Below are 72089 nucleotides of genomic sequence, written 5' to 3' on the forward strand. Positions count from 1 at the left end.
TATTAACTACTATTGGAATTTGAGTTAAATATCCCAATATGTAAGGTTGTTTGAATACTAACAAATGAGTATTCAAATAATATTTCAAAAGCTCTTCTAATGATATATCTAATGGCAGGTAGGATTTTATTTGATATTACTCAGTAAGAAATAATTTATAAAGCATAGCTTATTACTTAGTTTCTTATTTAGGAATTTTACCTCATGACATTATTTTATGTGCTCATTTGTTTGATAAGGAATTGGGACTTAGGTTAACTCTATTCCAAGTTTACTACTATTATTATATTAATTCTAGCTTTGAAATCCCTAGAGTGGATATTATTCTCATCATGGTTTGGTTTTGGTTTATGAGGATAAGTGGTTGATCACCACACATGGGTTTAATTATAGGATTTAGCACTAGGTGTTTTTTATGTTCAACAATTGGAAACATAAGCATGGGCTATGCTTATAATCACCAAATGATTCATAGGTTAGGGTTAATCTATAGGCATAGGTTCTATGTGTAATTGACATGAGGTTGACTTGACTAACTAAAGAAGCTAATCATATGCTAGGGTTTGATCTTTCTCGCATTATAGGATAGTTACTTCAAAATATTTATAAGTTTAGCATAGCTAGTTGGTTAGGCAAGGTCTTAGTACAATGTCATTACTTCTCTACTCATGATATGAGAAATGGTTTATGGTGATAGTAGTCTCCCTATGATTTTATGGATGGATGATATCTTCTTATTATACTAGGTTTAACTTATGGCTTATTCTCCTATTTATTCAAAGCATGATCATGTCATTATCATGATCAACTTATTCTGTATAGCTGATACGTCTCCGACGTATCGATAATTTCTTACGTTCCATGCCACATTATTGATGATATCTACATGTTTTATGCACACTTTATGTCATATTCGTGCATTTTCTGGAACTAACCTATTAACAAGATGCCGAAGTGTCGATTCTTTGTTTCTGCTTTGTTTTGGTTTCAGAAATCCTAGTAAGGAAATATTCTCGGAATTGGACGAAATCAACGCCCAGGGTCCTATTTTGCCACGAAGCTTCCAGAAGACCGAAGAGTCAACGAAGTGGGGCCACGAGGTGGCGAAACCATAGGGCAGCGCGGCCTAAGCCCTGGCCGCGCCGACCTGTGGTGTGGGCCCCTCGTGACGCCCCTCGACCTACCCTTCCGCCTACAAATAGCCTTCGTCGCGAAACCCCCAGTACCGAGAGCCACGATACGGAAAACCTTCCAGAGACGCCGCCGCCGCCAATCCCATCTCGGGGGATTCAGGAGATCGCCTTGATGGCGTGTAACTCACACGTTCGTTGGGAACCCCAAGAGGAAGGTATGATGCGCACAGCAGCAAGTTTTCCCTCAGAAAGAAACCAAGGTTTATCGAACCAGGAGGAGCCAAGAAGCACGTTGAAGGTTGATGGCGGCGGGATGTAGTGCGGCGCAACACCAGGGATTCCGGCGCCAACGTGGAACCTGCACAACACAACCAAAGTACTTTGCCCCAACGAAACAGTGAGGTTGTCAATCTCACCGGCTTGCTGTAACAAAGGATTAACCGTATTGTGTGGAAGATGATTGTTTGCAGAAAACAGTAGAACAAGTATTACAATGAGATTGTATTTCAGTATAGAGAATTGGACCGGGGTCCACAGTTCACTAGAGGTGTCTCTCCCATAAGATAAACAGCATGTTGGGTGAACAAATTACAGTTGGGCAATTGACAAATAAAGAGGGCATGACCATGCACATACATATTATGATGAGTATAGTGAGATTTAATTGGGCATTACGACAAAGTACATAGACCGCCATCCAGCATGCATCTATGCCTAAAAAGTCCACCTTCAGGTTATCATCCGAACCCCCTCCAGTATTAAGTTGCTAACAACAGACAATTGCATTAAGTATTGCGCGTAATGTAACTAGTAACTACATCCTTGAACATAGCACTAATGTTTTATCCCTAGTGGCAACATCACATCCACAACCTTAGAACTTTCTGTCACTGTCCCAGATATCAATGGAGGCATGAACCCACTATCGAGCATAAATACTCCCTCTTGGAGTTACAAGCATCTACTTGGCCAGAGCATCTACTAGTAACGGAGAGCATGCAAGATCATAAACAACACATAGACATAACTTTGATAATCAACATAACAAGTATTCTCTATTCATCGGATCCCAACAAACGCAACATATAGAATTACGAGATAGATGATCTTGATCATGTTAGGCAGCTCACAAGATCCGACAATGAAGCACAATGGGGAGAAGACAACCATCTAGCTACTTGCTATGGACCCATAGTCCAGGGGTAGACTACTCACACATCACTCCGGAGGCGACCATGGCGGCGTAGAGTCCTCCGGGAGATGATTCCCCTCTCCCGGCAGGTGCCGGAGGCGATCTCTGGATCCCCCGAGATGGGATCGGCGGCGGCGGCGTCTCCGGAAGGTTTTCCGTATCGTGGCTCTCGGTGCGGGGGTTTCGCAACGGAGGCTTTAAGTAGGCGGAAGGGCAGGTCGGAGGCGGCACGAGGGACCCACACCACGGGGCCGCGCGGCCAAGGGGGCCGCGCCGCCCTAGGGTGTGGCCCTCGTGGCCCCACTTCGTCTCCTCTTCGGACTTCTGGAAGCTTCGTGGCAAAATAGGCCCTCGGGCGTTGATTTCGTCCAATTCCGAGAATATTTCGTTACTAGGATTTACGAAACCAAAAACAGCAGACAAGCTGGCACTTCGGCATCTTGTTAATAGGTTAGTTCCAGAAAATGCACGAATATGACATAAAGTGTGCATAAAACATGTAGATAACATCAATAATGTGGCATGGAACATAAGAAATTATCGATACGTCGGAGACGTATCAGCATCCCCAAGCTTAGTTCTGCTCGTCCCGAGCAGGTAAAACGATAACACAGATAATTTCTGGAGTGACATGCTATCATAACCTTGATCATACTATTTGTAAAGCATATGTAGTGAATGCAGCGATCAAAATAATGTATATGACATGAGTAAACAAGTGAATCATATAGCAAAGACTTTTCATGAATAGCACTTCAAGACAAGCATCAATAAGTCTTGCATAAGAGTTAACTCATAAAGCAATAATTCATAGTAAAGGCATTGAAGCAACACAAAGGAAGATTAAGTTTCAGCGGTTTCATTCAACTCATAACATGTATATCTCATGGATATTGTCAACATAGAGTAATATAATAAGTGCAATAAGCAAGTATGTAGGAATCAATGCACAGTTCACACAAGTGTTTGCTTTTTGAGGTGGAGAGAAATAGGTGAACTGACTCAACATTGAAAGTAAAAGAATGGTCCTCCATAGAGGAAAAGCATCGATTGCTATATTTGTGCTAGAGCTTTGATTTTGAAAACATGAAACAATTTTGTCAACGGTAGTAATAAAGCATATGTATCATGTAAATTATATCTTACAAGTTGCAAGCCTCATGCATAGTATACTAATAGCGCCCGCACCTTGTCCTAATTAGCTTGGACTACCGGATCATCGCAATGCACATGTTTTAACCAAGTGTCACAAAGGGGTACCTCTATGCCGCATGTACAAAGGTCTAAGGAGAAAGCTCGCATTGGATTTCTCGCTATTGATTATTCTCAACTTAGACATCCATACCGGGACAACATAGACAACAGATAATGGACTCCTCTTTTATGCATAAGCATGTAACAACAATTAATAATTCTTCTCATATGAGATTGAGGATATTTGTCCAAAACTGAAACTTCCACCATGGATCATGGCTTTAGTTAGCGGCCCAATGTTCTTCTCTAACAATATGCATGCTTAACCATAAGGTGGTAGATCTCTCTTACTTCAGACAAGACGAACATGCATAGCAACTCACATGAAATTCAACAAAGAGTAGTTGATGGCGTCCCCAGTGAACATGGTTATCGCACAACAAGCAACTTAATAAGAGATAAAGTGCATAAGTACATATTCAATACCACAATAGTTTTTAAGCTATTTGTCCCATGAGCTATATATTGCAAAGGTGAATGATGGAATTTTAAAGGTAGCACTCAAGCAATTTACTTTGGAATGGCGGAAAATACCATGTAGTAGGTAGGTATGGTGGACACAAATGGCATAGTGGTTGGCACAAGTATTTTGGATGCCTGAGAAGTATTCCCTCTCGATACAAGGTTTAGGCTAGCAAGGCTTATTTGAAACAAACACAAGGATGAACCGGTGCAGCAAAACTCACATAAAAGACATATTGAAAACATTATAAGACTCTACACCGTCTTCCTTGTTGTTCAAACTCAATACTAGAAATTATCTAGACCTTAGAGAAACCAAATATGCAAACCAAATTTTAGCATGCTCTATGTATTTCTTCATTAATGGGTGCAAATTATATGATGCAAGAGCTTAAACATGAGCACAACAATTGCCAAGTATCACATTACCCAAGACATTATAGCAAATTACTACATGTATCATTTTCCAATTCCAACCATATAACAATTTAACGAAGGAGAAACTTCGCCATGAATACTATGAGTAGAAACTAAGGACATACTTGTCCATATGCTACAGCGGAGCGTGTCTCTCTCCCATAAAGTGAATGCTAGGATCCATTTTATTCAAACAAAACAAAAAACAAAAACAAACCGACGCTCCAAGAAAAGCACATAAGATGTGATGGAATAAAAATATAGTTTCGGGAGGAACACGATAATGTTGTCGATGAAGAAGGGGATGCCTTGGGCATCCCCAAGCTTAGACGCTTGAGTCTTCTTAGAATATGCAGGGGTGAACCACCGGGGCATCCCCAAGCTTAGAGCTTTCACTCTCCTTGATCATGTTGCATCATACTCCTCTCTTGATCCTTGAAAACTTCCTCCACACCAAACTTAGAACAACTCATTAGAGGGTTAGCGACAATAAAAATTAACATGTTCAGAGGTGACACAATCATTCTTAACACTTCTGGACATTGCATAAAGCTACTGGACATTAATGGATCAAAGAAATTCATCCAACATAGCAAAAGAGGCAATGCGAAATAAAAGGCAGAATCTGTCAAAACAGAACAGTTCGTATTGACGAATTTTATCGGGGCACCAGACTTGCTCAAATGAAAATGCTCAAATTGAATGAAAGTTGCGTACATATCTGAGGATCACGCACGTAAATTGGCATATTTTTCTGAGCTACCTACAGAGAGGCAGGTCGAAATTCGTGACAGCAAAGAAATCTGAAACTGCGCAGTAATCCAAATCTAGTATGAACTTTTCTATCAACGACTTTACTTGGCACAACAAAACACTAAACTAAGATAAGGAGAGGTTGCTACAGTAGTAAACAGCTTCCAAGACACAAAATAAAAACAAAGTACTGTAGGTAAAAACATGGGTTGTCTCCCATAAGCGCTTTTCTTTATAGCCATTAAGATGGGCTCAGCAGTTTTAATGATGCACTCGCAAGAAATAGTATTTGAAGCAAAAGAGAGCATCAAGAGGCAAATTCAAGACAAATTTAAACCTAACATGCTTCCTATGAAAAGGAATCTTGTAAATAAACAAGTCAATGAAGAACAAAGTGAATAACATAGGAAGACAAAACAAGTGTAACTTCAAAAATTTCAGCATATAGAGAGGTATTTTAGTAACATGAAAATTTCTACAACCATATTTTCCTCTCTCATAATAATTTCCAGTAGCATCATGAACAAACTCAACAATATAACTATCACATAAAGCATTCTTATTATGAGTCTCATGCATAAAATAATTACTACTCCCAACATAAGCATAGTCATTCTTATTAATTGTAGTGGGAGCAAATTCAACAAGGTAGCTATCATTATTATTCTCATCACCATAATCATCAAATGTAGGAGGCATAGTATAATCATAATAAACTTTATCCTCAATAGTAGGTGGCACCAAAATACCACTATCATCATAAATGGGAGGCAAAGTGTCATCAAAGTAAATTTTCTCCTCCACGCTTGGGGGACTAAAAATATCATGCTCATCAAAACCAGCTTCCCCAAGCTTAAATTCTTCCATAGCATTAGCAATAATAGTGTTCAAAGCATTCATACTAATAACATTACCATTAGCACACATATAAAGTTCCATAGGTTTTTTAATTTTCTCTTCAAACACCTCATGTCCTAACTCAAGATAAATACTATAAAGATCTCTAATATTTTTGTTGTTTTCCATTAAGCCTAACTAGTGAAATAAAAACATGCATGGAATTAAGTAAAGTAAAACAAGCAACTAATTTTTTTGTATTTTGATTTAGTGCAGCAAACAAAGTAGTAAATAAAACTAAGCAAGACAAAAACAAAGTAAAGAGATTGAGAAGTGGAGACTCCCCTTGCAGCGTGTCTTGATCTCCCCGGCAACGGCGCCAGAAAAAGAGCTTGATGGCGTGTAACTCACACGTTCGTTGGGAACCCCAAGAGGAAGGTATGATGCGCACAGCAGCAAGTTTTCCCTCAGAAAGAAACCAAGGTTTATCGAACCAGGAGGAGCCAAGAAGCACGTTGAAGGTTGATGGCGGCGGGATGTAGTGCGGCGCAACACCAGGGATTCCGGCGCCAACGTGGAACCTGCACAACACAACCAAAGTACTTTGCCCCAACGAAACAGTGAGGTTGTCAATCTCACCGGCTTGCTGTAACAAAGGATTAACCGTATTGTGTGGAAGATGATTGTTTGCAGAAAATAGTAGAACAAGTATTGCAGTAGATTGTATTTCAGTATAGAGAATTGGACCGGGGTCCACAGTTCACTAGAGGTGTCTCTCCCATAAGATAAACATCATGTTGGGTGAACAAATTACAGTTGGGCAATTGACAAATAAAGAGGGCATGACCATGCACATACATATTATGATGAGTATAGTGAGATTTAATTGGGCATTACGACAAAGTACATAGACCGCCATCCAGCATGCATCTATGCCTAAAAAGTCCACCTTCAGGTTATCATCCGAACCCCCTCCAGTATTAAGTTGCTAACAACAGACAATTGCATTAAGTATTGCGCGTAATGTAACTAGTAACTACATCCTTGAACATAGCACTAATGTTTTATCCCTAGTGGCAACAGACATCCACAACCTTAGAACTTTCATCCTTGTCCCCGAGATATCAATGGAGGCATGAACCCACTATCGAGCATAAATACTCCCTCTTAGAGTTACAAGCATCTACTTGGCCAGAGCATCTACTAGTAACGGAGAGCATGCAAGATCGTAAACAACACATAGACATAACTTTGATAATCAACATAACAAGTATTCTCTATTCATCGGATCCCAACAAACGCAACATATAGAATTACAGATAGATGATCTTGATCATGTTAGGCAGCTCACAAGATCCGACAATGAAGCACAATCGGGAGAAGACAACCATCTAGCTACTGCTATGGACCCATAGTCCAGGGGTAGACTACTCACACATCACTCCGGAGGCGACCATGGCGGCGTAGAGTCCTCCGGGAGATGATTCCCCTCTCCGGCGGTGCCCAACAAACGCAACATATAGAATTACAGATAGATGATCTTGATCATGTTAGGCAGCTCACAAGATCCGACAATGAAGCACAATCGGGAGAAGACAACCATCTAGCTACTGCTATGGACCCATAGTCCAGGGGTAGACTACTCACACATCACTCCGGAGGCGACCATGGCGGCGTAGAGTCCTCCGGGAGATGATTCCCCTCTCCGGCGGTGCCGGAGGCGATCTCCTGGATCCCCCGAGATGGGATCGGCGGCGGCGGCGTCTCTGGAAGGTTTTCCGTATCGTGGCTCTCGATGCGGGGGTTTCGCAACGGAGGCTTTAAGTAGGCGGAAGGGCAGGTCAGGAGGCGGCACGAGGGCCCCACACCACAGGGCCGCGCGGCCAAGGGGGGGCCGCGCCGCCCTAGGGTGTGGCCCCCTCGTGGCCCCACTTCGTCTCCTCTTCGGACTTCTGGAAGCTTCGTGGCAAAATAGGCCCCTGGGCATTGATTTCGTCCAATTCCGAGAATATTTCGTTACTAGGATTTCTGAAACCAAAAACTTGACAAACAGAATCGGCACTTCGGCATCTTGTTAATAGGTTAGTTCCAGAAAATGCACGAATATGACATAAAGTGTGCATAAAACATGTAGATAACATCAATAATATGGCATGGAACATAAGAAATTATCGATACGTCGGAGACGTATCACGCCTCCGGCACCCTGCCGGAGAGGGGAATCATCTCCCGGAGGACTCTACGCCGCCATGGTCGCCTCCGGAGTGATGTGTGAGTAGTCTACCCCTGGATTATGGGTCCATAGCAGTAGCTAGATGGTTGTCTTCTCCCCATTGTGCTTAATTGTCGGGTCTTGTGAGCTGCCGAACATGATCAAGATCATCTATCTGTAATTCTATATGTTGTGTTTGTTGGGATCCGATGAATAGAGAATACTATGTTATGTTGATTATCAATTTATATCTATGTGTTGTTTATGATCTTGCATGCTCTCCGTTATTAGTAGATGCTCTAGCCAAGTTGATGCTAGTAACTCCAAGAGGGAGTATTTATGCTCGATAGTGGGTTCATGTCTCCGTGAATCTGGGGGAGTGAGAGAAACCTCTAAGATTATGGATGTTCTGTTGCCACTAGGGATAAAACATTGGTGCTATGTTCGAGGATGTAGTTACTGATTACATTACGCGCAATACTTAATGCAATTGTCTGTTGTTAGCAACTTAATACTGGAGGGGGTTCGGATGATAACCTGAAGGTGGACTTTTTAGGCATAGATGCATGCTGGATAGCGGTCTATGTACTTTGTCGTAATGCCCAATTAAATCTCACTATACTCATCATAATATGTATGTGCATGGTCATGCCCTCTTTATTTGTCAATTGCCCAACTGTAATTTGTTCACCCAACATGGTGTTTATCTTATGGGAGAGACACCTCTAGTGAACTGTGGACCCCGGTCCAATTCTCTATACTGAAATACAATCTACTGCAATACTCGTTCTACTGTTTTCTGCAAACAATCATCATCCACACTATACATCTAATCCTTTGTTACAGCAAGCCGGTGAGATTGACAACCTCGCTGTTTCGTTGGGGCAAAGTACTTGGTTTGTGTTGTGCAGGTTCCACGTTGGCGCCGGAATCCCTGGTGTTGCGCCGCACTACATCTCGCCGCCATCAACCTTCAACGTGCTTCTTGGCTCCTACTGGTTCGATAAACCTTGGTTTCATACTGAGGGAAAACTTGTCGCTGTACGCATCACACCTTCCTCTTGGGGTTCCCAACGGACGCGTGCTGTACGCGTATCAATAGCTCCCTACTTAAAGTTCTTAGGGTTTATGATCATTACCCAATGGTGATGATCATGCATGGTATGGACTTCCCAAAGTATCACTATAAGTATTTAGCTAGGTTTATACCCATTACCTCTCTCACTCCACAAGGACTTGGACTATAATATAGGGTTCTACTCAAGGAATGATGATGTGATTATGTAAATATGTGTTCTTCCTAATAATTCTACCTTCCTATCTTCTGTAGCTTGTTCTTCAGGAATTCTGATAAACCTGCATCTTGTGGTATGCTTCCACCTCCTAGCTGCTTCATCTTGGTCCTGTCTAAAGCATCGATTGGCCCAACTCTTTGGTTTGCTTGTATCATGGTACAAGATGATGAAATGGATGAGGTAGAGGGTTCCTTTTATAGGCTTGGGCATGCTCTAGTATCATGACACATAGGTGGGTGACTCTTGTTTTGATTTGATGAGTATGGTGCTCGGTTGTCATGCTCTCATCAATAGTAATCCTTTAAGCATGAGGTGGCATAGCTTAGGATTCAAGCTATGTAGATATTTTCATCCTATGTGTCATGGGTATTATCCTCTCATGTGATTTGTTTTTGGATAGCCAAGTGACTTTTGTTGCTAAATATCTTGTGAATGATTTTATGCTTGTGGGTGAGTCACTATATCATATGTGATTGTATTTATATTGTAATTAGGATCAAAATGTCAAAGACAAGGATTATACCCCAATTTTGAATGGTGATGTTTGATTTCACCAAGGCATGATCATATGAGCTTCAAAATACACATAGTTTATTTTATTCAATTAGTTTGAACTATAATTCATATTGTAAACGAATTTAGTTTTGTGATATTCCACATATTTAATAAGTTGTGATTAAAATAATAATATATGGGTTTTATGCACTTTAGACCCTAGGTTTTACCATATTTGGTAATAAGATTTAAAATTAAACTAGGTTTTACACAAAGGTAGTTTCTTAACTTTTAAGTGTTAATAACTTAGAGTTTGATTCTTATCTATTTGATTGTTATAGGCCTCTCCCATCTCTAGGGTTTAATGATAAGCTTGTGTCGGTGTTGAGTTCAAGAGTTTAGTTCAAGAAATACCATGAGGTTTATGGTAGGGATATTTATTTGTTTAAGACATGAAAAAGACAAGTTAAGAATAGTTCCTAATTATTTCATATTCTTTTATTTGTGGTTGAGTAATTATCTATATGTGTTTGCAAGGAATATCATATTATGATCCTTTAGAAGATCTAACCATTGTTCCTTGCTTAAGGTGTTGTTGTCTTAGATCAAATCACCTCTACCTAAAATATAGTTTTAGCAAATGTCACATTGAGGTTTATAGCGCTTGACTTGATGATCTACTCCAATTCCATCAACTCAAGCTGTGACAAGTTTTATTTGAAATAGCGAAAATTCTCTGAATTTTCTATGCATGAATGCAATGCACACATCTTTTTCCTCTCTTTTTGTAACCCCAAATCCTGGGATGTTACATGCCTTTAATGTGCATTGATGCACATAGTGAAGCTATGTATGTGGCAACACAAAGAATGAATAATTCCTTCATGAGTTTTTGGGATAAAACTCATAAATTCACTTTTCAAAACTCAATTCTATTGTAACTTAAAATAATGCTGTATGGGCTCTACCACATTCCTTTAAACAAAATATATGTTAATGCCTACAATTGGAAAACTAATCCTATGAGATCGGGCCGATCTTTTTCCCATCAAACCTAGACCCAACCCAAAGAATGACATGTGGCAACAGACATCTCGAAGCACCAATGTCTTCTTAGATCAAAGGGTATATTCTATATTCCATATTCGCATGGTCGCTCCCAATGCCATGGACTCATTGAAGGGCGGCTAGACTGCACATGTTGCGTGAAGAACCAGCGTGAGTGAGGTGAGATCAAGTTGTTGGGCATTTCATGAACGCATCATGTACTAATTCATAGAGACCCATCAGTCATGGGCCAAAACCCTCGACATAAATGAAGTTGTGGTATGTTGCCATATCTATGCCACCCATGTGGGAGCCACATTGACAATTGAGACATGGACATTTTTTTGTTGGTGGCGCAAGAGAAGGTGTCATCAACCACTTTCACACATATTTCAACAATTGTAGTTTCAAAGCAAATACGCACATCATCTAATTCATCACACTCATATCAGGGTGAAAACAAAATTAATTTCTACACCAACATAAATGACTCTAGTTCACTATCCATATTAACATACACATATATTTCATCATCCATACCTTTTTGAAACAACAAGTATAAAAAGTTATGAAGGAAAATAAAATTGAACATCCTCCACGTCTCTTCTTATGAGACAAACATGAAAGATTGCGCTAGAGAGAAGGAGCAACCATTTTCGCATTAATGAGCAACACATCAAGGAAGTCAAGAAGGTCATGCTACTCGCTACTAGTATGATTTAATTCTAATTGCATGGCACATTGATGAAAATATACTGCTACACGATTTGTGGCTACTTGGAGATCGCACTCTTGTAAGTGGCAATGAGTTTGCTCCTCCATGTCTTCACTTGCATGATGTATGTGTACTTCGCGAAGTCATAGGTTATGCATGCATGTGCTTAACAACAATGTGGGTTGAAATCTTGTTTCCGCTGCCTACCATTACCATATCTCATAGCCATCGCTTCTGAAAAGATATTTGGTAAGTTGATCTCTCAACCCCAATACTTATTGGTGCATTGTTTAGAAACAAGCTAAAGAGCGCTATTTTTATAGAAGCTTGATCTAGCAGGTCATGTCATGATTTAATTCTAGTTGCATGTGACCGCTCTCGGTACACATTGATGATCACATGTTATTTTGCATGTGATGCCACATGTGATGGATAATTATTTCATGTTATTTTAATATAAACTCACACCTTCACTTTTTATATACTATTTATTCAATAACCTATGGTAATATTTAGGTTTTTATGTACGACATTAACTTCTGGTGGCAATGAATGCTTCGGGTCCTCCTTGTCCCTGCTCTATGACGTTTTAAATAGGTTCCACAACTCTTATCTATGTGTAGAATTTTGTACATAAGCATACAATTTGAGTTGTAGCCTTACATACTTGCTTCTCAGTTGGATGCATCAATCTAAGTGTTTTGGTGATGTTCACACTATGATACAAAGCTATTGTTGCATCTTACTTAGCAATGAAGAATCTAGAGATAACATATTGCACAAAGATTTTGGTGCACATGGGCACCAATGATCTCGTTTTTTTAAATTAAAAATATTATTTTTGAGTTTCAAAAATTTATGAAAATAGCATATAATTAATGATGTATCCCACAAACGTGTAAAATATCAATTTCAAATACTTTCTATTTTGAACTACAAAAAATGACAAAATTGTAGATATGACTAGTCATTTTCAAATCACCAAAACATATCAAATTTTGTCATTTTTGTCTAGCAAAAAATAAAAAGAGTATTTGCTTCAGATTTTCCATATGTATCACTAACAATCTTTGAAATTATTTTCAGATTGTTTGATAACTTGTAAAAATACCTTTTTTTAAATAGCGAGAGCATTGGAGCTCGAGAGCCAGAAGCACTTTTCGTAACATATTACATTAAACTCAAATCAACTCTAAATTTTTGTGCAATGCTGGGATTTTTAGATTTTTTTAAACCCGACTTCTATTACCACATGATTCAGAACATGACAACATCACCGAAGTGGATGGATAGAGCCAACAAAAATTGCATGAACCTGAATCTCGAATTTTTGAAAAAACTTAGCCAATCAACACTACACGATACATCATAAAGGGTACCAACAGCGATAAGTTTGAAATTAATTAGTTACACACATTTCATCTCCATCTTGTATATTACAGAGGTGGTGCCACATGACCTATGCATTGATTTGTTAAGCAACATGTTGTCAAGTATTTCACATCAACAACATACTTACAAAAGCACCATCCACACATCAAAAGAGCATATATACGCTGTCTCATATACAAAAACAACTCTACATGACCAAACCTAGTCAAAAGATACTAATAGAAAACGAGATCCTAAGCTAACACCACATATGACAAAGAATATACCAGATCAAAAGGAAAACAAGGATTTACATGGCGAAACCTTTTGAAACGAAGAACACAAGCAATAGGGATCTTACACTACAAAGATAAGGCAAGTAGAAATATGGTGATATTTAACAAGAGAAAGATCCTAATTCCTCGATACTACCCATAGTTTGTGAAGGATTTGATAAAAAAGGGCCACACTTCTCTTCAAACCCTAGTTCTCACAAGAACACGAGAATTTTACCATCTCATAAAAAACAATTAGTTAATTCTTCGTACAAAATTATCATTTCTTTTCTTGTGTCAAACATATCATGGTTTCATCACAGATGGTACAAACTAACAATGACACACGACATAGCCAGGCGTGAGCAGGCTGGAGCAATGGACCCCTCATGGTGGATATTTTTTTTGGTGAAAACCCTTGGTTAGTATGTAGATTTGAGCCCCAAATTAACCAAAAAGTTACCTTTATACCCGCTCTAAATATCCTTCGATACAATTGCCTTCTTTTTGTAACTTTCATGACCTGTCCCTGGTGACACAAAGGCGGGTTAGATGTCTCTAGACTTTCCCACCGTTTCCAAAAGGATAACATATTATTGATACATAGGTATAAATTTCGTGACTTCATTTCTTACTATGGCAACAGAAAAAGATACCAACTAGGAATTGATATAGGAATAAATTTCGTGACTTCATTTCTTACTATCGCAACAGAAAAAGATATCAACTAGGAATGGACATAGGAATAAATTTCGTGACTTAATTTCTTAAATCCACAAGACTCGTTTTCCGAATGTGTGAATAAACCACGAATGAGCAGGGAAAACCCAAGAGTGGCAGGATCGTCAAAAGCGGGGCAACCTCGAGGGCAAACCCGTCCGGTAGTCGCCTACCCCTAAAAACTCGCAGAAAGAAAGAGCCACTTGGCCCACCCCACCACCCCACGCATCGCCGCCTACCGGAGCCGCCTTCCTTCCTCCCCCTCCCTCCCGTGCTCCTCCTCTCCACCCCACCGCACGCCCCAGCCGAACCCTACGCCGGCGCGCGCGAGGGGCCGCCCCGATCTGCGAGATGTGGCGCAGCTGCGTGTCGCGGGGCCTCAGGGAGGCCAAGGCCGCCGCCGCAGCCGCCTCCAGGCGCCTCTCATCTACTGCCGGGGTAACCCATCCCCTCCGCCGCCGCCTCCCCTCGATTCGTCGCATCCCGCTTTTTCTAACCCTTTTTCGTGTAGCAATGTCTTGATCCGCGGTCGTGATGCGGTCCGTGATGGCGATACCCTCGTCGTTTTGAATTGTATTTTTTTATATAAAAATGGATTGAATTACCCTGGAACAATTTTTGGCATCGTTCGACCAATGGAGTAGGATTTAGCGTGATTCCTGCGCGTTGAATCGCAGCACGCATCCCCGGATCAGATGCCACATGATTTGCTTTTTTCGATCGATTCCACAATTTCCGCGCGACGAGATTCGGATGGTAATTTACTGGGTTTTGTTGTGCTTGCGATTGCAGTCCTACACGGTGGTGGACCACACCTACGATGCGGTCGTGGTCGGAGCTGGAGGCGCGGGGCTCAGGGCGGCGATTGGGCTCTCAGAGCACGGCTTCAACACTGCCTGCATCACCAAGCTCTTCCCCACGCGGTCGCACACCGTGGCGGCACAGGTACTGCACCACCTGCCTTGTCCGTTCGTCTTGATCAAACCGACTGGTGTATTCTGTGTGTAATGCAAGCTGCACACACGCTAGAAGATTGTTTTAATCAGACTGCCTGCTTAGCATATGCGGAGCTTCAAATCTGATCTGCTGATGCTGCCACTTGATTTGTTCATGCAAAGGATTTTGGATGACTGGATGTAGCAGTTGTCCTGCTAGAAGTTCCATCCGTACTACTGTATTTTAGATGCACAGGCTTGTAAGTGGTGTAGTGTCATGTTCAAAATAATAGTAGGTGTTTCAACATTAAACTATATGTTGTATCAGTGTATATGCTACTTTCATGGAGGTATCAGCTTCTACATCCAGAACTTCTCATACACCAAAGTGTGTTCGGTAGCTGGAATCCATTTAGAAACAACACTTACACGACTAGTAGTTTAGGACTTCACGATTTCATGATTTCATTGTTGTGATCAATCGAAGTTGAACTTTGGTGAAGACATGCAGTTTCTAAAATTCTGTCACTTTCAGCTTGTTATTCTCTATTATGGATACATATTCAGTTTAGGAATATCATGCTTTTTGCTTGCTTAACTTCCTGTAAGAATGAATCCGTCCATGGTTACTTGTATTAAAGTAGATTCAGAAATTGGGACAACTGTTTGGTATTTGCATTATTATTGTCCTTTTGTAACTTAGGGTTCAAGCCCAATGATCATCTGTTTAATTTGTGCATTCTTGTATTTCCTTTCCGATAGTTTAGCTTATTTTCTATCTATTCAAATTGTTAATATATTGCTACTTCCTCCGATAAAGTGGACTCAATTAATTTGTATCGGAGGGAGTAGCTAAAGTTGTCTATAGTTTGAACTCTCTACTTTTAACTGTTTCATCATTCTCACACACAAGGGATCAAAATATAAATTCACTGAGCATGTGGGAAAATTTGTACTTAGTCTAGCAGGTGAGGTATAAGATTCAAGGTTTTTCTGTACATCTCTATATGATGGGTTGTATGTTCTGTTGTGCACTGCTGCCTGCTGTAGAATGCTCTATGTGTTTTTTCGTTCGCTATTAACACTTAAGAATGCAGGGAGGCATAAACGCCGCTCTTGGAAACATGAGCGAAGATGACTGGAGGTGGCATATGTATGATACAGTCAAAGGAAGTGATTGGCTTGGTAAGTTTACATGGAGAAACAATATAAGAAGTGCATGCCTATGTTTCAACAGCTTAGCTTATATTTTTATTTGACTCCTTCGATTTTGAGGCTTTGACATGCTATTCTTGTTCATCTTCAGGTGACCAAGATGCTATCCAGTATATGTGTAGAGAAGCGCCAAAAGCTGTTATAGAGCTTGAGAACTATGGATTACCATTTTCTAGAACTGAAGACGGGAAGATTTATCAGCGTGCTTTTGGAGGTCAAAGCTTAGATTTTGGAAAAGGTATCTTGTCTTCCATCATCATTTTGAGGTTGTTAATATGCAGCTGTAACATATTTTCTAATCGTTCTTTCTGTGTCTAATTAATCTTCAGGTGGCCAGGCCTATCGATGCGCTTGTGCTGCTGACAGAACTGGGCATGCTATGCTACACACACTTTATGGTCAAGCAATGAAGCACAATACTCAGTTTTTTGTTGAATATTTTGCGTTGGACCTTATTATGGACAAGGAAGGTACTTTATTTATTTGTCGTGTCCTGGTACTATCTAAGGCCCAAGACATGTTAATTTTTTTGTCCTGAATCATTATGCATTGCTCTACTGCATGGTGTAGATTTGCATGACTTTGATATGGAGAACAGTTTTCAATTGCCCCCATTATTGTTAACTTACTTTGCTTTTTGGTATACTTTGGTGCAGATATTTGTTTGATCCTTCTCTTTCCTTTGTTTGTAACTGTTGTGCTTGTTCAGTTGCTGCACATATTAATTTTTCTACTAATGTTAAGCCATTAATGCATTGCCTTTTTAAGTGTCAGCTGCTAAGCCTTTCTTTTGTATGTTGGCACAGTCTGGTTCATGGTAGTAACTTTTGTCTAATAGACTCTTTCAATGGCTATAATTAGGTCTATCATCTCATGGACAACTACTTTTCTCTTCCTGCTTCATTTATCAGGAGTCATGATAGTGTATGTATCCTGCACCGCATGTTTATAACACTGCTTATTAATGGATACTCATTTTCCAGGCACCTGCCAGGGGGTAATTGCACTAAATATGGAGGACGGCACACTTCACCGTTTCCGTTCAACAAATACTATTATAGCAACAGGAGTGAGACTCTTTTGTCTGAACTACTACCTGTCTTAAACTACTTACCCTTTTGTTCTCGATTTAATGCAAGTATATAACCATGTCATGTTTTAAACCTTAACAGGGTTATGGCAGAGCTTACTTCTCAGCCACTTCAGCTCATACATGCACTGGCGATGGCAATGCTATGGTTGCACGTGCTGGGTTACCCCTTCAGGTCAGTCTTTTAGAGTAAATCTAGTGGATTTAGCTTCGTCACCATATGATATGGTTATATACTTATATCTGTTTGTTGAATTTGCAGGATCTTGAGTTTGTGCAGTTCCATCCTACAGGCATTTATGGTGCTGGATGCCTCATAACTGAAGGTTTTATATACTTGTCCTTGTTTATCCTACCGTAATAATGTTCATTAACTCTAACTTGTGCATGGTATATTTCTTCAGTTGGTATTGGAATATCAGGCAAGCACCCAAATCTTCTTAAAGCACTGTTTTGGTCATTTGTTTTCAGGTTCCCGGGGTGAAGGTGGTATTCTTAGGAACAGTGAAGGTGAGAGGTTCATGGAACGATATGCCCCTACTGCAAAAGATCTTGCATCTCGTGATGTTGTCTCAAGATCTATGACAATGGAAATTAGAGAAGGGCGTGGTGTCGGTATGTGTGCATTCTCCCGTCTTATGCTTTAGGTGGTCATCTGATGTGGTTGTTATCATAGTTTTTACTATTTCTATCCTGTTACCTCAGGACCATTGAAGGACCATATCTACCTGCACCTTAATCATCTTCCTCCAGAAGTTCTGAAAGAAAGGCTTCCCGGTATATCTGAAACTGCTGCTATTTTTGCTGGTGTTGATGTCACCAAAGAGCCTATTCCTGTGTTGCCAACTGTGCACTATAATATGGGTGGGATCCCGACAAATTATCATGGGGAGGTACGCAGTACAGCTGTTATTATGTAGTTCTATTATTATTTTCTGCCTATGTTGTAACTAATGTCCTGCTGGACATTAGGTGGTGGATATCAAGGGTGATAACCCAGACAATGTTATTCCTGGCCTGTTGGCTGCTGGAGAAGCAGCTTGTGCATCTGTCCATGGCGCAAACCGTCTCGGTGCAAATTCACTTCTCGACATTGTTGTATTTGGGAGGGCTTGTGCAAATAGGGTTGCTGAGATTTCCAAGCCAGGCAAGTTCATATTTAGTTGACTAGTACTTCTCTTTTGCTGTTTTACTCTTCGTACCTTACTCTCTTCCAATGTGCACTACATTTTATAGGAGCGACACAGAAACCTCTTGAAAATGATGCGGGAGAGAAGACCATCGCTTGGTTGGATAAGCTGAGAAACTCAAATGGATCATTGCCTACTTCGAAGATCCGCCTCAACATGCAACGTGTTATGCAAAATAATGCTGCCGTGTTCCGTACTGAGGAAACTCTCAAGGAAGGTATGCAGACACCATTTGTATAATTTTAATGTAAATTTATCTTGAGCCTAGCTGGCAGCATGAAGCAAACATGTATACTCCAGTACCAAAGTGTATGAAACATTCAATAATGACGTCTTTCATTGTTCTTTGAACTTATTAGGTTGTGAGCTGATTAGTAAAGCACAGGAAAGTTTCCATGATGTGAAGATCAGTGACAGAAGCCTCATATGGTAAGTCTTTCTCATTAGATGTTATCTGCAGCTTATTTTCTGTGTTTCTACTAATTGAGCATCATTCTCATTGGTTTCTGCAGGAATTCAGACTTGATCGAGACCATAGAATTAGAAAATCTTTTAATAAATGCATGCATAACCATGTATTCAGCTGAGGCTCGCCAAGAAAGCAGGGGTGCTCATGCTCGCGAAGATTTCAAGGTTTGCTGCTCTTCTCATTATTTGTGCTCTTTTGTGTCTGCACCAAATTTTGTAACTTCAACAACAACAACAACAACCAAGCCTTTCAGTCCCAAACAAGTTGGGGTAGGCTAGAGTTGAAACCCATAAGATCTCGAAGCCAAGTCATGGTTCCGGAACGTGGATAGCTAACTTCCACGCACCCCTATCCATGGCTAAATCTTTTAATAAATTTTGTAACTTCCATTTCCCTTTTTTCATCACAGACAAGAGACGACGAGAAGTGGATGAAGCACACGATAGGGTTAGTGTGTTCTCTTCATTAGTTCTCCGTTGTTGAATGCATGAATCATTTCATATATCGAGAATCTGACACTATGTTTTATATAGGTATTGGGAGGATGAAAAGGTTAGACTAGACTACAGGCCAGTTCACATGAATACCTTGGATGATGAAGTCGAGGCTTTTCCGCCAAAAGCTCGTGTTTACTAATCTGGACATGGCTGCCATTGCTTCGGTTGTTTGAGAAGGGTATAGCTCACAGTGTGGTATTCTCCGAGTTGCAATAAATCAGGGACCATCAATTCTCTCAAAGCTTTTGGGAATTGTAATTTCATCACCAATAGCCAATATACTCTCCCTGTCTGGCGTAAACTTACTGAAAGCTTCTGATGATATATGTGTTACCCTTCAGTAGAAATAAAGACAGACAAAATTTTGATGAGTTATTTGATACTGTAAATAACCAATTGCATTACCTGCAAACGCAATGGTTGTTCAGTCTGCGTTTTGTGGGTTTTGCTAAGCTTTGAATTCCTGATCTTCTTTTGCTATACTCCTTTGTTTGCTCATGGCGTCACCAAATGCATGTCCATGCGATTATTTCTGTATATTTAAGTTCTAATTTCTGGCGATATGCACTGAATTTGAACTTTGTTACACATTCTGGAGCTTATCTACTATGTGTTGCAACTTCCATTTTCTGTTGCATGATACATAGCATCTACTACTCAGTTGCTATCAGGCTTATTGCTACTGATCCATAGCATCTACTGCTGTACTAAATTGGTATCAGGCTTATTAGTATTTCACTACCTTGATAGTGCAATTTTTCTGAACGGATCGAATTTTCTCACTCTGAAAGGCTCAGTGTGCATTTCGGAATCATATTATCTGATGTAGAAAGTAGACATAATTTATGGGTAGACACAACCAGAAACTGACCCCTTCGCCTGACTCGAGTTGTTTTTTTTTTTTGAACAGCGGAGTCCCCCGAAGGGGCCAGAACCTTTTCATTCCAGTAACAGAGGGAGTACAGAACTATTACAAAGGACCCCATAAAATGCAGAAATTACATATGGATCCCTGGCATTTGTAGAAATGACCCTACTAAAAACATTAGAAAAGCAATCAGGTCCTTTCTCTTCCCCTCTGCGGAGCTGGGAGCTCAACTCGCCGTAGCCATGGCTGAAGACGGGGACAGAACCACTTGTCTCCAGTTTGACTAAGCCCTCAACGCCTGAACTCCAAAAGGGCCTCCCATTGGAGGTTGAAATTTCGCCGGAGATCATGTCCGGCTTGATATGACTCTTTGTAGCCAAAGATTTCAGCTTCCAGAACTTGGTCGCTGAGAAGAAGCTCCAAGATGATATGGCTCCATAACTCTAAATCCCTCTAGTCACAACAGCTGCTGCAGTGGTCGCTTCGATCTCTATCACCACCACGGCGCCCAAGAAATCGAAGCAAAACAGGGACAGCAGTTGGACTAGAAGAGAAGAGGCACGACAACACCACTTGAAAGAAAATAACCTGCCATAGATCCCCAAGAACCTGCCATGATCCCCAAGAACCTGCCACGGATCTGAGGAGGAGACATGCGGAGAGGATGGTGGTGCCGACGAACCAGGGCAGACGCGTCCAGGCTCTGCATCTCATCCTTCCATCTTGGAAGCATGCGTAAGATGCGGCAGCTGGACTCAAAGGCCTTATTGTCGGAGATCCCTAGGATGTTCTTCTCCGTCGACGGTTGCGCTCGCCACCCGCGCAAGACGATGAAGAAGTTCGACCTCAGGACGCGCCAGATCTGGCCAGCAAGATCTGGTGCTCTACTCCCAGACGCCACGAAGGACCAACTACTAACCCTAGACCTAATATGTACAACACGATGAGCAGGGCGCCGCCGCAGCCACTCCCCGGCGGCATGGCCGCCGACAAGGGCCTTGGCCCAGCCCGGAGCAGAGGAAAACCTACCCAACTACTGTAGCGAGGAGAGAGGTGGGGAGGGGGGAAATTAGAGCGTCCTCTCGAGTTGCTTTTAGACCTGCACGTTGTACGCTGTGAGATCTCGCTCTCTTCTAGTATAGTACACTTTCTGACTTTCATTGCACTTCCTACTCCATCGAGGGGCCTCATGGCTTGAATTCGATGCCGAGGTTGGAAGATGGGTGATACGCGTACAGCACGCGACCGTTGGGAACCCCAAGAGGAAGGTGTGATGCGTACAGCGGCAAGTTTTCCCTCAGTAAGAAACCAAGGTTTATCGAACCAGTAGGAGCCAAGAAGCACGTTGAATGTTGATGGCGGCGAAGTGTAGTGCGGCGCAACACCAGGGATTCCGGCGCCAACGTGGAACCTGCACAACACAACCAAATTACTTTGCCCCAACGTGACAGTGAGGTTGTCAATCTCACCGGCTTGCTGTAACAAAGGATTAGATGTATAGTGTGGATAATGATTGTTTGCAGAAAACAGTAGAACAAGTATTGCAGTAGATTGTATTCGATTAAAAGAATGAACCGGGGTCCACAGTTCACTAGAGGCGTCTCTCCGATAAGAATAAGCATGTTGGGTGAACAAATTACAGTTGGGCAATTGACAAATAAAGAGGGCATGACCATGCACATACATGATATGATGAGTATTGTGAGATTTAATTGGGCATTACGACAAAGTACATAGACCGCTATCCAGCATGCATCTATGCCTAAAAAGTCCACCTTCAGGTTATCATCCGAACCCCCTCCAGTATTAAGTTGCAAACAACAGACAATTGCATTAAGTATGGTGCGTAATGTAATCAACAACTACATCCTTAGACATAGCATCGATGTTTTATCCCTAGTGGCAACAGCACATCCACAACCTTAGAACTTTCGATCCTTTGTCCCCAGATTTAATGGAGGCATGAACCCACTATCGAGCATAAATACTCCCTCTTGGAGTTACTAGCAAAAACTTGGCCAGAGCCTCTACTAATAACGGAGAGCATGCAAGATCATAAATAACACATAGATAATAGATTGATAATCAACATAGCATAGTATTCTCTATCCATTGGATCCCAACAAACACAACATGTAGCATTACAGATAGATGATCTTGATCATGTTAGGCAGCTCACAAGATCCGATAATGAAGCACAATTAGGAGAAGACGACCATCTAGCTACTGCTATGGACCCATAGTCCAGGGGTAGACTACTCACACATCACTCCGGAGGCGACCATGGCGGTGAAGAGTCCTCCGGGAGATGATTCCCCTCTCCGGCAGGGTGCCGGAGGCGATCTCCTGAATCCCCCGAGATGGGATTGGCGGCGGCGGCGTCTCTGGAAGGTTTTCTGTATCGTGGCTTTCGGTACTGGGGGTTTCGCAACGAAGGCTTTAAGTAGGCGGAGGAGATAGGTCAGGGGGCCACACGAGGGCCCCACACGACAGGCCGGTGCGGCCAAGGGCCAGGCCGCGTCGCCCTGGTGTGTCACCACCTCGTGGCCCCACTTCATGACTCCTTCGGTCTTCTGGAAGCTTCGTGGAAAAATAGGCCCCTGGGCGTTGATTTCGTCCAATTCCGAGAATATTTCCTTACTAGGATTTCTGAAACCAAAAATAGCAGAAAACAACAACTGGCTCTTCGGCATCTTGTTAATAGGTTAGTGCCGGAAAATGCATAAATATGACATAAAGTATGCATAAAACATGTAGATATCATCAATAATGTGGCATGGAACATAAGAAATTATCGATATGTCGGAGACGTATCAGCATCCCCAAGCTTAGTTCCTGCTCGTCCCGAGCAGGTAAACGATAACAAAGATAATTTCTGGAGTGACATGCCATCATAACCTTGATCATACTATTGTAAGCACATGTAATGAATGCAGCGATCAAAACAATGTAAATGACATGAGTAAACAAATGAATCATATAGCAAAGACTTTTCATGAATAATACTTTCAAGACAAGCATCAATAAGTCTTGCATAAGAGTTAACTCATAAAGCAATAATTCAAAGTAAAGGTATTGAAGCAACACAAAGGAAGATTAAGTTTCAGCACTTGCTTTCAACTTGTAACATGTATATCTCATGGATATTGTCAATGTAAAGTAATATAACAAGTGCAATATGCAAGTATGTAGGGATCAATGCACAGTTCACACAAGTGTTTGCTTCTGGAGATGGAGAGAAATAGGTGAACTGACTCAACATAAAAGTAAAAGAAAGGCCCTTCGCAGAGGGAAGCATTGATTGCTATATTTGTGCTAGAGCTTTGATTTTGAAAACATATAGAGAGCATAAAAGTAAAATTTTGAGAGGTGTTTGTTGTTGTCAACGAATGGTAGTGGGCACTCTAACCCCCTTGCCAGATAAACCTTCAAAGAGCGGCTCCCATTTTATTTTTATTTTTGTGTGCCACTCCTTCCAACCTTTCTTTCACAAACCATGGCTAACCGAATCCTCGGGTGCCTGCCAACAATCTCATACCATGAAGGAGTGCCTTTTTATTTTAGTTTTATTTAGATGACACTCCTCCCCACCTTTGCTTTCTCAAGCCATGGCTAACCGAATCCTTCGGGTGCCGTCCAACAATCACATACCATGGAGGAGTGTCTATTTTTGTTAATTAATTTGGGACTGGGAATCCCATTGCCAGCTCTTTTTGCAAAATTATTGGATAAGCGGATGAAGCCACTAGTCCACTGGTGAAAGTTGCCCAACAAGATTGAAAGATAAACACCACATACTTCCTTATGAGCTATAAAACATTGACACAAATCAGAGGTAATAAATTTTGAATTGTTTAAAGGTAGCACTCAAGCAATTTATTTTGGAATGGCGGAGAAATACCATGTAGTAGGTAGGTATGGTGGACACAACTGACATAGTGGTTGGCTCAAGGATTTTGGATGCATGAGAAGTATTCCCTCTCGATACAAGGTTTAGGCTAGCAAGGTTATTTGAAACAAACACAAGTATGAAGCGGTACAGCAAAACTCACATAAAAGACATATTGTAAACATTATAAGACTCTACACCGTCTTCCTTGTTGTTCAAACTCTTACTAGAAATTATCTAGACCTTAGAGAGACCAATTATGCAAACCAAATTTTAGCAAGCTCTATGTATTTCTTCATTAATAGGTGCAAAGTATATGATGCAAGAGCTTAAACATGAGCACAACAATTGCCAAGTATCAAATTATCCAAAACATTTTACCAATTACTACATGTAGCATTTCCCGTTTCCAACCATATAACAATTTAACGAAGAAGATTCAACCTTCGCCATGAATATCATGAGTAAAGCCTAAGGACATATTTGTCCATATGCAACAACGGAGCGTGTCTCTCTCCCACACAATGAATGCTAGGATCCATTTTATTCAAACAAAACAAAAACAAAAACAAACAGACGCTCCAAGCAAAGTACATAAGATGTGATGGAATAAAAATATAGTTTCACTAGAGGAACCTGATAATGTTGTCGATGAAGAAGGGATGCCTTGGACATCCCCAAGCTTAGACGCTTGAGTCTTCTTGAAATATGCAGGGGTGAACCACCGGGGCATCCCCAAGCTTAGAGCTTTCACTCTCCTTGATCATATTGTATCATCTCCCTCTCTTGATCCTTGAAAACTTCCTCCACACCAAACTCAAAACAACTCATTAGAGGGTTAGTGCACAATCAAAATTCACATCTTCAGAGGTGACATAATCATTCTTAACACTTCTGGACATTGTACAAAGCTACTAAAAGTTAATGGAATCGAAAAATCCATCAAGCATAGCAAAACAGGCAATGCGAAATAAAAGGCAGAATCTGTCAAAAACAGAACAGTCTGTAAAGACGAATTTCTAAGAGGCACAGACTTGCTCAAATGAAAATGCTCAAATTGAATGAAAGTTGCGTACATACCTGAGGATCACTCACATAAATTGGCATAATTTTCTGAGTTACCTACAGAGAATTAGGCCCAGATTAGTGACAACAAAGAAATCTGTTTCTGCGCAGTAATCCAAATCTAGTATGAACCTTACTATCAAAGACTTTACTTGGCACAACAATGCAACAAAACTAAGATAAGGAGAGGTTTCTACAGTAGTAACAACTTCCAAGACTCAAATATAAAATAAAAGTGCAGTAGTAAAATCATGGGTTGTCTCCCATAAGCGCTTTTCTTTAACGCCTTTCTGCTAGGCGCAGAAAGTGTATATCAAGTGTTATCAAGAGATGATGCATCTACAGCGGGGTTTGGAGTTTTCTCAACCATGCTTTGTATTTTGGATACATAAGTTTCAGAGGCTCCCTTTTCATTAGTCTTGGGCTTGCTACTCTCATCAAACAAGTTTTCAGGAACAAGCCAAGCATAATTATCATCTAGAGCTTCATGCATTGCTAGGAGCTTACAATGTATTGGTGCTTTAATCTCCCCACCATCATTAACATTATTAGTGTACTTAATTCTATCCATATCCATCTTTTCAAGTGTTCTTTTAAAATCGGTGATCATACCAAGCCTCTCATGCTTACTAAAAACTTTTCTAGCTTCTTTGGCTATATCCTCAAATTCTCGCACTAGGACTTTTAAAACAAAATCTCTCTTCTCTCCCCTCTCCATATCAGAAAGTGTAAGAAACATGTGTTGTATCATGGGGTTGAGACTAATAAATCTAGCTTCCATCATGCGTACCAAACAAGCAGAGGCATCTTCATAAGTAGGGACAGCTTTTGCCAGGGGTATATCTTCAAGATCTTCGTGCATACTAACATGGATGAAAAATTCTTCTATATTATCTCTTCCAATTATAGACCCTTGTCCCACTGGTATATCTTTTAAAGTAAAATTAGGAGGAAACATGATGAAATAAGTAAAGTAGATGCAAGTAATTTTTTTTTGTGTTTTTAATATGGAGAATGCAAACAAGATAGTAAATAAAGTAAAGCTAGCAACTAATTTTTTTGTGTTTTGTTTTAGTGCAGCAAACAAAGTAGTAAATAAAAGTAAAGCAAGACAAAAATAAAGTAAAGAGATTGGAGGTGGAGACTCCCCTTGCAGCGTGTCTTGATCTCCCCGGCAACGGCGCCAGAAAACAGTCTTGATACGCGTACAACACGCGACCGTTGGGAACCGCAAGAGGAAGGTGTGATGCGTACAGCGGCAAGTTTTCCCTCATTAAGAAACCAAGGTTTATCGAACCAGTAGGAGCCAAGAAGCACGTTGAAGGTTGATGGCGGCGAAGTGTAGTGTGGCGCAACACCAAGGATTCCGGCGCCAACGTGGAACCTGCACAACACAAGCAAATTACTTTGTCCCAACGTGACAGTGATGTTGTCAATCTCACCGGCTTGCTTTAACAAAGGATTAGATGTATAGTGTGGATGATGATTGTTTGCAGAAAACAGTAGAACAAATATTGCAGTAGATTGTATTCGATTAAAAGAATGGACCGGGGTCCACAGTTCACTAGAGGCGTCTCTCCGATAAGAATAAGCATGTTGGGTGAACAAATTACAGTTGGGCAATTGACAAATAAAGAGGGCATGACCATGCACATACATGATATGATGAGTATTGTGAGATTTAATTGGGCATTACGACAAAGTACATAGACCGCTATCCAGCATGCATCTATGCCTAAAAAGTCCACCTTCAGGTTATCATCCGAACCCCTTCCAGTATTAAGTTGCAAACAACAGACAATTGCATTAAGTATGGTGCGTAATGTAATCAACAACTACATCCTTAGACATAGCATCGATGTTTTATCCCTAATGGCAACAGCACATCCACAACCTTAGAACTTTCAGTCACTGTCCCAGATTTAATGGAGGCATGAACCCACTATCGAGCATAAATACTCCCTCTTGGAGTTACTAGCAAAAACTTGGCCAGAGCCTCTACTAATAACGGAGAGCATGCAAGATCATAAACAACACATAGATAATAGATTGATAATCAACATAGCATAGTATTCTCTATCCATCGGATCCCAACAAACACAACATGTAGCATTACAGATAGATGATCTTGATCATGTTAGGTAGCTCACAAGATCCGATAATGAAGCACAATTAGGAGAAGACGACCATCTAGATACTGCTATGGACCCATAGTCCAGGGGTAGACTACTCACACATCACTCCGGAGGCGACCATGGCGGTGAAGAGTCCTCGGGAGATGATTCCCCTCTCCGGCAGGGTGCCGGAGGCGATCTCCTGAATCCCCCGAGATGGGATTGGCGGCGGCGGCGGCGTCTCTGGAAGGTTTTCCGTATCGTGGCTCTCGGTACTGGGGGTTTCGCGACGAAGGCTTTAAGTAGACGGAGGAGATAGGTCAGGGGGCCACACGAGGGCCCCACACGACAGGCCGGCGCGGCCAAGGGCCAGGCCGCGCCGCCCTGGTGTGTCACCACCTCGTGGCCCCACTTCGTGACTCCTTCGGTCTTCTGGAAGCTTCGTGGAAAAATAGGCCCCTGGGCATTGATTTCGTCCAATTCCGAGAATATTTCCTTACTAGGATTTCTGAAACCAAAAACAGCAGAAAACAGCAACTAGCTCTTCGGCATCTTGTTAATAGGTTAGTGCCGGAAAATGCATAAATATGACATAAAGTATGCATAAAACATGTAGATATCATCAATAATGTGGCATGGAACATAAGAAATTATCGATACGTCGGAGACGTATCAATGGGGCACAAAGAGGGAATGGGTCTGGGGTTGCTTGATGTGATTTCGATGCAGCTCCCCTATGCAAAGATTTGTTGCATACGTGGCTAGGTCATGCAAAAACAAAGGTTAGTCATATGTGGATTTTGGATACCGCGGACTTTCGATATGCTAGAACCTCGATTTTGGTTGCTGATATTTTGTGATTGCTCCAGGCGCCTGCTGCAAATGTTGTGTTCATGCTCCAAGTGGTTTCTTTTGATCGTACAAGGTTTGCTTATATATTGGCACGAGTGGTGCTTCTTGTCGATTATTTGCTGTGATCGATGGGATTTGTTGCATACACACATTCTTTTGTTGCATTTTTTTTGAAATGATGCGACTTTTAACTTTTTTCTAACACATGATAAAAAAATGTTACGAACATAAAAAAATGATTTTGCTAATTCTCAGCCGAATAACCTATAGTTGGATTTAGGTGCCAAGATCTGTGCAACCTGCTTCACGTTCCATTGTCTAGGAAGCGGCGTAGAATTCTCCAGAATTCTCCACACTGAGGCACTTTGGGGTACTATTGTTGCCACGTATTGCCATTGTCTAGGAAGCGGCGTAGAATTCTCCAGAATTCTCCACACTGAGGCACTTTGGGGTACTATTGTTGCCACGTATTGTGTGGGCTGTTCAATCGATTCCTTCAATTGCACAATCTTTTTTCCTTTATATTTCTTTTCTTTCTCCATTGCATTGCTCGTTAATTTGGTATTTATAATTGCTAATTGTACCTTAAGGTGCTACTTTTCTTTTGTCGTGGTAGACAAACGCTTGCTTTGGATATTCCTAAATTGTTGTATTGCGTTGTGATTTGCAATATCCGTGGGAGCTGCAATTGGTGTTACAACTAAGATTTTATGTTACAAATGGAGTTCCAACAAAGATTTCCTATTACAAGTGGGGTTGCAACTAAAATTTTCTGTTATAAAAGTAGGGTTGGAATGTATTTTTTTCACTTGCAAGTGGATTTGCAACTGAGTATTTTTCAATTGCAGGTGGCTTTGCAACTGAGTTTTTCTTTAGGTGTGAGTTTTTGTCCATTTACAAGGTCAGTTGTAATTGAAATATTTTCATGTACAAATGAGATTGCTATTGAGTTTGTTGCAATTGAGATTTTTGCAATTGCAAGTCAGGTTGCAACTCAGATTTCCTTAGTTACAAGTTGGGATGCAACCGAGAAAAAACGTGCTTAAATGTTGAATTTAAGTTGTGATTCGTCTTAGATGAAATTTGCAAGTGTGCTGTAACTGTAATTTGGTTACATAAACTACTTAAAAAAAATGGATTTGATTTTTTTTGCATGTATCACATTTTTGCCGTTGAGTTGCCACACTATGCCCCGTGCATACAATTGTAAAAATCAAATACAAACATCAAGATCCCGTAAAACCCCATGGCCCATGAGAAGAGTCAAGATGTAACGATTAACGGAAGAAACCAGTCTATAATGCATGTCATAATTTAAGTTTAAACTAAAACCAAGAAACTTATTATGGATAGAGGGGGAGGGGGTAGTTGATTAGCTATTTTGTGACACATGTACTCTCAAACTTTTTTTTTCTCTCGAGAAAATGCAAAGGACCTTTGCGTCTCATTTCACTAGAAAAATAGAGATGTTTACAAGCCTCCTAGGAGATGGGTTACAAGAAGTCCTAATGTATGTCCCATGTCATCGACAAGGCAACACGAAAGCCTAAGGAGTAAGGCCCAAAGGGATGCTTCTTCCTTGATCTTCTTGTTCATCAGGTTGGTGACACAGGGTTGTGCGCCTTCGAATAAACAATCGTTCCAGTCTTCTCAGCTCAAGTTGAGAACGTTTTATGTGATCAATTGCAAACCAACGCCGTGATCTTCTTAGCTCAGGTCTACCTATCTAGCAATCTACGCCCTCCAGTTTATTTTAATTGACTTGGATTTAGTACATTTTTATATTAATTTTGAGTCAATTATAAAAAGACCGGAGGTTGTAAAACGCAGACGCCGGTTTCCAGCAGGTACATCGCCATCGGTCACGCTCAGGGAGGAGTCTTATCCTCCCAACTAGGATTGCTGTCTGCGGACTTGGACGCTGATCACACAGGCATGCCGCTCGCTGCGAGGCTGAATATCAAGTTGTCCTTTATCGATTTGCCATCTCACAGCCCTTCGTCCACTTGGCGTCCTTCGCCAACCGCCAGAGAGAAACAAGCACACGACCAGGGTAATCAACGCTGGCACGCTGCACATGCGCTGCGGTAATTATCCAAGTAGCAGGTTCTTTTACCCGCAAAAAAAAATAGCAGGTGAAAGAACATTTCATGATCTCTAAGGTTTTGTGTGTTTGTTAACAACACCGGTGACAATTTAACTATGTGCTAAGTGGATTACAGATAGAGAAAAGATACCACGGGTAAATCTCGACCCACTCAAAAAGGAAGAAAAGAAGAAGAAGAAGCTGAAGGCTGTCCCTGGCCGGCACTGCCGGCGATACTGGGCCGGCACTGCCAGTGGTTTCAGGCCGGCACTGCCGGTGGCTGCACCCCGGCACTGCCGACGATTCTGGCCCGGCACTGCCGGCCTGCCTATCGACCTGATGATTTAGAAAGTTGGCCGGCACTGCCGGCGTCTCAAGGCCGGCACTGCCGGCGATTCTCCTCCAACGGGCAGAAAAGTGGTGGGGTATAAATACCCCTTCCCCTACGTTGGAAAGGTGCTCAAACCCTAAGATCTTCATCCACCATTGCTGAGCCACCAAGAACACCAAAATAGCCAGATCTCCTCCCTCAACCACCCAAATCCCTTGTGCTTTGGAGAATCGAAGGAGAAGACCCCGATCTACATCCTCACAGAAGCGTTTTTCATTTCCCCCTAATATGCTTGAGGGCCCTCTTGCTAGTGTTCCTCTTTGGATCCCTAGTTGTGTGTTGTTGATGTATTGTTGTTGATTGTTGTGTTGTTACAGATTTGGGAGCCTCCAATTTGGTTGTGGATGTGTGCCCCAAGAACCTTGTAAAGGCCCGGTTTCCGTCTCGAGAAAATCCCTTAGTGGAAGTGTGCTAGGCCTTCGTGGCGTTGCTCACAGGAGATCTGAGTGAAGCCTTCGTGGCTGTTGGTTTGACTTTCGTAGCAACCACACTCCTCCAAACGTAGACGTACCTTCTTGCAAAGGAAGGGAACTACGAGAATCATCTCCGTGTCTTCACGTGCTCCACTCTCGGTTACCTCTATCCTTTATCTCCTCTATATATTGCGTAACAATATCCTGCTTAGTCGTTGACCTTGTCATATAGGTAAATTCACATAGTTGCATATCTAGAGAATTTACCTTTGTGTCAAGCCTAAATTGAGAAAGAACTAAAAATTGGTTAGCACGTATTCACCCCCCTCTAGGTGCGGCATACGATCCTTTCGGCAGGTTCTTTTTTTAGTTTAAGTTCTCAATTGATCATTCATATTATCATATATCATCTAGTAATCATGAGAATAAATTAAATAGTTAATTACAAATCAACTGTGAACACATGTCTTATGATTGTCCATATTTTTGTTACATGCGTTCGAAAATTGTCCTACTTATATCGTGTTTCTTTTGAATATTCTGTAATGAAGAGAGATGGAGATATTGCATCCCTTTTCCGGAGACACGACCCAAAGAAGGCTGCCACTACTTCAAATTCTTCTTCGGTTGAAACTGTGGTAGAAGAGCACAGTCAAGTGCAACAATGCATAATTGAAGAAGTTGCAAATCATATGCCGCCACCACCACCGCCACCGCCAGTCTATGACATCAGTTGTCTTCCACATGATCCAGGTGAAAGGCAGCCCATTCAGAGTTATCCTGTTAGTGATCAAGATGCAATTCGAATAGCATATATTCTTTCACAGTTTTTCCAAAAAGGAAGATTGCAAATAGGGACCGTCCATTCAATTTTGTATGGCTTAATAACCATGACTAGCTTGAATATAGTATCAGGAATGATTCTATTTTGTTTTATACTTTCTACTAGTACAAATGCCCGTGCGTTGCTACGGGTACTCAAATTTTATTTCTCAATGCACATATATAATTCACAACTCAGTATAAAAATTCAAGAAAAAACAGGAATATCATAATGTACTACACCATGATATTACTTAACGCAATAACAATACAACATTGCCGTGCATCTGAGTGGTTTCAAGTTATAGGTCTTCTTGTTTTTCTTCCACGGTAAGTTCCACAAAATCATTCATATTTCCGCTTCCTGTAAAAATGAAATAGTAATTATAAGTTTTTAGAAATCAAAATAGAAACCACTTACGATGGTTGTAAGTGATATGTTATAAAAATGGTAAGTGTTGGGCGTCCCCCGGGGGATTTGATTTCCCAGCCCCCATGTCCCTGTGCTGACACGTGTCATTTTTGCTGCCGGGTAGCAAAAAAATCTCGATTTTGCTTCAGTGTAGCAAAAAAACAGTTCGGCCATGAAATAAAAAATAGACCGAGCTCGCCGGACAGACCACCGGAGCCTCGCCGGAGACCTCGCCGGAGTGCGTGTAGCAAAAACTTATGCTATTGTAGCAAAAATGGATATCGTCGGAGACGTCGACGGGGATCTCGCCGGAGAACTCACCGGAGACTCCGCCGAAGACCCAGTAGCAAACATATTTTGCAATTTTAGCAAAACCGTAAAAATGTTGTAGCAAAAAAGTTATTCATATGTTGCAAAATCCTCGAAGACATCAGTGGAGACCTCGCCTGCAACCGGCATCGCGCCGTCCAAGGTAGCAACGCCTGACGCCAAAGGTAGCAAAGCAGTCGTCCGCTAGTAGCAACATCGGAGGCCTAAGTTAGCAAAACCGGCCTCCGCCGGTAGCAACACCGAAGTCGCTTGGCAGGGGGTCAACCTCGGAGGGCTGCACGTGCAGGGAGTCCAGGGGGACCGGTCTTGCGGGGCGAGTTCGCGAGCAAGGCGAACCACAGACGGAGCAAGGGTCTCCTCGGCGGGAGGTTGCTGCCGCCGCAGATCTGGCCGGAGGTTGGAAGGCTTGGTAGCAGCTGCAAAACGACTACGAGCGGAGGCGAGCGCCCTGCTATAGCTTCAGGCTGCAGAGGAAGACGACGAGATAGCTAGGATTTTGGCCGACGACGACGGGCGTGGTGGCAGCCATGGCCGGAGCTCGCGGCGCGGGAGTCCGCTACAGGAGCACATGGTTGTTGGGAGCGAGGGAGTCCCGCGCCGGAGATCTGGCTAGATCTCTGCTGGCGGCGGCGGAGTCCGATGCCGGCTCCTCAGTGGGACGGCGGCCGGGTCTCGCTCGTCCACAGGCAACGGTGGTTAGCAGAAAAGAAGAAGATAAAAAAGACATGGTGGGGTCCACCCACGTGGCTTCCCTGCGTTTGCCCAGGCGAGGGACACGCGTCGCTTGCGGAAGCCGGGGTTGCAAGTCGAGCGATCCCCCAGGGGCATTCAATCATTTTCCTATAAAATTAGAGGGCCTCGGAATCTGTACCTAATCTTAAAAACCATATGCATTATACAGAATAATTGACAAACTTTGATGAACTCCGTCAGCATCTGCAATTCTTTCTCTTATCTTCATCTTTTCTTCAAACATTTTATCATCCCTAGTTGCTCCCTTCCGTGGAGTCCTCAAGAAGCATCACTAATCACTTCACCCTTTACCTCCCTCCTTCCTCCTCTCAGATCGACGGGAGCCATGGGCTGCAAGTAGAGGCGTGCGGATGGCAAAATCCATCGCACGAAGCTGCGTTGAGCCTGTGTGGCGACCGTGAGGAATCAACAGTGTAAACTATCACTAACTTTTCACGGAAATTCTTGTCAATAGAACATTAATAAGTAATATATTTCATATACATCGTCCTTGCCGTGTACGAGCATGTGACACTTTTAGGCCCAAGAGTCAGCCTGTTACATTTTGGATCACTTATATCCCATCAGATTTGCCAATTGAGCCAAAGGCGGCTACCCACGTCTTACAACTTTTCTTTGTCTTAGTCACTCCACCTCAGTGTGTACCTTCAAAAATAAAAGGTAAATATTAAAATAGGCTTTGCTATCAATTTAAGAGCAGAAATATAAAATAATTTATGTTTAAACATTGAAATATTTTTTTATAAAGTTAAGTTGATTGCATCTATTTCGACATCTGAAAGTGGATTGGTGAAATACAGTGTTGTAGAACACTTTGCCACCATCTCACAGATGAATGAATTTGAGGCATAATCTCCCTTATCTGGCCTGGTCCGTGGACCATAGATCCTTCATTCATACAACACCATATCAAAATAATTGCAACCTACAAATACGAAAATACAGGATTTGCTTCACTGACATGTTTCACAGGAGCATATCATTAAAATGTTAGAGAAACTGATCTAAGCACGTTTTCACAAAGTTACTCGCAAAAAAAAAACCATATAAGTTCAGACAAACATCTCCACACCATTATTACCGATTAACAACAGAGAGAAAACCGAGTTAATGCTACTGTATGTATGAATGCCTTTTTTTCTAACAAATGCTAAGGATTAGGTAAGCATCTGCATAGGGGGATTAGGGTGGAATCAGCTAGGATTGCAGTGATTGTCCCATACCTAGGTAAGAAGAACCGAGAGACTCCAAGTGCCAAGCTCGCTGCAAGTACAAAACTATACTTGGATTATTTCTCAAATCGCTAAAATCCTTGTAAAACATTAAACACTAAATCTGGCAACTCGGAACACAAGCATACAAGATGTTAAAAATCCTGAGCACATTGAACATTGAAATCTAGTAAAATAAATCTGTTACCATCTACCTGGAATCCTGGATTATTGCTCTCATCTCACCAAATAGATAAATCCTAGTCTTGCTAGTCAAGGGAGGCCATTTGGTAGCACTTCAAAAGAATCTGTATTTGCTGGGCAATGTTTCTGCAACTGCAACAGTTAGCTATGGGCTAAAAGTAATCAAACTTTCCAACAGAGTATGTAGGTGCATAAATTGTAGAGTAAAAGATGGAATGGTGCGGACCAAAAATATCTAATTCCAAAGAAAAATTAAAGATCTTAAAAATTTGACTGACAATGGTCCAGTAGCTCCATGCTTCAACTTAGATATCGGGCATTATTTCTGGATTTATCATGGGCTAAAATCATTAACCAAGGATTAGCAGACCTAGGTACCGTAATCACCTTACACATCGTAGGTACGTGTACACAGTAAAACTAAAAGGTAGCTGAGCTTTGCAATCCCGAACTACGTCCCCTGCACCCATCCTGACCAATAAAACAGGTACATATCACAAGTTGGAAAAAATTGAAATATGCCACATTACCTGACAGTAAATATATGCTTCGTCACTCCTTCTAAGGATATTTCACAAATCATGCTTCTCCAGAAACCCTACAATAGTTTCCCATATAGTGCAGAGTGTAAATAACAGTGACACAGAGTTTGCAGATTTTGGCAACTCTAGAGCCTGCTGACAAAGACAATGGGTATGATGAAACGTCCAAGTACATATACTGCTAAACAGATAAAACTATCATCCAATTTCAGGAATAGATAAAACTATCACTGTATATCCAGATCGTCACAAACAAACCTGCATCTGCATGAACAAGCCAAATAAAAGTCAGAACACTGTCCAAATTGGATACTTTATCACTCATCATTGGCTGATGACCTCGCTCTTTCCAGTATCACAAAAATCATAAAAAAATTCTTGCTTCAGTTACCTTCTTACTTATAATTCAATGTGTCATCTCATTCCAGCGAACACGAACGGTACTAACTGACATAGCCCTAAGTTACCATGAAGTATTCTAGGTGTAAGATATGCTTCTAATAGAAACCATGGCGGAATTCTTTCACATACATTCTGATGGATAATGACATTTGTGTTTTTTTAGTGTAGATGACACATAAAAGCAAATGTCAGATCAGTTAAAACGGAAAAGGGAAAAGAAAAAAAAGGAATTGCTCCTTACCCCTAGATCCCAGTCATTACAGCAACACGGGGGAGGCGCCGATATTCAGTCACCATTGGCCGACAACCTCAGGTAACGGCCGCCCCACAGAGAAGGAACGGAGAACAACTGAATCATAGAAGTAGCAGGCAATGAAAATCTATGGAAAAACTTCAAGACCAAAGAACATTAAGATAAAAGCTCACCAGACCATGGAAAACAACTAACATCGGTTTTGACAACCAAAGCTCTACAAAAATTAAAGGAAGCTAACCGCATAATATTTCTGGGTTTACCGAACATCAGGTCCCATGTTTTCTCCGGAATCATCCCCATAGTATAATCGCCGAATCTGTGGTGAGCAAGGTGGGTGGGGAGCGAATCTGCGGCCTTGTCTCTGTAAAAAGTTCAGTTATAGATTGAGCATGTCGTAGTGTTCGAGCAGAGGCCAGAGATAATGAAACGGAAAATTCCACCCACCAAGTCCTGACGCGGATGGCATATCTCCATTGTATAGAAACTAAGTAGGGTAGATGAGGAAGATGATCCTGGAGACGACCCCTATGCACCTCTCCTCGCCGTCGAGCACAGCCATACAAAACTGGTGGCGAAGAAGGCGTTGAGCTCAGCCATACAAAACTGGTGGCGAAGAGGGCATTGAGCTCAGCCAGCTTCTTGTCCGCCACACTTACTGTGTCTGCTTTAAGCGTTCAGCATTCCTCAGTAGCAACTCTGAATGTTGCATTTGAGATGAGAGCACATCATTGCCTTCATCGATGGCTGCAGCTATACGCAAAACATATATATTTTCAGTTAGCAAGTGTGCAGCAACCAAAAACCGAGAGAATCAGATCTTCTATAGCAGTCAACACACCTCGTGTGGATGTGCCACTGGTATGAGAGCATTCAACTTCCGCGGTTGTTATTGCATCAATCGAAGCAGCAGTCTGCTTATTCTTCAACCGCTCCGCGATGTCCTTCCTGATGCCGCATCCGGACATGTGCCTACCTCTGCTCCTCCTACAAACAATCTCCACATAGTTGGCAAAACTAACATAAAAATGGAATCAGAGAGCACGAACAAATCCCATGGGAACTCACAATCTGCTTTATGCTCTTCTCATCCTTAGTCTTGACCGTCTGTTACTCCACCGCGTAATTCAGCATCTTGCGGTATGGACACCTTAAAATGAAGGGGGGGCAATATTTCCGCATCAATCTATCCAAGACAAAATTGTTCGCGGGCAGGGTGATGGACATGGACTGACGACGAACCAGATGGTGCACGCAGTTGAGGTCGACCCGCGGGTCGTCGGAGCCCGGGCGGCAGGGTGCGAGCTTGACCTTGACGGTGATGCGGCGCAGCTTCTTGAGGTCGATGTGCACCGCCTCCTGGGACTGCCTCCTCGGCGTTGTGCCGGACGGGAACGCCGCAGTTGCCGCGGCCATCCACTGCCAGGTCGAGGCCGACCTGCTGTTCTACCACATATCGTGAACAGCGGCGGCGGCGACCTAACCCTAGCTCCCGCATTTCTCGTAGCACTACGCGGGAGAAGGGGTTGGGAGACCTCTCGTTGCGCACACGGTAGCACCATCCATGGAGCGATCGCCCTCAAGGCGAGGCGCAGCCCTCTGGCGCCGTGGCGGCGGGCGGTCGAGGAGGCGGCGGTGTAGATGGGCTGGTCGTTCTGTGGCTAGTAGCCTGGACTGCCGATCTGGACGAAACAAAACCATGAAAAAACCATAGCAAAACCGGTGCAGGAGAGGTGGACAAAAAAAAAGCCGACGTGGTGGAGTAGTAGAGAATTGGTGGGAGGGCAAAAAAAGTCCCGTTGAAAATATGCTTGACGAAAGGTATGACCGGAGGAAACAGAACCAGTTCCTCCTTTTTAAGTAGTAGAGATGCTACTCATTCAAAAAGGGTTACATTTATTGTTGATGGACGGAGAAACTGGAATATTGGAGATAAGCACTTGTGAAACATTTGTGTTCAAATGCACATAATGCAGCTCAAGAGAGATACATTGGCTTCAGAAATCCCAAGGTGTCAATTGATTATCACACTAAGAAGTGGAGGATCTTCGGCTTTACAAGACAAGGCCGACTTATTGTATCAAGTTTCTTTTGCACCAAGGACTGGCTTTTCGTCAACATGATAAAAGTGAAGAGTCTAGCAACATAGGAGCAGAAAATAGTGAAGAAGTCTATAAATATCAGGGAAAAAAATAGCGTTGGCCGAAAAATACGCTATTAACGCGCTAATAGCGCGCTATAGCACGCTATAGCGCCGAAATAATGTGGCGTGGCATGTCCAGAAACGCTAAGCGTGCTATTAGCGCCGAAATAGCTCGCTATTTTTTTCCATGGTAAATATGCTTTGAAGAATGCTCCAGGTAATCACATCTTAATTAGCCCCAACATAAAAAGGAGATTATTTAACGTTGTGCCGTAGAAACTAGAAAGAAAATAGTTGAAAAACTTGGTGATGAGCCCTATGCAATTTCAGCAGACAACATTCCTAGAATTCAACCAGATGGACGCAGAAGCTGATCGGCGTCGTGTCTGCGCCGACACGTTCATGGTATAAATTTGAGCTAAAAATGTGTTTCCGCGGATGACTCAATCACTTTGCATCGGGAGACAAGGACGGATCCTTTTATGGGCGTGATGGTGTACTTTGTACCGCTGAAATGCCTACAAAAATTGTAGACCTGCGTCGTGGTCACTCCTACTACTTTGTCTTGGGTGGAACTTTTACATCACGGCGTCACCCTATCTATACCGTCACGGGAAGAAAACGTCACCCTACCTGCAGGTATCGTCCCAGAAAAAAGAACAGTCACCCTAAAAAAGTCGAGTCATTTTTCCCGAACAAATGAAAAAGTGTGGCAGGGCGCAGGGCGGTTGGGCGGCTGACCTAGCCCTGCACGGCCCTAAACTAGCCCGCAATCCGCTACGGGCCAACCCGGCGCCGCCGCTCACTCACTCCCATAAAATCCCCTGCCTCCACACCCACAAAAAAGGTCAATCGACTCACACATACTGCGCTAACCCCGCTCCTCCCCTCCCCCATGGACATCCACGCCGCTCCACCGCCTTCCATTCCGGCCTCCTCCCACGCCGCCCCTCCTCCTCCCCCCGTCCCCTCCTCCGACGCCGACGCCGACTGCGACGCCACCCTCCCAGTAGATCTGCTCCTCGAGATCGCCGCGCGCTCGGACGTCGTCAGCGTCGTGCGCTGCGCGGCCACCAACAAGCCCCTCCGCCGCGCCATCCTCGACCGCGGCTTCCGCCGCCTGCTCTCCCACCGCGCCGCCTCAACCACCGGCTTCGACCCGGCCCTCCTCCGCGGCGTCTCCTACCGGCTCGAGGACAGCGAGGCCGCGCGCCCCGTGCGGGTGGTCCAGCCCATCCCCTCCACCGAGCCCTCCCTCGTCCGCTTCGACGAGCCCCTCGTCTTCGAGCCCGTGGCCTCCCGCGACGGCCTCGTCGTGCTCCGCCGCCTCCGCCCGCGCCCGCTCTTCGGGCAGTCCCTCGAGGAAGGCCCGCCCGGGAGCGTGCTCCGCGTCGTCAACAGCGTCACCGGCGAGACCTCCGTGCTCCCGTCCGTCTCCATCCGCGACTACCGCAAGCACGCGCTCATCAGCGTCGAGGACCGCGGCCGCTCCTTCGAGCTGCTCGTCGCGGACGAGCGCCTGCGCACCCAGATCTACTCCTCGCGGGACGGCGCCTGGAGCCCCGTGCGCCCCATCCACCTCCACCGAGGCTCCCGCCCCTTCCACGACTCCTGCCCCCTCGTCATCGGCCGAACCGTCCACTGGCTTTGCAACCCGGAACCGCTGCCCCCGGGGCGGCATCTCTCGGGCCCGGAGCCCTACATCGTCGCTATGGACGTCGACACCTTGCAGGCCACCGTGATCGATCTTCCGCGGGGCTGCACTAGCAGAATGACGGCCTCCATGAGCCACCGGGGGCTCCTCCTGGCCGCCACGGTCGACGGGAAGCTGTTGGTTGTCGTCTCCGAGACCCAGGTGATCTCGATGTGGACGCTGTCTCCCCCCACGGAGGAGGACCCAAGCCTGCCCGGCACTTGGAGGCGGCAGGTGCTGATAGACAAGCAGGATTGGGGTGTGCACAGCTCGGTCCAGTTCGAGGGGTTTGGCCAGAGGAGCGGCACTGCTATCCTCTACATTGGTAGAGTTGGGCTCATCCGGCTCAACGTTGCAACCAAGGAGGCGCACGTCGTGTTCTACCGCACCGAGACCGCCTACGTCTCGCAGGTTTGCCTGCATGAGATTAATCTGCCCTCTCTGCTCCAGGCCATGAAACCGTTGAGCTAGATGATGCTTATGGATAAGTTTCCGGAATGTCTTTCGATTCAGTTCTTGTTGTACTGTGTGTATGCTTAGAGCAGATGTTTTAGCTCTAAGCTGTCGTGGCGCTTGGCCAAATAGTTCTAAAAAGGAAATGCTGCTGAATTTAGTATATGCTTTCATAGTTTGTCGTTATGCTGTTATAGTGCTCGCTGGCAATCCATCCGTTCATCCTGTAACATAACAGTTTGCATGTACCATTATGTATTTCAGCCAGTTGTCAAAATGGTAATAAAATGTGTTTACCGTATTGATTCCATGCTCACTCTGGCACGGCAGCATTTGGCTGCTAGAGTTTGCTTCGAAAAAGTATACGTGCTACCGCCGCGGATGGTGCTCCTGGAAGAAAAAGATCAACGCTTAGGGGGTACTTCCACATTGAACATTTGCAATCAATGATGATGGCTGCTTCATCTTAGAGGTGAGAAGAGGTGAGCTCATTATGTTCTTCCAATCTGATTGTGTTCTCAATTCTGTACTGCCATTCTCAGCTAAATTGTGTTCTTCATGCTTCATAGTCTATTTTTTTTAATCTAAGCCATGAAACCGTTGAGTTAGATGCTTATGGATAAGTTTCTAGAATATTTTCTGGTTCAGTTCTTGTTGTACTGTATGTTTAGAGCAGCTGTTTTAGCTATAAGCTACCGTGGCACTTGGTAAATTTAGTTCTAAAAGGAAATGGAGTCACTCCTGAATTTAGTATATGCTTTGATAGTTTGTCGCTATGCTGTTAGTGCTCGCTGGCAATCCATCCGTTGGTCCTGTACAATAACATTTGCATGTACCATTATGTATTTGAGCCAGTCCTTAAAATGGTACTCCTGTAAAATCTGTTTACCGTATTGATTTGATGCTCACTCTGGCATGACAGCCTTTCGCTGCTAGAATTTGCACTGAAAAAGTATATGTGCTACCGCCGCCGATGATACTCCTGTAAAAAAGATCAATGTTTAGGGGGGTACTTCCACATTGAAGGAAGCTATTGTGGCACTTGGCCAATAGTTCTAAAAGGAAATGGAGTCACTCCTGAATTTAGTATATGCTTTGATAGTTTGTCGTTATGCTGTTAGGGCTCGCTGGCAATCCATCCGTTGATTCTATAAAATAGCAGTTTGCATGTACCATTATGTATTTGAGCCAGTTACCAAAATAGTAATAAAATCTATTTACCGTATTGATTTAATGCTCACTCTGACATGACAGCCTTTGGCTGCTAGAATTTGCACCGAAAAAGTATATGTTCTACCGCCGTGGATGGTGCACCTGTAAAAACCATCAATGTTTAGGGGGTACTTCCACATTGAACATTTGCAATCAATGATGATGGCTGGTTCATCTTAGAGGTAAGAATAGGTGAGCTCATTACGTTCTTCCAATCTGATTGTGTTCTCAATTCTGACCATTGTCTGCCAAACTGTGTTCTTCATGCTTCATGGTGTCTTTTTCTAAAAGGAAATGGAGTCACTCCTGAATTTAGTATGCTTTGATAGTTTGTTGTTATGCTTTTAGTGCTCGCTGTAAAATAACAGTTTGCATGTACCAGTTGTCAAAATGGTAATAAAATCTATTTACCGTATTGATTCCATGCTCACTCTGGCAAAGCAGCCTTTGGCTGTTAGAATTAGCACCGAAAAAGTATATGTGCTACCACCGCAGCTGGTGCTTGTGTAAAAAAAGTTCAATGTTTAGGGGGTACTTCCACATTAAACATTTGCAGTCAGTGATGATGGTGAGCTCATTATGTTCTTCCAATCTGATTGTGTTCTCAATTCTGAACTGCCATTGTCTGCCAAACTGTGTTCATGGTCTACTTTTTTTTAATCCAAGCCATGGAGCTGTTGAGCTAGATGCTATGGATAAGTTTCGAAAATGTCTTTTGATTCAGTTATTGTTGTACTCCCTCTGTCCGCAATTAGATGTCACAGATTTATCTTGATTTGAAAAACGTTAGATACCTGCGTATTTTGACAAATCTGTGACAAGTATATTGGCACAGAGGGAGTACTTTTTATGCTTAGAGCAGCTGTTTTAGCTCGAAGCTGTAGTGCACTTGGCCAATAGTTCTAAGGCCATGAAACTTTTTGAAATTGGAGTCACTTGTGAATTTATTATGCTTTGATAGTTTGTCGTTATGCTGTTAGTGCTAGCTGGCAATACATCTGTTGATCCTGTAAACTAGCAGTTTGCATGTACCATTATGTATTTGAGCCAGTTGTCAAAATGATAATAAAATATATTTACCGTATTGATTCCATGCTCACTCTGGCACAACAGTATTTGAATGCTAGAATTTGCACCGGAAAAGTATATCTGCTATCGGTGGTCCTTTAAAAAAGATCAATGTCTAGGGGGTACTTCCACATTAAATATCTGCAGTCAATGATGATGGCTGGTTGCCTGGTTCATTGCAGAGGCAAGAAGAGGTGAGCTCATTATGTTCTTCCAATCTGATTGTGTTCTCAATTCTGAACTGCCATTGTCTGCCAAACTGTGTTCTTCATGGTCTACTTTTTTTTATCCAAGTCATGAAACCGTTGAGCTAGATGCTTATGGATAAGTTTTGAGAATGTTTTCGATTCAGTTATTGTTGTACTTTGTATGGTTAGAGCAGCTGGTTTAGCTTTAAGCTGTCGTGGCACTTGGCCAATAGTTCTAAAAGGAAATTGTGTCACTCCTGAATTTAGTATGCTTTGATAGTTTGTCGTTACGCTGTTAGTGCTCGCTGGCAATCCATCCGTTGATCATGTAAAATAACAGTTTGCATGTATCATTAATTCATTATGCATTTGAGCCCTTTGTCAACAGGGTAATAAAATCTGTTTACCGTATTTGATTCCATGTTCACTCTGGCACGTTAACCTTTGGCTGTTTGCACCCAAAAAGTACATGTGCTATCGCCGCTTGTGTGCTCCTGCCGAAAAGATCAATGCTTAGGGATAATTCCTCATGAAACATTTGCAATCAAAACCGATGGCTGGTTCATTGCAGAGGCAAGAAGAGGTGAGCTCGACATGTTCTTCCATTTTGATTGTGTTCTCAATTCTGAACTGCCATTGCCAGACAAAAACTGTGTTCATCATCGTCCACTTTTTTTATTGATTTGTTTAGTAGCATATACTGCTAAACTAGAATGCATTTTATTGAGTAGTTGTGTTCCCCCATCGTTCTAGTTTTGCACAAAACAATTCTCATTTTTTACTTTGCGCCCCCCCCCCCCCCCCCCCCCCACCCTAACTGGTATGTATAGAAGTTACTGGAAAGTATTCGATCTTACATGGGCAGGTGTGATATTTGTGTGTCCAAATCTGTGCAAATATGGTTGCTCGAAAAAAAATCTGTGCAAATATGATGTACTGTTAAAAGACACTATTGCATTAAAAAGCTTTAGTTCCCATCTTGACGACACTTTCTCAGGTACAATTTACTTGTAGTTGAAGGATATAAATCAAATCAGGGCATGCAAATTCTCTTATAAATTCTGAAAATCATCAAAATATTGAATGCATATTCTAATTGGGAACAATTTACATTATATGAGCTTCAAGTCAACCAGCTGAACATTCCTGAATGTTCATGTATCTAGAGCCTGTTGGGCTCATCATTCTTGAAAATTCATGCACCATAGAACATGTGCTTGGTGTGAACAAGCTCTGATCTCGTCAACTCTGCTAATTAAGTCAGGAGGCTGAACTAAACCATGAGTATGTTGCAACCATCTGTAGACAGATATATTTGCATTCTGTACACTATATTTTCGATATATGTGCTTATTTCTATGTAGTATCGTTTCTTGCAAACTTCAGATTTATAACGAACTTGTATTAGTCCAATTACTCTGCAAATGCACTTCCAGAATGCAATCTGTTGAACATTTGTCACTTCTATCTGGCACTTATTTTCATTTTGCTGACTCTGGTGTTTGCCTTTTTTTTGGGTGACTGGTGTTTGCCTTGAGCTCTTGAAATGTTGACAGAGCGTCTTGTTGGTCTACAATTGGCCCTGACTCACTGAGTCACCAGCACATGTTCATAGCCATCTATCTCTGTCAAATTATGCCATTCTTGACAATTCATTTACTATAAATGTCTCGTTTGCGACATTTGTGATCCATTTTTACCATTTTTATTCTTGTTGTTATCGAATGATTCTTTTTCATGCAAACAATACCAACGTTCGGTAAGGTTGTTTTGGGATTCAGATGGATATAGGCAATGGCATGGTCAATTTGTAATGTTCAAATTCCAAGCCTGCTTGTTGGGTAACTCTATCCTGATCCAGAGATATATTTTCTCTACTCTGATATATTATGTGTCCAAATATGATTGCTCGAAAAAATAGGTGCAAATATGCTGTACTGTTAAAAGACACTAGTACAATATTGCTAAGCTTGTTTCCCATTTTGAGGACACTAGTTCCCAGGTACAGTGTACAGCTGCAAGGATATAAATCAGATCAGGGCATGCACGCCCTCTTATAAACTATGCAAATAATTGATATATTAAATACACATTGTAATGTATAAATTTTTGAACAACCAAATTATATAAGCTCTTCAAGTTCACCAGCTGATTATCTCTGAATGTACATGTACTAGAGCCGGTTGAAGAGCTCTTTAAGTTCACGAGCTCATCATTTTTGACCATTCATGTACCGTAGATGGTTGAAATTAGATAGATGTGCTTGCTGTGGACTAGTTTAGTGCTAGTACAGCTCCGAACCCATGAAACTCGGTCAATTAACTTAGGAGGCTGAACTAAACCATGAGTATGTTATTACCACCTGTAGACAGAAATATTTAATATAACTCAGGAGGCTGAACTAAACTATGAGTATGTTATTACCACCTGCAGACAGATATATTTGCATGTGTTACACTAAATTTTTGATATTTCCAGACAAACTTCAGATTTTATAACAAATTGGTATTAGTCCATTTACTCTGCAAATGGGATTACAAAATGCAGTGTATAGAACATTTTTCTCTATTATGGACTTGCAGGAACACTGGACACAATAACAACTTCTATCTGACGCTTATTTCCTTTTCTCTGACTATTGTTTGCCTTGAAGCAGTTCAGACCAAGGGGTGAAGAAGTTTTGCACCTTTAGATGTTGACAGAGCATCGTGGAGGTGTGGCAATTCACAGCGGCTCTGACCCACTTACTCACCAGCATCGTGGAGGTTTGACAGTTGGCTATAATTCTGGCAAATAGTGACATTTGTCAACTCAATTTGGATAGTAAATGTCCTATTTGCTCTATTTGTGAATGCTCCTTTACCATTTTTTCTCCTTGTTATCGAATGGTTTGTTTTCATGGAAACACTACTGACTGACAGATAAAGCTGTAATGGAATTCAGATGGATTCGTGCTGGCATGGTCAATTCACAATGTTTAAATTTCCATCCTGCTTGGTGGTTAGTCTATCCTGACCCAGATATAGTTTTTTTTTTCCTACTCGGATGCATTTAACTTTGCCTGCTTGGAAGAACTGCGTTGTGTCACAAACTTTTTCAGTTCATTTTCTGCTGTCAACTTTGTACTGTATTCTCTAGCACGGGGCCTGCCATTCCTGTCAACTTTGTATTCTCTTGCAAGGGGCATGATAATTTGCGATTCTTGTATGGAACCACCAAGAAGTACTTGCAAGTAGTAACTTGGCGACCTCATGTGTTGGAGTCGCAGGATCCGGCGAAGGGGGACAAGCCTGTGGTTGCAGAAGGGACAGGATATAGCAACAGTGCAAAGCGTATGGCTGGGATGCTGCAGTTCAGAGGTTGGGCGTTGCCGCTAGGACCCAAGCCGTAGGTGAGAGCTTGAGTGGTGCAATGGTCTAAAGAAACAGTGGATTTCGAGCCTTCAAACTGTTTCAGAGGCGTTTTTTGCGGTTGTAATTTGGTCCTACATCCCCATCTCCAATCAAACGAGCTTTGGTGGTAAGTGGTAACACAAGGTGGATCTTAGGATGGCTTAGCTGTTCTGGCAGCTCGATGGAAGCATTATGTGGGAGATGTCCAACAGTTTTTACAAGACAAATTCAATCAGATCTCGTACTTGTACTCAGCTAAAAGAGAAAGTAGCGAGTTTGTTTTCATCGAGGCAAAACGTCTCACTCCAGAACAACCTGTTATGAGTCCGTTTTCTTTGAAGGGTCAATGACGTGGCCGGCGAAGAGCACCGCACCGGACACCTCCTCCACGATGAAGAAAGCAAAAGGGTGGTCCGCGACGAAGTCCATAGGAGGTCTGCAGCTCTGAAGAATCACGGTGACCGCCGTGGAGGCGGCCGCCTCGGTTCCTTCTTCGTTTACTTCAATTACTGCTTTGTGGAACATATCTTCCACCGAAATATCGCTGGAATTGGCCTCCACCATGTCAGACAGATCGGCGTTGCCGAATGCCGCCCGGAGCCCCAAGCTCTTGAGAACTTCCTTCATGCTGCAGAAGAAGGACAACTTGAACTTGGGGAGACCGAACCTGGTCATGCTCTTTGGCCTCGTGGGAAGGTGGTCAAACAAGAAGCTTGGGCCGCCAGACGACATCTGGTTGGCAAGGCTACGCAGCCCGTCCCGCGCGGTTGGGAGGAAGATGCACATTGAGTACCGTACCCCGCCGCCATTCTTCCCCTGCTTGTACGGGAGCTTGAGCACCTTGAACCCGTCGTAGCATGACACCATGTACTTGCAGCTTCCGCTTCCGGCCATGAATGGCACGCGGACGGTGGTGCCGTCGTGGCGGTAGAACGTGTGCTCTTTGGTGCCGCTCCGGCGGAAGGCCTTCTCCCACTCGCCTTTGAAGTAGATGGCATTGGTGAGCACGAGCCTGGTGTCGACGTGCACGGAGCCAGGCGGGAGGACGGAAGTGATTAGTTTCTTCGTGGCCTCCGCGACCCAGCTGTTGATCTCCTCCCTTGAATCCTCTGCCTGCAAAACAGGCCAGTTCACATGGATCGATCATGGTCACAACTCACAACTCACAAATAGTACGTGAGCTATATAGCTTTGGCGGCATACTATGGCTGACCTTTCTTACAAAGTCAAGGGCGCGTACTTCCGCCTTGTAGGACTCAACGACGGCCTGCCGGTAGGCCGGCTTGAGCGACCAATCCTTCTGACACCACACACCGCACGCGGTCGTAACGACCAGCGGCCTTGACGGATCTTCGTCGGCGGCGGCGAGGACGCCCTCCGCCACGGCTCGCACGACTCCCGCGACCTCGTCACGCGAAACGGCGCCGAGCACGGCTAGGACCTCGTCCTAACGCGGTGTAGATGGCAAATCCTATACATCGCCTGTTAGCGGCAGGGAATACGTCCCGCCCGCTAACATGACGACTTGAGCCGCGGCCCATTAGCACGGCTATTCTATTTACGCGCGGTTTTTTGTTTTTTTTTATTATGGTTCTTCGATTTGGTTAGTTTTCTTCGGTTTTCGTTTTTTCTGCCTTTTTCTTTTCTCTGTTTCTTCTTTTTTGATTGATTTAAAAAAATAAAAAGTGATTTTTTTAAAATTTTAAACAAGAAATTTTGATTTTTTTGAAAAATTAAGTTTGATCCAAAAAAAAAAATTGAACAACAAAAAACTTGAGCAAAAAAGTTAAAATTTGAGCAAATTTCAAAGTTAAGAAAATTTTGAATCTGAGTAAATTTCGAATCTGAGCAAATTTCAAATCTTAGCAAATTTTAAACCTTCACAAATTTCGAACCGAGCGATTTTCGAATCTATGCAAAATAACGAACGACTTGAAGTGGTGTTGGGCGATGCTTCATGGGCCAAGCCCAAATCGATGAGACCTGCATGCGTAGCCTATTAACGCACGCTAAGGAGGGATGTTTAGGCGCTCCCGGTGTAGATGGACAACGGCGAGCCAAATGTGTTTCGGTTTGTGCCGAAAGGCCTTACTAAACACTGTTCTGGCGGGCTGGAAATTTCCGGCCAGAAACCGGTGGGCCGGTCAGGTTTTTGGCCTAGGCTGTGAAACCAGCACGTGTTCTGGTCAGCTGGTCTGTGCGCCTGACCAAATCGGCTCTGCCGGTTTACCGTCGGTTTAGGTCGCATGAATCTCCAAACGGCTAGTTTTTTCCTTGTACTACAAATAGCCCTTTTTCCTCTCTGAGGAGGTAAGACCAACCATTCTATTTGCTCTCTCTCATACTCCATTATCGAACCTCAAAAGCTTGCTTCCTGTCCATTCCCTCCCGTGATTCTTGCTATTCTTGAGAGAAAATTGCACAAACCAGCAACTCTTGGGGTCATTATTGCACAAACCAGAGACTCAAATATTTTGTTGCACAAAGACTCTAGTACTGTGTTTGGATGCATGGAATTGGGCTTGGAATCACCGAATCTGGAATTCGTGAGCTCCACCGTTTGGATAGGCCTTAGAATTGGAGCCCGGAAACCGAGCCCAAATTCCACGACCGAATCGGTATGTGTTAACATCCCGCGAAACTTTCCGAGACCAGATCCTCGGAATCACTCGGAAACTGACGCCTCTTGCTCGCGAGCACAAAAGAGCAAGCACCAACGCGCCGTCGCCGTCGCCGCCTCCATCCCGACGCAGGTTCGCCCCAGGTTCGCCCCTCCTCTTCTCCCGCCAGTTGCGCTCGACGGCAAGCACATGGTGAATGGCGGCGGCCCTTTGCCGCGAGCTCTGGACATCGGAGGCGCTCGGCGGAGGCTCCTGGCTGCGAGCGGAGACGGGCGGCGCTCGTCTCCTGGCCGCGAATGGAGGCGCACGGCGGAGGCGCCTGGCCGCGAGCGGAGGCGCGCGGTGCTCGGCCCCTGGCCGCGAGCAGAGACGCGCGGCGCTCGGCCCCTGGCCGCGAGCGGAGGCGTGCAGCGCTCGGCGCGCTCAGCGTCGAAGATGGCGGCCTCGATCTGGGAGGGCGGATCTAGGCGGGTACCGTGTCGGGGAAGACGAATCCAGGCAATCCCGCGTCGGAGACGGCGGCCGCCTCGCCGGAAAGGGCCGGACGGAGCTGGGAACAATGGGGATGAGGCCGAAATCTGTGGTCTACCTCGTCTATTTTTATTATGGGGATGAGGCCGTTTAATTCTTTATTCGGTTTTTTTTTAATATGGACACGATGGATAGCTGTGGTCAATTTTTGTGTGTGCTAACTAACATGTACACAAATTTATATTGTTTAGATTTAACAAAACACCAAATTCCAGCGTTTGTACATCCAAACAGGATTTGGAATTGGTTCACCTTTCGATTTCAACATGAAATTCCGAGCACATCCAAACAGCTGAATTCTATTTCAGAGCCAATTCATTTCCATCTCAGATTTGGAAAGTGATAGTCCAATTCAATTCCATGTAGGATTCTATGCATCCAAACACAGCATAGGGGTAATTGGTTGCATGGAGCTCTAATTAACAGATTACACAATTAAACAACATGCTTGCAGAGAGGATTAAAATGGTTATTAGATTGATAGGCTCCAAACGAGTTTCCCATGAGCGGGTTTCTTTAAGTAGGTGCCTTCAATCAAATATTTTTGGAGGTGCTCGAAATTAAAACCTGTCTCCAATAATTTTGGAGGCGGTTAGCCTGTCGGCAATAAAAGAATTTTTAGAGGTGGTGGAAAATAAAACCTCCCCTTGGGTCGATTGAGGGACGGTCAGAAAATGCGCCCGCCTAGAGATTTTATTCTTTGGAGGAGGCGTCAAATAAAAACCGGGTACGAGTCTTGATTTAGTATACAATGGCTAGTTTTTACTGTCCGAAAAAATTCAGAAATCCGGAAATAACGGCTATGTTGCACTAGAATTTCCGCCAAACGTTACCCAATTGGATTGTTTTCCCAAGGAATGGGAATCCCAAGGAGGGCGACGACGAATACCGGACGCTCCGGCTTATTCACCAGAGCGGTGTGATAATATTTAGATGGTCCGATGGCTGCAGACAACAACTGTGAAAACATGGATAGCCCGTAGACATTCAGACGACCCATATATAGCAGATCCGGATGGATTATTCGGTCATCACCGCCGCTTAGAGGAGGTGAGGTTTTTTTTTACACCGACTCCAATATCTTTGGGACATCCGTAAAAAGTCGAGCATCCCGGAGGTGTAAAGACGAGCCGTATATGTAGCCAATTGTGTGTGTGCAAGCGGTCGATTATATCACCCACTCTGAAGAACGGATTTTTGGAGGTGGTCCAATGAAAATCCAAACCACGGGCGCACCTCCTCCAATTGCCGGATCTGTACTAGTGATACAAAATCATTCAGATTTTAGTTTCTAAGAGCATCTTCAGTCGCTTCCCCCAAACGGGACCCACTGCTCGAGTGCCTCCTGCTGCTGCCGTGGCCCTTAACGGACCATCTAAATATTTTCACACCGCTCTTGTGAATAAGCCGGAGCGTCCGCCATTCGTCGTCGCCCTCCTTGCGATTCCCATTCCTTGGGAAAACAATTCAATTGGGTAACGTTGGGCGGAAATTCTAGTGCAACATAGTTGTTATTTCCGGATTTCCGAATTTTTTCGGACAGTAAAAACTAGCCATTGTATACTAAATCAAGACTCGAACCTGGTTTTTATTTGACGCCTCCTCCAAAGAATAAAATCTCTAGGCGGGCGCATTTTCTGACCGCCCCTCAATCGACCCAAGGGGAGGTTTTATTTTCCACCACCTCTAAAAATTCTTTTATTGCCAAAGGCTAACCGCCTCCAAAATTATTGGAGACAGGTTTTAATTTCGAGCACCTCCAAAAATATTTGATTGAAGGCACCTACTTAAAGAAAACCGATCATGGGAAACTCGTTTGGAGCCTATCCATCTAATAACCATTTTAATCCTCTCTGCAAGCATGTTGTTTAATTGCATAATCTGTTAATTAGAGCTCCATGCAACCAATTACCCCTAGAGTCACTGGTTTGTGCAACAAAATATTTGAGTCACTGGTTTGTGCAACAATGACCCGAAGAGTTGCTGGTTTGTGCAATTTTCTCTATTCTTGAGGATTTTGGAAGACAAGATCTAGATCTACAATGTCCACCAATTATTTCCTCCTCTGAGTGAGAGGAACTCTTGGGATCTAGATCTTGAAGTCATTTGTTGATTTTCTTAGCTACTTCTCATACAAGTCGATAACCCCTGAAATTGGACCTAAATAAATATTAATGCTTATAGCTGGTCCCTACTATTATATATGAATGTTTCTTTCAAACGCTCTTACTGAATCCTTTGATTCATAGGATAAGAAATTCATAGGATTAAGATGTTGCGCCTAGTTAATACCAAGGATGAGTTCTCTTTGATTGTACCAAAGAAATTTCTCATGAGGTATGAGCTGATGTTTTGTTTCTATGAAATTTGCACTACAAAATTCCTGTAGGACGTGTTCCTATGAATCAAACAACTAGTGTAGAAAAAATTGTTATAGAATCTAAATTCTACACAATTTCTTCACGAATCCTATAAATAAAATAAGCCTTCGACAATAATGGTGCTCCTTCCTTTCAGACATCATTGCAAACTCACGGGCCCTGCGCCACACATTCCTAGTACTATATAAAAAGAACACACAGTTTTGCTTGCCTCTCAGCTGCCCTGGTTATTATTCATAGCATAGATGAACAATGTGTGCTACAGTCCAATGAACAGTACACGCTACAGTGGTATATATTTAGGTGTTTTCGTCCCACACCGATGAACAGTGTCTACCGGTTCACCGTTACTTTCCCATAAAATCATCCATTTTAGCTACGGTGTTTCGGTAATACTTCGGCGAAACAAGTTATACCGTTGGTCAACCTCTTCTTTTGCAGTACTTAAAAATATGCTAGATTGTGCATCGTCTATTTTATCCGACATCAACCTTATCTTTTGCAGTACTTTGAAAACAAAACAATAAATCGTGTGTCTCTCTTTTATTTGGGAAAATATTGCTGCCCACTCCAGCAAAAATACTACAACTTACTGTAGCAAATAATTTCTAGATTCGTCAACTCTTTTGTTTGGGAAACACTACCGACTTTTTCTGGATCATTGGTGCCTTTTTTATCCGATAAAATACCATTGCCTACTTTAAAATCCTCTCTTAACATTCATCGTTCTTTTATCCGACAAAAGTATTACTACGTACCTGATCCAAAATTTTGCTAGATTCGTCGACTCTTTTATTCGGGAAACATACTACCGTCTTCTTCTGGATCGTCCGTCGCCTCTTTTATCCGTTAAAGTAATATTGCGTACTTCAAAAATCCTCTTTTAACGTTCATCATCTTTTTTATCTAGCAAAAGTATTACTGCCTACTTAAAATCCTCTTTATTAGGTAAAAATATTACAATCGACTTAAAAAAGATATTGCATTATTCTTCATCTCTTTTATTTGGGAAACTTCTTATGGAAACAAATAGTTAGATTGTTCATTGTCTCTTTTATGCAGTAAAAATACTACTACATACTTTAAATCAATACCCATCATTCGTCGCCTCTTTTATTCAGGAGAGAGACTACTGTCTTATTCTACAATGGCTAAAAAATACTTTATAATTCCACACATCTTTTATTCGTGGAAATATTTACTATCTTCTTTTATTAATGAACTTACGATCACCCCAGCCGGTACAACTCCTTGCCCTTCTTTTATCTGTGTCTACAACGCTATTTTGCAGTGTTTTCGCCCTTACTTCCCAAAAAATGCTAGACCGTTCGTCAACGTACCCTCTACAATGCTTTGAAATAAAAAAAATTTGACCAACATAGCACTGCCTTCATCTACATTGACATAAAAAAATCATTATTCATCCCCTCTTTTATTCGGAAAAAAATACTAGCTTTCTAAGACATGTGCATGGGGTGTCATCTTTGGAGTACAACTTCCTACATCTCTTTTATCTTTGAACTACTGTGCTTTGCTGTAGTGTTTCAAACTTACCATCTACAATATTTCAGAAAGAAAATGTTAGTAGCTTCTCCAGTACTTTGGAAAAAAAAATATACAGGATCGTTCGTCGCTTGCTTTATCAGGGAAACATAGTACGACACCCTTTAAAAGAAAATACTTCATCATTTGTCACCTCTTCTATTCGGAAAATATACTATTGCTTTTTTTTTTCTACGGTAACTTTAGGAAAAAGGATGCTCCTTCATTTGTGCACTCTTTTATTTGAAAATAATATTACTATCTTCTTTCATTTATCACGCTCTACAGCTTCGTAGCTTGTATTATTATCCATGCAAAATGATACTCTCGCCATAGTGTTAGTATCCTAACTAGTATCATGCATCTTAGCCCCACTAAAATGTTGATGTGGCAGCTAATTACTATGGAGGGAGAAAATTAGAGTAACGTAGGTGAATACCGTATCATAGCGCATATCACGAAAAAAGTTAGTGTCAAATAGATCTTGTACACAAATTTGTATTAATATTATACAAATCAATAAATGAAGTAAAACTTTGATACTAGCCCATGATACTATGCATTATAGAGGTAGTAGTATCATAAAAAAATATCATATGCATGGTATTACTATATGATACTACCCACTATGGCTAGCCATGCACCGTCAGCCTGCCATCAAGTGTTTTCTGCCAAGTTTCCACATTGTTCATTCCACAAAGTATATCGACTACAGGAATCGACGTAGACGCCGACGGCCAGCTGCCCTCGGCGTAGCCACGCCTGGCCCTCGGCGTAGGCTACGCCGACGGCAGCCCTCGGCATAGCGCCTCGGCGTTCAGGTCCCTCGGCACCTGGCACCGTGCCGTCGGCGTAGACCCGGCCGTCGGCGTACGCCGCATATGCCGACGGTGCGACCTCACCCTCGGCGTAGCTGCCCTCGGTGTTTGGCCACGGCGCGCCGTCGCCGTTAACGGTGCTCCATCAGACGCCGACGGTCGTGCCCTCGGCATAGCCACGCCATCTGGGCGCCGTGGGGCGACGTGGCGCGTCGCGAGGCTGCCACGTGTGGCGTCTACGCCGACGGCCAGGCCCTCGGCGACTGCATGGCCCATGCAGTGGACACGCGGCACGCTGGGCGCGGCTGCCAGGCGGGGGTCTACGCCAACGGCAATGCCGTCGGCATAGACCTGACCATATGGTCGCAGCAGGGGTCTATGCCGACAGCGATTCCGACGCTCCGGTGGTCTGTATCTTGGAAAACCCTAGGGCGGGGACCCCACAGATCTACCCCTATAGCTATCTCCGTGCGAGGGTTTACCAGTGGACTTTTTTTATTTATTTTGCTTTGTTTAGGACATATGTACATTGAAACCATAGGTTGGGCATACTTTACCATAAAATAGGCTCCGTTTGAGCCATGGCGGGGGTTTCCACATACAGATCCTGGATTTTAGCAAGTGGTAGCCCATTATGTGGAAATCGTCAACGCCGGGTACATCCAAGGTTAGCCAAACCTTACATCACACGTGTACATATATGTTAGGGGCAGATGCAAGTTTTCCAACAATTCTGACCCTCCGGTGATCTGTATCTTGGAAAACCCTAGGGCGGGACCCCGCAGATCTACCCCTAGGGTTAGGGTTAGGCCGGGTTATAGTTAGGGTTAGCAATGTATGTGAAAACCCTAGGGTTAGGGTTAGGGTGAGAGTTAGGGTTAGAGTTAGCGTTAGCAATGTATGTGGAAACCCTAGGGTTAGGGTTAGGGCTAGAGTTAGGGTTAGGGTTAGAGTTAGGGTTAAAGTTAGCAATGTATGTGGAAACCCGGGTTAGGGTTAGGGTTAGAGTTAGGGTTAGAGTTAGCGTTAGCAATGTATGTGGAAACCCTAGGGTTAGGGTTAGAGTTAGGGTTAAAGTTAGCAATGTATGCCATCTACGAATTCTTAAAAAATAGAACCATTTTTTAATAATTCATACTAGTAAATAAATAATAGAAACATAATATAAAGTAATATGAGAGAGAGAAAATAAAAATAAAATAAAAAACCCTATATGCCGAGGGTGGCCGTCGGCATAGGGGGGCCATGCCCTATGCCGAGGGTAGCCCTCGGCGTCTGGCTGACGCCGTGAGAGGGCGGTGACGGTGCGGGTGCGAGGGGAGGTGATGGAGACCTCTACGCCGAGGGCCTGGTAGACGCCGAGGGCAGCCCTCGGCGTAGCCACCTCTACGCCGACGGCATCGGTACGCCGACGGTCGTCCTCCGGAGGTGCCCTGGCGAGGCCGTACGCCGACGGCCCCGATAAAAAGCCCTCGGCGTACGTGGTGGCCGTCGGCGTCTAGCTCCATTCCTGTAGTGATCTGAATAATTATTCTACCGTACTAGTGAAATACTAGCTAGCTCTTATCTAAAGAATAGAAAAGAAAATTACACAGTAGCTCCATGTGCCAATTGAAGACCGTGCTTCCACTACTATCTTGGGCACAGGACAAAAACCCTGTTCATTACTCGGTGTTGGTAGAAGGGTCAAGAACGTGGCCGGCGAAAAGCACCGCACCGGACACCTCCTCAACTATGAAGAACGCGAACGGATGGTCCGCGACGAAATCCACAGGCGGTTCAGGCTCTTCGTCGCACTCAAAGACCATGGTGACGGCCGTGGAGGCGGCCGCTTTGGTGCCTTCCTCGTTCACTTGGACGACCGCCTTGTGAAACACATCTTCCACCCGCATGTTGATGTCGCCGGAGTTGGCCTCCACCATGTCAGACAGATCGGCGTCCGTGCTGAATGCCTCCCGGAGCCCCAAGCTCTCGAGAACTTTCTTCATGCTGCAGAAGAAGGACAGCTTGAACTTGGGGAGCCGGAGCTCGGTCACGCTCCTAGTCCACCTGGGCATGTGGTCGAACAGGAAGCCGGAGCCGCCGGATGCCATCTCGTCAGCAAGGCTACGCAGACCCTCGCGCGCAGTTGGGAGGAAGACGCACATGGAGTACCGCGCGCCCGCTCCCTTCGCGGCCTGCTTATAAGGGAGCTTGAGCACCTTGAACCCGTCGTGGCAGCTCACCCGGTAGTCGCCGCCTCCGATTCCGGACATGAAGGGCACGCGGACAGCGCTGCCGTCGAGACGGTAGAACCTGTGCTCTTTGGTGCGGCTCCGGAGGAAGGCCTCCTCCCACTCGCCCTTGAAGTAGATGGCATTAGTGAGAACGAGCCTAGTGCCCCCGTGGATGGAGCCTGGCGGGAGGACGGAGGTGAAGAACTTCTTCGTGGCTTCCGCGACCCAGCTGTTGATCTCCTCTCTTGCATCCTCTGCCTGCGCAGATAAGAGATCGATCGATCATGTTGTAAAGCACAAATTGTGAGATACACAGGTTAAAGATTTAGATCGACAGATGGGTTGGAACTATTGCTAACCTTACTAATAAAGTCGACAGCCCGTGCTTCCGCCTTGTAGGATTTGACAGCGGCTTGCCGGTAAGCCGGCTTGAGCAACAGATCCTTCTGGCACCACACGCCGCATGCCGACGTAACGACTAACGACCAGCGGCCCTGAAGGGTCATCGGCGGAAGCTAGGGCGCGCTCCGACACGGTTCGCACGGTCTCCGCGACCTCGTCGCGCGACGTGGCGCCGAGCACCGCGAGGAGCTCGTCCAAGGTGGTGCCACCGGCGCCGGCCGCCACAAGGCCCAACGCGGTGTAGATGGACAACGGCGAGAACATGATGTTCTGGTCCTTGTGCTCTGTGCTACTGGAAAACTTGTTGGCCAGGTGGAGCGCGAGCGCCGTCAGCCCGCCGGAGTCGCTGGAGGTCCCGCGGCCGCGGGCCTTCTTGCTTGGGCGCATCGCCTCCTTTTCCATGGTGCCCTAGCTAGCTTGTCGATGTCACGTATGTGCAGGGTTTTATATCGCTAATTCCAGAAGAAACGTATTTATTGACGGCGCTGGTGTATGCATATATGGCATCTGCCTATATTTTTTTTTTGCGAATTTTCTGCATGCAATTATATATGAACACACCCCTAAATAATTTTGGACCGTCTATTCCTTACGATCTAACGGATAGGATTGATAGGCAGTACTCCATGATTTGTTACCAATCTGACATCAGCCCATCATACAGTCGGCGCCATACCTATTAGGAATAATCACGCCAGACTCCGATACGGAGTTGTGTGCTCGGTTCCGTATACGATCCGTATACCAGAGCTGACGTGCTGGTGCATATATCCGAGTAGTACTAGAAGTAGTATGGACTAGGACTTGTCTTAGAAGCTAGCTTTGTACTACCTCCGTTTTAAGTAATAAGACGCATGCGTATTTTAAGATAAACTTTGATCATAAAAATTGAGCAACAAAATCTTGATTATATTATATGTAATTAGTATCGTTGGATTCGTATTAAAAACACTTTTTAATGATATTAGTTTTATAGGAAATATGCCCGCGCGTTGCGGCGGATTGATTTTTACTGAATATTATTTTACGGAAAGACAACTACCATTGAGAATATTTTGAAAATGTGTTTTTGCTTTGTTATTATCACCGTGTAGCTGAACTTGCCCCTATGAAATCAAGAGCAACCTGCATTTTTGTTTCAATACCACTATGAACTCTGAGCATTGCTTAGTCCAGTACGAATATGCATGTGGATGAGGACATCAAATTACTGATCTATACATCGCGTCTCTTAGTACTTGCATATGGACTTTGCTTCTCTCCAATTTTTCAGATCAGGATTATGAAATAATATACTCTTTTAGAATTACAAGCCCGAGCCCATGCTGCAGTTCAATGATCTGATTAGCAGCGACGGAATAATATTCTTGTTCCTCGGTTTGAATTAGCAGATCAGCACGATGGCATGACTTGATCATAGTGGATGCCGCGCTGCAGCTGTTTCTTTGTGGACACGATCATCCATGAAAGCCAGGGCGACCGGTGGCCAGGTGTCACAGCTGCTTGACCTGATTGCAGGGCTTACATGTTTTATTAGTTGGAGTTTCATTACCTTGCGTGGTTAGGTCCAATGGCTGTGAGAGCATCAACATCCTTACATCCATGCGCAGATATGCGGAGCATCCTATGTAGTTGATTGATTAGGATGTTGTATAGAGTGGCTTCTTTAGATTGCACGTCGCTGTTGGCAGATACTCCATAACCCTGTGTCCTTGACCTCACGAACTCCTGCAGAGGGCAATGACGAACTGATGGCGGTGGCAATCCAGGTGTTGACGGCGTTGTCAATGGAGATGCGTACGCCGACACATGCTCCATACCGCGGATGCCGGCTTCTATCTCCGTTCCCCTTCTGCTTTGTTTCTTTAGAATTGCGCCGCTTCACTTTGCCACAAACACAATTCGCCACGGCCGCCCCACAATTCTAGCGCCTCCATGTTTTCGCAATCTGCTCCTAGTTCTTGCGAGCCACCCGCCGTCAAGATCGTTCGGTTGCTCTAGGCTCGACCGAGCAGTATATATGTGAGCGTTTGCAGGCAAGCCTACATCGACCTGCACTCTTTTTAGACCAGGAGACCAGACGTGACACGTTGTATCACGTACGGAGTACTAAATTCGATTCGCAAGAAAAAGGAACGCCTCTTGTGATGACAACGTACACGATCTGTATGGGATGGGAACGAGCTGGGCAATTCACGTACAACATCTGGACTCCATCTATAATGCATCAGGGCTCTCATCCGTTTTTATTTCGTGATGGACTCGGTTTGTTTCTTGCGGTAATCGTTGTCCTGGTTGCCTTTTGCTTTTGAGATGATGAAACGTTTTTTTTTATTGATAGGAAACGTGCCCGTGCGTTGCACCGGGAATGAAAAATTAATTTTTGGTTAAAAAACATCGGCGCAGCTGAATTTTGGCCCAAAGTCGATTGACGCTACAACCATGCATGGGACGAATGGTTGTTGGAAATTATTCTGCATTGGTTCTCCACCATGGGAGGGAGGACGGGGCACAGGGACCTCGAGGTCTGCTTCTACATCGTGCTCGCATGATTTGTTTCCTATACCCAATGTGTGAGTCATGAGTGCAACCCTATCTAGACATGACAAACCAAAATATTGATTTTTTTTCAACTTGCCGGTGCTAAGGCGGGTAATGTCCAAATCTAGAGGAGATTCAGTCCATACGAAAAATGGCAAAATGGGCAAAACCCTAATTTATTTCTGAAATTATCACCCCCTAAATTTCAAGTGTAAACCCTTTTTTGCTTCAAAAAAGTTTAGAGAAATAAAATAAAAATAAAAAGGCTTTTTAGTTAGCCCGACACCCTCCCCTCACCAACCCAAATCTCCGCCACCACTTTTAGGGACCTCGCGTACGTCAAACGCAGCTAGACTTTGTCTCGGACCGTCCAACTCTTCCTCTCCCGTTTTTGTAGCACCTAGAGTGGTGCCATCATCAACTGCCCCGCCACCGCCCGGCTCACGTTCGAGTACCTAGCTTTGCTCCCCGCTCGCTCGACTCGTCAACCGCTCCGCCACTGAAAACATATGCTCGCCAATCTAGGGAACACCGTCATAGCCTTATTTTAGCCTTTTCCCCTATTTTCTCCTCCAACATAGCATGGGCGGTTGAACTATGTCTCTATATATGTCACTGATTGATATATATATATATATATATATATATATATAAACAATATATATATATATATATATATATATATATATATATAAACAATATATAATTATAAAAATTCATATAATATATTGATGAGTCTCAAATTTTATACTCCCTCTGTTCCTAAGAAAGCTTCACAACTTTTTCTGGAAACGAATGAATCTATAGCTAAAACATGTCTATATACCTCCGTATCTAGATATCTATCGATAAAGTTAAAAAGTTTCTTTTTAAAACGGAGGGAGTAGTATTGATTTGATACATGAGGTGTGGCCGGAGGAGGAGGAACCTTGCTTGTCGCCAGTTCACTTTAGAAAAATTAGTTCTCTTTTCCTTTTCAAGTTACAGATAATAACATACTGTTAGGCCACCATCATACCTGGACGTGAGCTTCGATCTCTTTTCTTCTCTGAAATTTCTTCCAATTTTGTCTCCAAAATGGCAGTATAGGTTTCATCTGTATTTCTCTCTCCAGCTGTTCCGTCTACAAACGGTTGATCTCTCACGGTATGTGCTTCTTCCAATCATCTGTTCTTCTAAACAATTGCATGAAGCAGAAGAGGAACTGACGGGAGATGCTACCGGCCATGAGTGGCAGACAGCCAACCGTGCGTGGTAGTGCATCCTACCATGGTCTCTGTTCGTGGATTCGTTCAGTTGGTCACAGCATAATGACAGCACCGGCAGCGCGAAAGCGGCAACTGTTTCTCCAAGCAGCTAAGCATTTTCTCGAACAAATGAGATGCAGCAACCTTTCTCCTTGCCGCTCGCGTTCCTAGAACTTGGAGGCTGCGCCCGTGGCGTCAGTGCTGGTTGGAAGCGAAGGGGAGAACCCCACCTCATGCGTGATGCTGCGGCAAGGCCGATGCTCTGGAAGGAACTGTGCGGGGCAGCGCCATGCCACCGGCCGGAATCGCTTTCTCCCCCTGCTCCCGTTCATCCCGCTCTTCGTCTCCTCCCGTTACGGACAGCGTTGGTGGAAACGGCTGGGTCTAGCTCCCAGGTATTGTTCTGAGCGGCGGTAGGCCAGATGCAGCGTCGCCGGTGTTGCGCAGCAAGAAGTAGGCGCCGCTTGCCGGAGATCGAGGGCTGGTGGCCGGTTGTGGAGGAGAAGTTCGGTCGGGTTGAACGAAAAAGAAGAAGGAACCTGTACACACGGTGGCATCGTGAGTACTATGAGACTTGGTGGGAGGGCAAATCCGTCCTAAAAAATGTTGGATGAAATTTTTAGCAGAAACCAACGGACCGAACCACGGAAACGATAACTCCTTTATTATTAGGTATAGATAGAAATAATTTTTATCTGTTTAAAGTAATTCTTGGTCAAACAAAAAAGGAGGACGCTTTATTCCTTGAAACGGAGGTAGTACTATTTATATGTTTTAACTAGCAAAAATGCCGGTGCGTTAGTACGAGTAGATTTTTACTTCACCATGATGCGTCAGCACATATAATACTCAACCTTATATTCGGCTAACCCACTAACCCTATGATCAGTTCTACTTTTTCTAATTTCAAAAAAAAGTGTTACTTTTCCCATTCTCACATTGAGATGAATTTATCTCTATATGTACACTTGGAGAGGTATTAAAAAAATACATCTACTCCTAATTGTTAGCCACGAAGATTCGTAGTAAATTTCCTTCAGACAATGAAAGTAAATGTGTGGGCCTAGGGCCACTGGCGGCGGCGGGGATATTCACCTGTATTCATTTGAATACCCAAGAATCTGAGCGGAATTTTGTTTTATACATATAGTGATGTACACATTTGGCCCATACAGCTCAGAACCAGCCCACGCGGTCACGCCCCCACAGGCTACAGCCGCACGCACGCACGGGAATATTTTATGATTTGCCACACTTTACTGCCACATTTTACTTCGAAGTGTCTATTATTTACCACATGACCACCACATATCAGTGAGACACAAAATGGCAAAGGATAGAAGTGCAAAGAAAAGTGTGACAAATTGTAAAATTCCCCGCCCGCACGCGAACCGTTTCGAGTCGACTCGACTTCTGTCCAAGAGAAGCGTAGCGATTGCGGCGGCGCCGGCGGAAAGTGCTCAAGAGAAGCAGCGGCCAGGGGCCAACGGTCAGCGGAGCAGGCGCTTGCGGCACCGACCGACGGTAAGGTAAGCAGCGACCAGCGAAATCGATCAGGAGGAGGTCAGGCGACGGCAACGGCGGAACGGCCAGGTATTCTTCAACACTTCCCTTCCGTCTTGAACAGTTAAGCTCTTAAGTCGTTTCTTCGCTTCTTAAGCCGCATTAACATAGCAGTATACCAGTAGCATACTAGCGTCTAGAAGATTACAAGTTTACACTTTCTTTGTTTAGCAGAGTAGTATAGTACTAGACTATCAGATCTCTAATTTTCTAGCTAGATGCAAGTTTCAGTCCACGTTTGTTGAGAGCGAATTCTTTAATCAAGTGAATGATGAGAACGTCATCAATCTCTTCTAACAATACGATTGAAGAGTTATATTGTACTTCTCTATCCATAATATAATGTTCATTTAGTGCATAGATACATCTAACTTTAGACAAATCTAAGACATCCTTTTATAGACGTACGGAGTAGTAATTTGTTATGATGGAGACATCATCAATTTTTCAATCAAGAGTAGTGAAAATTTATTGCCATGGTATTGATAATAATTATGAAATTATGATGTTATCCACTCCCTTCGTCTATAAATAAGTGACTCGCTTTTATCTATATTCGGATGTATCTAGATGCATTTTAATTATTGAAATCTTCGTATCTAGAAAAAATTAAAACACTTATTTTAAAACGGAGGGAGTATTATGTACTACGTATTGTTACTTGATTGAAAAAATGTTAGTCGTATTGAAATTATGGTCGTATGTCTTATACTACCTCCATTTCAATTATGTTTAAATTCTTATATTGCTTAGATATTTTTTTTGTTCAAATGAATACCTATCATCTAAAACCTGGAGCCGCCACTGCCTAGGGCTCAAGCTATAGGGAGGAGTTAGGATCGAAGATTTTATTTACTATGGGATATTTTTCTGTACAATTGAATAGTGCGAGAAAGGGTGCAAGAGTGAATAGTGCGAGAAATGGTGCAAGAAGTATGGAAGCGAGTCCCACTTCGGTCCAACTCCCATCGGGAGTCTTCCACGAGGCCACCAGTACATGCTACCTCGATCGATTCCCTTGAAAAAAGATTATAGTAGATGATCAATTGAATGTTCGTCTTCCATCTCTGTGCCTCCCGATCGCCTTGCTCGACCAGCCTATTGGCCGATCGATTGACTGTTCGTCTCTCGCCTCTGATGTTAGCGCCGAAAAAAGGGTGACCCCGGCTGTGTAGGAGAGAGCCCACCCGCGGGCTCGCCTAGAGAAGTCTCCCTTCACGGGGTTCGACCCTGCTACAGCTCGACGCGTGGTGAATCCTTGGTGCGGAGCCTGCCCATCTCTTTGCAAGAATATAAGGCGCTTTCCCCATCACCACGCAAGGCAAAGCCTTAGAAGTCACGACAAAAGTTGGCATGCATACGTGGACTATCAAGGTTGTGGCACGCGCCACGCGTCCGACACGGCATGTCTCCCTCGCCACGTTTCTGGCCACACGGCGCACCCCGAGTTACATCTCCTTGCAGCACCTTGTGGTGACACATTTACTTTTATAAAAGGAGGCTCAGGCTGCGGGACGAAGGGAGACCTAGAAGGGAAGGAATCGGTAGCTTCTTCTCCAGGAACAACATTGAATCGAAAAGGATTCACCAGCTACAACATAGTTGCAGGACGCAGGGTTCCTCACTTCACGGTCCTAACCTGGGTAAAACACTTGTGTCTCTGTGGTTGTGAGCTTCGTCTCGTACGTTGATGAAGCCCGCTGCACTCCCCCCCCCCCCCCCCCACACCCCCATCTGATGCGCATCCTCGGCAAACTTCATCATCAACACCATCGCCAGCTTGATCCATGCATGGGGGCTCGAAGGGAGCCTCGGCATGGTCAAAACTCCTTCATGAGAAGGGGCCGGCCAATGATACCCATCGACAACGGATTTGTACAAGAAATGTTGTGTGCTTCGCACCGCTGGGCCGAGAGGTGTCAACATGTGCGTGCTCTAGCGCTCGATTCGACGACCACCCTTCGGCCAAGGAGCGAGACCACAACTACAACACGAGATGATCCCGCCCCCTCGCTCTACTCGGGGGCAACTCCTTCTGGACAAACCTGTCTCACACCTAGAAACGTGTGCCTCTTTAGCATCGTACAAAGGTCCAACGTAATCATATGCGAATTCAACCGACCTCCGTCATCACCTTTAGGATATCTCCAACGGGACGACGCATTTCAGACGCTTAAAATGTCCGCGCCTGTTCATTTGTGTCGCCTTGCAGACGCGAAAATAGTTGTTTTTGTCCGCGCGTCCGTTTGTGCCTGGGGTGACTCCAGCGGCCCGACGCATATTTTTTCTACTTTTTTTCTCCTTTTCATTTAAACATAGGTACAAACATTACACAAACTCACAAATAGTTTGGCACATGGTTAAAACGTTGCACAATGAGAAAACTTAAATAGTGTTGGCGAGACGGGTATCTTGTGTTCGCTGCTAAGAAAGAACTCTCTCGGGCACTCTCAACCACCCAAACTGGAAAATCAGCTGGCAATGATAGCCCCATGTTCGTACCAAGGAAGAACATATAGAAACCTCTACTAGTGGCTTCAATTGGCCCATGGCCATATTCGCTGCAAAGAAAGAACACTCAGGCAGTTCTAATTGTCGGTGTCTGAGCCGGGCTCGCCGTGGTAGTGCTTGCGGCAAGATGTGTCGTCGAACACCTTGACGATCATCTCGCCATCCCCTCGTAGAGGAAGGTGAGAAGGCAGCCGGGCTCGACATTGAGGTCGCGGGCGAACTTGTCCCACCCGGTGTGCAGGTACATCTTGCCCTGCCCGTCGAACAAGACCTCGACAGGGCACCGACAAAAGTTGCAGCTCGCCTCCCATACCTGCAACTCGGCCGGCTCGACGCCGTCGGTGAACTCAGTGAATTTGTTCGGTAGCCGCTTGATGCCGAGCGGGTCCTGGTCGATGCGGAGGAGGAACTCGAAGCACCAGGCCTCCTGCAAAGACGACGGCGAGTAGGCGCGGCGAGGCGGCGCTACGGTGGAGGTTGTGGCGGCTAGGGTTATGTGGAGGAGACGGTGAGGAAAACGAGGAGGCGGCCGAGCGGCGCGGCACTCGTGGCATCGCCATAACTTTGTTGGCAGAGGTGGGCGGCGACCGATCAGTAGGCGAGGCATCGCCATTAACGTGGCGCAGACTGTCGAAGCTCACGTCGGACATAAAACCCGAGACCCGAAACCCGGACCCGTTTTACCCGGACCCGGACCCGACAGGCTTCGGGCTTCCCTCGGGTGGGCGAGCTAGATACCCCAAATTATATCGGGCTGCTTGGGTTTCACCGCCGGGTACCCGTTTAGCCCGAGCAACCCGATATATTATCCCAGGATGACTTGAGCCTTGAGGCCCAGTGATCGGCCTAGCACCCCAACCCAAAAAAGAATCCTCCCCAGGCGAAGTAGAAAACCCTAGTACCTCATTTCCCCCACTCTCTTTCGTGCCCCATTTCCCCCAAGCTCTTTTGTGCCACCGAACCCTAGCCGCCAGCCCGCCACCGCCAGTTCATGCCGCCAGTCCACTGCGCAACGCCCACCACCATGTCTATCGCTGTCGCCGTACCTTAGCTGCCCCGCTGTGGCGCCGCCCACTTCCAGTCTTCCGACCACTGACCAGCTCCTCAGGACGAGAGGACGGTGACGCCGAGTCGCCGTTGGCCCGAAGCCATTCCTCCACACCGACGGACCGACGCGACGCAGTTCGCAGTCACGCTGTTCGTCAGCCACGGCTTCTTCTTCTACGACTAGAACTGAGGGATCCACTTCACGTGTGAGATCCCATACAGCTGCTGTAAATGTGAGTTCTTCTCATTGTGGTGACCCTGAAATTTGTTAGTCTATCTCTGTTAGGTGTTAATTGTTGGCCTCGGTTACCAAATGCTAGACTGTTAGTGTTATTGTGTTAGACTGTTATTGTTATTGTGTTAGACTGTGCCAATGTGCCAGCAAATATTTTTAATGTGCATAGTATAATGGATTAATGGTGTTGTGTTAATGTGCAATTGTGCATAGATAGTACAATGATGTTGTTGTTTACTGTTTTATCGACTACCATAAGTCCATAATTTATGTTTGTTGTCTAATTGTCTTGTAGATGTCGGAAGCTGAGGCTGACACTAGCATTGAAGATATAGATGCTGATTATACACCTATAGGTTCACAACCATCAGTTGGTGTTTCTTCACATGTGTCAGAAGATGAAGATGAACCTAAGGCGCAGTAGCAGCAAGCAAGTGCAAAGGATGTGATTGATTTGGAGAAGGAGCCTTCTACTAAAGCAAGGAAGGTGATGGCATCACGGTCTGATATGTGGGGGCATTTTGCGCGGGTGAAGAATGACGCCAATGTTGTCACTCATGGTACATGCAACTACTGCATGCAGCCAATCAAGGCTGATACGAGCAAGCATGGTACTTCATCATTGAAGAAGCACTTCTTGGCATACAAGCGCAACCCTCATAGGAATGAGAAATACCCAACTCTAGCCTTGCTGCAAACAACTCCGGGGAAGCCCCTGGATATCATAAGTGGGACCCTAAAGACTGAGATGGTCATTGAAGATGAGCTTCCTTTTGCTTTCGGTGAGAAGTCGGGATTTAGGAAATTCATGGTTGTAGCCTACCCACGTTTCAATGTGCCATCAAGGCGAATCACCACCCGCGATGCTGTCCACTGTTACTTCAAAGAGAAAGCAATGCTGAAGAAGTTCTTCAAAGATTCTTGTCAAATGGCATGTCTAACAACAGATTGCTGGACATCTCAGCAGCAAGATGGATACATGATGGTCACAACTAGTTTTATTGATGAGAATTGGCTTCTCCATAAGAAAGTGATCAATTTCTTCTTGATAAGAGGGCACAAGGGCAATGATATTGGAAAAAACTTACTGAAGTGCATGGCTGAATGGGGAATGGAGAGAGTTATGACCATCACTGTTGACACTGCAAGCGCAAGTGACGGTGGAATTGTGTATGTGAGGAAGCAGCAGAACAAGACACCTGGCTACACCATAGCAAAAGGGAAGTGCATGCACATGAGTTGTGCTGCACATATCCTCAACCTCATTGTCCAAGATGGACTAAAAGAAGTTGACCTTACAATAGTGCATGTAAGAGCTGTTGTTAGGTACATTAGGGCTGGTGGCACTAGGTTGGAGAAGTTCAAGAAAATCCTAGAAGAAGAGAAGGTGGACATCAAGACATTTCTGAAAAATGATGTCCCAACTAGGTGGAACTCCACCTATATAATGCTTAAAGCTGCAAATGTGTATGAGAAGGTATTCACAAGGTTGGATGATGAAGATTTGAGCTACAAATTTGCTTTATCTGAGGAGAACGATGGCTATGGTTGCCCTGATGAAACAATTTGGGAGAATTCCAAGAAGATGGAAGAGTTTCTGGGTCACTTCTTTGATCTCACAACACGTGCATCAGCTAGTTTGAGTGTCACTTGCACCAGTTTCTTCCATGAGATTGCAGAAGTTAGGTTGTTGATACAAACTTGGCTTGATAGTGAAGATGCTTTGCAAGTGGCTATGGGTCATAGAATGAGAGACAACTTCAACAAGTATTGGGGCCTTTGGCACATCAACAGCAAGGAGAGCACTACCGAATTGGAGAAGGAAGTGCAGCATGAGAAGGTAATTGAGAAAAATGGCAAGAAGGCAAAAGGGAAGGACAAGCAAAAGGAGAATCCAAACTTGCTGATCTATGTTGCGGCAGCTCTAGATCCTACACTAGTGCTGTCACTGAAGAGATTTTTGGGCATGAGAGTGGGCATCTAGTTTGGACAGCTATAAACAATTGTCTAGCTGAGTTGTTTGAAGAATATAGAAAGAGGTATGCTCCAACTGAAGGAACATCTGAAGTGGCTGCGGATGACCAAAGGGCGGCCACAGCGGGAAGATGAACTATGTTGAGGGATAGAATTTCTAAGAAGCTGAAGATGAACAATGGTGCAAGTTCTAATGCCAAAACAGAACTAGACAAGTATCTTGTTGAGGCATGCGAAGAGGCAGAAGGAAAGTTCGACATTCTTGGATGGTGGAAGCTCAACGCTCATCGGTTTCCGGTATTGGCTGCCTTGGCGCGTGATGTCCTTGCCATACCAATCACTTCAGTAGCTTCGGAGTCTGCTTTCAGCACTGGTGGCCGTATATTGGATGACTTCCGAACCTCACTTACTCCTCCTTTCATGTTGGAAGCTCTTGTGTGCACACAAGATTGCCTTAGGAGGACTACTCCTATTGACATCCAAGACAACATGGAGGAACTAGCTAAGATGGAAAAGGGTAAATAAAATACTTCTTTGTATTTAGTTTGTTTCATTTCCATGCCAAATTTGCCTACATTATCTAATTGTCCATACTTGTTCAATTATCTGTAGAGCTAATTGAAGAGTTTGGTGGCCTCCATATTGCCAAAGGAAAAGGGAAAGCTGACAAGGCATCATCTTCTAAAACTACCGCAGCATCCAAACCTTGAAGAGTTGAAGATACAAATGGTACTGTTTCGTGTTCACTGCTTGTCTGCTTCCATTATGTTCAGTTTCAGTTGTTCGCTGACTTTACCGTTTCACTATGTGTAGCCGATTATGTGGAGTGTGGACTGGTCACTGGTGGTGGTGGTGCCGTGGTGGTCACTAGTGTAGCCGATTGTCTTTTGAAGTCTGAACTTTGAACTGTTGGTTGTTGGCTGCCGCGGTGCCGCCTGTCTATTTGTAGTTTGAACTTTGAACTGTTGCTGTTGGATTTACTTCACTTGTTTGCTGTTGGCTGTCGCCCAAACTTTGAACTGAAATGCCGTAGACTATTGTGCAAGAAATACAGCCCAAAAGCTATGTTGTGATGTCTATTATGAAGTTATCATACATGAATGCTTTGTTGTTATCCTGTTATATATTATGATATCGATTTGGTGCAGAAATGCTGCCCAAATGCTTTTTTGTTCTGCCATTTTTTCCTGGCATTCTATATTTCTGTTAATATGTGTGATATGTCGGGTCTTTCGGGCTTATCCGGACCTGAATTTCCGGGTACCCGAATTGTCGGGTCTCAACTTTTTCAGAGAATTTTCAGGTGTTATTTCCTGGAACCCGAATTTGTCTTAACTCGGAAAACCTGACCCGAACAATTCGGATTACCCGAACCTCCAGTGTGAGCCGAAGCGACGCCTCGGCGCCAATGATTGGCGCGGCTGAGAAGACGCATCGAGCCTAGGTCGCTATCAGGATAGCCCGACGAAACGTCAGCCAGACGCGAGCGGATACTCGGCGCGTCCACGTAGACGCATCCGATACGCATATTTGGACTAGGCTTACGACTCCACGGACAACCCAGTCACTATGCGTCGGGCCACTGGGTTTGATTGTAGACGTATTTTTCAACCGCGCGAACGCAAGGGTTTTCGACGTGTTCCTACGAGGCATGCGCAACACAGTGCTAAGACAAGAGACGAAGAATTAATGGAATCTCAAAGCCATGTCTGAAACAACACCTATCAGCCCCCAAACAAACAACATCCACCAAACACTTCCCAGTGTACCCGTGGCGGAGCCAACACGAGACAGGGATCCACCAGTGCATCTCCTTGAATTTCTATTTCTGTAGTGAATAAACATGATTGAACTGAATTTGCTTGGGCAAAAATTTGCTTAGCCTTCTGCCGAGTATCTGTTCATGAGCTGGCTCTTCCACTAAAGTTGCCGCCCGACCTTGATTTCGTTAAAAAGAGTAGGCAAATAGGTGTACAATGCGCCCGGGAAGCACCCAGCACCAGCAGTAGCAAGAACCATGCTTAATTAGGCGAAAGGTTTCATGGCTCGCAGAATCCATGCCAAGTTAATCTCGTGCAATCGCACATGCGAGATGTTGGTGGTGGTCGGGTCGTCGCTCACGCAGAGGGCCTGCGCCTCCTGCTTAGTTGCAAGGTTGAAGTGGACGAGGCCAACATGGGTCATGTGAAAGAGCAGGGTGCCGCTCCTTTCCCCGAAACCCTCGAACCGTACCGAGCGGTGCACGCCCCAGTGCTGCCTGTCCATGAGCACCCGTCGGCTCCACCCTCCGCCCGCCGACAACGACCACATCGAGATCACCTGGGTCTCAGACACGATCAAACTCAGAAGCCTAGCGCCATCCGCCGAAACAGCCAGCGTGATCGCGTTGTTGTTCTTGAAGCCATTCATTCGACTAACGCAGCCCCGCGGCAGCTCGATCACGGTCGCATGTGCCGTGTCGACGTCGAGAGCCACGATTTGTAAGGCATGGGCTTCCCCTAGGTTGTGGCACCAGCCCGGGACGCATAGCCAGTGGACGGTGCGTCCGATGACCACCGGGTGTTTGTTTCGATGACGCAGCAGCCTGGGCGGTGGATGCACGCCGTGGTGGGCTGCGCGGGCGGCGCTCCATCCGCCATCCCGGGACGAGTAGACTCGGGTGCCGAGATCCTTGTCCGCGACGAGCAGCTCGAAATTGTCGTCGACGGCGAGCAGCGCGGGAGGGTAGTAGTCTTCTCTTACTGCCACGGGAGGGAGGGAGACGGTGTGGCCGGTGATGCTGTTGCAGACTGTAAGCCGCTCGGTAGGGCTGCGGCGGCTGTCGACGACGACATCATCATGATCTTGGCCGCAGCTGTAGCTGTTGTGTCGGAAGACGACGATGCTGTCGCGCCAGGCCACGGGCTCGAAGCAGCAAAGGCTTGCAGGTTTCGAGCGGACGGGGATGGGTTCGGATGACAACGGTAAGGTCTGGAATACGCGCACGACGCCACCGGCTTCCAGCTTGTACGAGATGCCGCGCAGGAGCGAGGGGTCAAAGCCACGGAAGGTGAGGCGCCGGCGGAAGCCGGGGTCGAGGATGGAGGCCCGTACTAGCTTGGAGACGGCGGCACAGCGGAGGATGGTCACAGCGTCAGACCGAAAGGCGATCTCCAGCAGGAGATCCACCGGAAGGGTCGTCGCCGTATCGCCGCTTGCACGGAGGCGCTTCGTCGATGTGACGGGCACCGGGCTGGGCAAGTTTGGGCGAGAGCTCGCACATTCGGTTGACATGGCTGGTCTCAGCGTGGTTGTGACAGCGTTTCCGCAAGCTCTGTGTATTTATCGGTCGTGATCGTGATATCGAGTTCCCCTCTGGACCGTCAACGAGTAGGATTCGGAAACGTATATAACCACTTTTGTTTTTGACAAAATTGGACACTTGGCATATATGGCCCCTCGACGAAACGTTTTTAGAATCTCACCCTGAATTTGTGCATGTCGATTCCAAGGAGCCTCGTGCCGAACATACACATTCCCCGTGTCAACTGAAGCCATCCGTACCGGAAACGCCAGCGATGTACCAAAACGAAGTGACGGGAGATTGGATCAAAGGGGTTCTACTGTACCTGCAGACCAACACGACATGAGATATGCCGATTCAGTCGGGTGATAGCCAAGGTTACCAAACTTACCCGCAAAAAAAAAAACAATTGTTCCCACAATCTATATATGTGTATTATAAGCGCACGCAAAACATGGTTTAGTACTCATGATCAGTTCTTGTTAAGCATCGATCGGTTTGACTCCGACTTGATCAGAAGGGCAAGCGACGTGCATGAAGTTCCCCTTTGGGCAAGGCAGGGCAGCCGCCCTACATTGATTTTTAGCGAATGTATTTAGATGCACGTGAACACTGCATAAAACCGATTTCGAACCGAGAACATGAACTAGGTATAAGAAATATAGTGATATGGGCATTACCCTTCGGGTACCCATTATTGCTATACCCGGAGCAGATTATAGAAGTGGACTAGTACAAGGACTCGACAAGCTGAACCCGCATGTAGTATCGACTAAGGAAAGCTCAAAGAAGGAAACTTCAATATGTAATAGACTAGGACTCTTGTAAACCCCTCGAGGGAACGTAA

At 44.3% G+C, this 72089-nt stretch overlaps 3 protein-coding genes, 1 long non-coding RNA gene and 1 pseudogene across 19 annotated transcripts; 2 read left to right on the top strand and 3 right to left on the bottom strand.

Moving 5' to 3' along the window:
- Positions 1–14385: 14385 nt before the first annotated feature.
- On the top strand, positions 14386–19949 carry LOC127292611 (succinate dehydrogenase [ubiquinone] flavoprotein subunit, mitochondrial). Of its 2 annotated transcripts, none has more exons than XM_051322054.2 (16): positions 14386–14616; positions 14971–15123; positions 16211–16298; positions 16420–16566; positions 16658–16798; positions 17312–17397; positions 17501–17593; positions 17681–17744; positions 17890–18033; positions 18124–18311; positions 18391–18565; positions 18655–18825; positions 18968–19037; positions 19121–19285; positions 19450–19524; positions 19611–19949. In XM_051322054.2, exons 1-16 carry the CDS (start codon positions 14530–14532, stop codon positions 19711–19713), a joined length of 1950 nt encoding a protein of 649 aa, XP_051178014.1. In that variant the 5' UTR covers positions 14386–14529; the 3' UTR covers positions 19714–19949. The 2 variants fall into 2 exon arrangements, with proteins under 2 accessions (XP_051178014.1, XP_051178015.1); XM_051322055.2 differs by having other exon boundaries at positions 14388–14616; positions 19121–19241; positions 19487–19524.
- Positions 19950–33648: 13699 nt separating this feature from the next.
- Positions 33649–38033, bottom strand: LOC127292613 (uncharacterized). Of its 15 annotated transcripts, none has more exons than XR_011742484.1 (7): positions 37424–38033; positions 37250–37331; positions 37023–37168; positions 36629–36934; positions 34793–36545; positions 34053–34494; positions 33649–33953 (listed from the first exon to the last, which is right to left on the bottom strand). It is a non-coding gene; the product is annotated as an uncharacterized lncRNA (long non-coding RNA). The 15 variants fall into 15 exon arrangements; XR_011742483.1 differs by lacking the exon at positions 33649–33953 and having other exon boundaries at positions 33982–34494; positions 34793–36277; positions 36445–36545; XR_011742485.1 differs by lacking the exon at positions 33649–33953 and having other exon boundaries at positions 33982–34494; positions 34793–36277; positions 36423–36545.
- A 1129-nt stretch (positions 38034–39162) lies between these two features.
- On the top strand, positions 39163–40771 carry LOC127292612 (uncharacterized). Its single transcript, XM_051322056.2, has one exon. It carries the CDS (start codon positions 39220–39222, stop codon positions 40486–40488), a length of 1269 nt encoding a protein of 422 aa, XP_051178016.1. The 5' UTR covers positions 39163–39219; the 3' UTR covers positions 40489–40771.
- A 5692-nt stretch (positions 40772–46463) lies between these two features.
- On the bottom strand, positions 46464–54499 carry LOC127346813 (serpin-Z2A-like). Its single transcript, XM_071828977.1, has 3 exons — positions 54308–54499; positions 47544–47777; positions 46464–47443 (listed from the first exon to the last, which is right to left on the bottom strand). The coding sequence occupies exons 1-3, from the start codon at positions 54497–54499 to the stop codon at positions 46649–46651; spliced, it is 1221 nt and encodes a 406-aa protein (XP_071685078.1). The 3' UTR covers positions 46464–46648.
- Positions 54500–55887: 1388 nt separating this feature from the next.
- On the bottom strand, positions 55888–57243 carry LOC127348382 (serpin-Z2A-like; annotated as a pseudogene).
- Positions 57244–72089: the final 14846 nt, after the last annotated feature.

Source organism: Lolium perenne, chromosome 4, assembly GCF_019359855.2.
Source record: "Lolium perenne isolate Kyuss_39 chromosome 4, Kyuss_2.0, whole genome shotgun sequence".
NCBI classification, from domain to species: domain Eukaryota; kingdom Viridiplantae; phylum Streptophyta; class Magnoliopsida; order Poales; family Poaceae; genus Lolium; species Lolium perenne.

Bases quoted from the DNA above. Each gene is read 5' to 3' on its own strand.
- LOC127292611 (XM_051322054.2), top strand. From the start codon at position 14,530: ATGTGGCGCAGCTGCGTGTCGCGGGGCCTCAGGGAGGCCAAGGCCGCC. The intron at 17,745-17,889 runs GTTTTATATACT...ATTTGTTTTCAG, and splicing joins TGGATGCCTCATAACTGAAG to GTTCCCGGGGTGAAGGTGGT. The intron at 19,525-19,610 runs GTTAGTGTGTTC...TGTTTTATATAG, and splicing joins TGGATGAAGCACACGATAGG to GTATTGGGAGGATGAAAAGG.
- LOC127292612 (XM_051322056.2), top strand. From the start codon at position 39,220: ATGGACATCCACGCCGCTCCACCGCCTTCCATTCCGGCCTCCTCCCAC.
- LOC127346813 (XM_071828977.1), bottom strand. From the start codon at position 54,499: ATGGGCCATGCAGTCGCCGAGGGCCTGGCCGTCGGCGTAGACGCCACA. The intron at 47,778-54,307 runs GTGAGGTCGCAC...ACACCGCGTTAG, and splicing joins CGAGGGCAGCTACGCCGAGG to GACGAGGTCCTAGCCGTGCT. The intron at 47,444-47,543 runs GTCAGCCATAGT...CCTGTTTTGCAG, and splicing joins CCCTTGACTTTGTAAGAAAG to GCAGAGGATTCAAGGGAGGA.